The following is a 72,089-nucleotide window of genomic DNA, read 5'->3' on the forward strand; positions in this document are numbered from 1 at the left end:
GTAACAAATTAACTTATTTACAAAACAGAAACAGACTGACAGACTTCAAAAACAAACGTATGGTTACCATATGGGAAAGGGGGTAGGGATAAATTAGGAGTTTGGGATTGACATATACACACTACTATATATAAAATAGATCATCAACAAGGACCTACTGTATAGCACAGGGAGCTCTACTCAATATTCTGTAATAACCTATATGGGGAAAGAATCTGAAAAAAGAATAGATATATGTATATGTATAACTAAATCACTTTGCTCTACACCTGAAACTAACACAACATTGTAAATCAACTATACTCCAATATAAAATAAAAATTTTAAAAAAAGAAAAAATTCGGGCTTCCCTGCTGGCACAGTGGTTGAGAGTGCGCCTGCCGATGCGGGGGACACGGGTTCGTGCCCCGGTCCGGGAAGATCCCACATGCCGCAGAGCGGCTGGGCCTGTGAGCCATGGCCGCTGAGCCTGCGCATCCGGAGCCTGTGCTCCGCAATGGGAGAGGCCACAGCAGTGAGAGGCCCGCATACCGCAATAAATAAATAAATAAATAAATAAAAATAAATAAATTTAAAAAAGAAAAAGCACATCTATCAGGGTTTTTTTGTTTTGTTTTGTTTTGTTTTGTTTTTCCTCCTGTGCTTGCCCTTAAGCGATTAAGCATTACTGGAGAAACTCATATTACAAGGCATAGAGACAGGGTGACCAAACTCAAATGTGTCCTCAGTACTGCCCACAATCTCACTGCAGTCATCTGGTAAACTCATTCTCCTTCCCATAGTGACAAGCACACTATTTTTATGTTCTTCGACCTCTGCCCTCAGCCCCCATTCTCAGCCTATGACCTACTTCTTTATTTAGAGAGGTAACAGAAGCTGTTGACTGGTAAGCCCCTCAACTTCCTTATACTGAAGCCCAAATGTGACTATATTTCCAGGGCTGTTCTTGAACAATAGCGACGTTTTTATGCTAATCCTTCTTCTTGTCTTTATTTTTTTGCATTTTTTTCCTTTTTTAAAATTGTAGTATAGTTGATGTACAATATTATATAAGTTACAGGTGTACAATATGGTGATTCATAATTTTTAAAGGTTATACTCCATTTATAGTTATTATAGAATATTGGCTATATTCCCTGTGCTGTGCAACATATTCTTGTAGCTTATTTTATACATAACAGCTTGTACCTCTTAATCTCCTACCCCTATACTGCCCCCACACACACACTCCCCACTGGTAACCACTAGTTTGTTCTCTATATCTGTGAGTCTGTTTCTTTTTTGTTGTTGTTGCTATATTAACTAGTTTGTTGTATTTTTTACATTCCGCATATAAGTGATTTCATACAGTATTTGTCTTTCTCTGTCTGACCTATTTCACTTAGTATAATGCCCTCCAAGTCCATCCATGTTTTTGCAAATGGCAAATTTTCCTTCTTTTTTATGGCTGAGTAGTATTCCATTGTGTGTGTGTGTGTGTGTGTGTGTGTGTGTGTGTACCTTATATATATATAATATATATTGGAAGGAAGATTCTTAACCACTGGACCACCAGGGAAGTCCCTCTTTTTTAGTTCTTAACCTTTTGACCTTGCAAGTAACTGATGCTGTTAGTCCCTCCTTCTAACTTGAAACTGTCCTCTAGGATTGTATGGCATGTCATCCTCCTGGCTTTCCTTTTGCTTCTTTGGGCTTCCTTTACAAGCTCATGTTCCTTTTTTTTTTTTTTTCTCTCGGTACGTGGGCCTCTCACTATTGTGGCCTCTCCCGCCTTGGAGCACAGGCTCCGGACGCGCAGGCTCAGCGGCCGTGGCTCACGGGCCCAGCCGCTCCGCGGCATGTGGGATCTTCCCGGACCGGGACACGAACCCGTGTCCCCTGCATCGGCAGGCGGACTCCCAACCACTGCATCACCAGGGAAGCCCCCAAGCTCATGTTCCTTTAAATACTAGAGCTCCTCAAGGCTCTTTCCCGGACCTCTATACTTCTCACGACATACTCTCGCTAGGGGATTCCATACACCCTTGGCTTCAGGGAGCCCTGATGAGTAAATGACCCATGTACTAGAGAAGATGCTCATTCAGCTGCTATAACAAAGGCAAAATATCAATGGTCTAAACCAGCGCTGACCAATAGAAAAATAATGTGAGCCACATGAGCAATTTAAAACTTTCTAGTAGCCACATTAAAAAGAAGTAAAACAAGTGAGTTAGTTTTAACAACGTACCTTATTTTAATCCAATATATCAAAATATTATCATTTCAGTGTGTGATACCAGCTGCATTTCAAATGCTCAATGGCCACACATGGCTCATGGCTACCATATTGGACAATGCAGGTCTAGAAAAGGTAATGGTATATTTTTCTTTCTTGTAGCAATCCAAGAGTTGGCAATCCAAGGTTGATATGATACCTCCATGGTCTCAAGGAGTCATTCTCTGTTGTTGTGTTGTCACCTTTGACAAGGGCTTCCATGTGGGCTCTAGCATATGACCCAGATCAAACCACTATATTGTCGTTGCCGCCACAGGAAGAGGACAAGGGAAGGGGTTGGCATGCTTCTTTCCTTTTAAGTATGTGATCCTGAAGCTACACATATTCCTTGTGTATCTTACTGTTCAGAACTTAGTTGCATGGCCACATAGAGCTGTAAGGGAGACTGGGAAATACAGTCTTTTTTTTTTTTTTTAAACACTGCTATATTTAAAATGAATAACCAACAAGGACCTACTGTATAGCACAGGGAACTTTGGTAAATATTCTGTAACAACCTAAATGGGAAAAGATTTGAAAAAGAATAGATACATGTATATGTATAACTGAATTACTCTGTTGTACACCTGAAACTAACACAACATTGTTGATCAACTATACTCTAATATAAAATAAAAATTTTTTAAAAAAAAGGAAATACAGTCTTCAGTTCGGGAAACAGATACCCAGAAAAATCTTCTATTACAGAGGGAAGAAACTGGGGGAAACTACTGGTAACCTCTGAAACCTCTGCTATGACTCACAGGAATATACAGCAACTCAGATTACTCCTCTGAGCTCCAGACATGCATATCCCGGTGCTTACTGAGTCTCCACTTGGATGTCACCAAGGTCCAAACTCCATACATCCAAAATTAACAGGGGATCTTTCCTCCAGTGCACTGTGTGTATCACCAGTAAATGTCACTACCTGCCATCCTGTTGCATAAGCCAGAATTCTAAGACTTGTCATTGATACTGTCATTTCTCATACCCTCCCACATCCAGTCTATCACCAAGTCCCATCACCTCCTATATTCTTTCTCTCTCTTTATTTTTTTTGGCCATGCTATGTGGCATGCGGGATCTTAGTTCCCCAACCAGGGATCGAACCCCTGCCCCCTGCATTGCAAGCACAGAGTCTTAACCACTGGACCACCGGTGAAGTCCCCTATATTTTCTTTCAAATTCATCAACTTCTATACATCTCTTTTTTAGTCACATGTTGCTGGGTAATACATTTCCCCAAAGGAATGAAATTCTGATACATGCTGCAGCATGGATGAACCTTGAAAACATTATGCTTAGTAAAATAAGCCAGACGCATAAGGATAAATATTGTAGGATTCCACTTACATGAGCTACCTAGAGTAGTCAAATTCATAGAGACAGAAAGTAGAATAGTATTTACACAGGGCTGGGGGCAGGGGGAATGGGAGTTAGTATTTAAGAGATCCAGAGTTTTAGTCTGTGATGACGAAAAAGTTCTGGACGTGTATAGTGGGGATGGTGGCACCACCGTGTGAATGTACTTAATGCCACTGAATTGTATGCTCAAAAATGGTTAAAATGGTAAATTTTATGTTATGTGTTTTTTAACACAAAAGTTAAAAGAAAGAGGAGACTGGCCAATCTCGAAGAAGAATAAGGAAGCTGAAAGACTTATGCTACTTGGTTTCAAGACTTACTCATGGGGACTTCCCTGGTGGCGCAGTGATTAAGAATTTGTCTGCCATGCAGGGGACACGGGTTCGAGCCCTGGTCTGGGAAGATCCCACACGCCGCAGAGCAACTAAACCCCTGCGCCACAACTACTGAGCCGCGCTCTAGAGCCCGCAAGTCACAACTACTGAGCCCCCATGCCACAACTACTGAAGCCCCCGTACCTAGAGCCCATGCTCCGCAGCAAGAGAAGCCACTGCAATAAGCTCGCGCGCCACAAGGAAGGGTAGGCCCTGCTTGCTGCACCTAGAGAAAGCCTGCGAGCAGCAACGAAGACCCAATGCAGCCAAAAAAAAAAAAAAGACTTATTTATGAAGCCAAGTAATTGAATGACTTGGTACTGGCACAACGCTAGACAGATAGAACCTTGGAACAGACTGGAAAGATCAGAATGGAAAGGGAGAGGAAAACAGAAGATTGTTAATACCCTGAACCTCTTTTAAAATTTATTTTTAGAATGTTTGAGAATGGTTAATGGAATTATCCAAATATCACTGGGATGGACTTTTGCCAGGTCCACGCTTGCTGGACTGAACAAAAGGAATCCTCAGAGTGATTCAGTTCCTTATGTTCTCTGTGCCTCAAAAAACCCATCCTCAGAAGCACATCTCTAGAATCTTCCGTATCTAAGCAACCCTCTTCCTCTGATCGGGTGTCTCTGGTTCTTAGACCACCAAGCACCAAAAGGATGAATGGATTTCTGTGTCCCTTAGGGCAGCGCTGTCCACATTTCTAGTAGCCACATTTAAAAATATAAAGAGACAGGCGAAGTAAACTTTAATCACATATTATATTTAACCCAAATTATTGATATGTGTTACATGATTTTTTTGGAAAAAAATTTCTCGATGAGACCTACTTGTTGGTCATGATGATGATGGTGGTAGCCTGTACTCTCTTTAAAATTCAGTGGGTATTTTGCGCTTTTTTTTTTTTTGGCCACGCCGAGCATGTGGGATCTTAGTTTCCTGTGACCCCTGCAGTGGAAGCTCGGAATCTCAACCACTGGACCACCAGGGAAGTCCTGGTATTTTGTACTTAGAGTACATCCCAATTCGGATGCTAAGGTTTCAAGGGAAATGTGGCATCTGTTCATAAAATTCATAAAATGTACAGTTGAAAAGGTTAATTCACATGGCCAAGTTGTCCAAACATACTTAAAAGGTACTAACCAAACCGAGTATCCACTTTTAGGCAAATTAGTTAAACTTAAATAAACTTTAAAATTCAGTTCCAGGACGTCCCTGGTGGTGCAGTGGTTAAGAATCCACCTGCCAATGCAGGGGACACAGGTTCGAGCCCTGGTCCGGGAAGATCCCACATCCCGTGAGCAGCCAAGCCCGTGCGCCACAACTACTGAGGCTGCGCTCTAGTACCCACGAGCCACAACTATTGAGCCCACGTGCCGCAACTACTGAAACCCGCGCACCTAGAGCCCGTGCTTCGCAACAAGAGAAGCCACCGCACTGAGAAGCCCGTGCACCACAACAAACAGTAGCCCCCGCTCGCCGCTACTAGAGAAAGCCCGCACACAGCAACGAAGACCCAACGCAGCCAAAAATAAATAAATAAAAATAAAAAATTTATTTAAAAAAATAAAAATAAATTTATTTTAAAAATAAATAAATAAAATTCAGTTCCTCAGTCCCACTGGCCACATTTCAAGCACTCAAGGAGGTCATCATATTGGATTAAAATGTGTTAATTCCTTTTGCTCAGAATGGAACCCTCAGTTTTTCAGAGTGTGCCAGCCTGTACTAGCATACAGATTCCAGCCGTATTTTAAAAAATAATACTTTGTGACTAAGTGGGGTTTATTTTAGGAATGGGAGGATGGCTAATATTCGGACACCTTTAATGAGATTTATGCTATGAACAGAGCCAAGTAGAAAAAAAATCATGTGACTATCCCATATGTGCTAGAAGAGTATTTGACAAAATTTAATTTAAAAAAAAAATTGGGGGGCTTCCCTGGTGGCGCAGTGGTTGAGAGTCCGCCTGCCGATGCAGGGGACGCGGGTTTGTGCCCCGGTCCGGGAAGATCCCACATGTCGCGGAGCGGCTGGGCCCGTGAGCCATGGCCGCTGAGCCTGTGCATCCGGAGCCTGTGATCTGCAACGGGAGAGGCCACAACAGTGGGAGGCCCGCGTACCGCAAAAAATATATATATATTATTTGGAATAAATTTTATAGCTGCTACTTGTCAGAATGTGCCCTCTGCAGACTACAGCATATATAAACACTATAGTCCAGGTCTGGTGTTTTGGGGACTTTCCAGCATTTAAACCCTCAGCTTATTTGCAGGGGGGTAATTCCCCGCTGTAAGCACACTGGTGGGGGTTGTTGTCTGATTTTTTTTTTTTTTTTTTTGGCTGCGGGGCATGTGGGATCTTAGTTCCCAGACCAGGGATCGAACCCTCACCCCCTGCCTCAGAAGAGCAGAGTCTTAACCACTGGACCTCCAGGGAAGTCCCACTGTTGTCTGATTTATTAGGAAAACTAAGGGAGCACTTCCCACTCTCTGGAAGGTATGGAGTAGGCAACCAAATGCTTCCTCCTGGGGCTTTGAATTAGGGAGGAAAGAGGCAAGGACGTTGGAAATTAAGAACACAACTGAAGGGGCGAAGGAATCACTGGTGTAGTGTTGAGTGGAGGGAGTGACCAGTGGGCTGGGTGGGACTTAAGAACATTCTCTCTGCTGTCTATTCTTGGCTTCCTGCCAACCTACAATTTCCAGCCTTCCCATCCATGCACTCTGTGATTTTCTTAGTTCAGTGCCCTTCCGTTAAATTCCTCCTTGGCTTCTTAGATCCGGAAGCAAGGCCTGTCATTTGCAAACCAGAACCACTGCAGGAGACCCTCAGGAATTCCCCTCCCTGCGGCCTGAGAGGAGGTTTCACGCCCATGAGACGATTTTCTTTCTCCTCCTGATGCAGATTGGATTAACAGATGGTGACTTTCATCGTGATATCTTAAGCAAAATAGACTGAAGTCTTCTGTTTTGAAGACGTAGGCTGCATTTGGTGGGAGGGAGGGGGGATGAGGAAGGAAGGAAATCTATTTGATTTGTAAAACTTTCCTGCTAAATGTACTTATCAGATGGAAATAAATCAAGTCTCCATCTATAAAGGACTGGATAAATAAACTATGGTACCTCCAGATAATGTGACAATATGCGTATCTAAAAAAAAAAGAATTAGGAAGCTCTAGTTTACCTAAATGGAGAATTTCCCAGGATACAGTCTTAAGTAAAAAAGGCAAAGATACAGAACCATGTATGAGGATTTAACCTTCTGTGTGAGAAAATACAAAAATAAGAATAGGTATTCCTATTTTATTGTGTTTGCACAAACAAAACCACCCGAGATGTAGGGTGTAGGTGTGGAACTGAAACTTTTTCCTGTGTGTGTATAAATTTTAAACACATTAACATATTACTTGCTTAAAATTATATCTATATATAGATTATATGAGGCATGGAAAATACTTAGAACAATGGCTCCATGTCAGTACATGGTAATTATTATAAACATATAATACACATTAATATGATATAAAACATGCCATGGGAGGTTCTGGAAAGATACAAAAGAAATGGGTTCAGACCAGAGGGAAAGGAGGACTGGGCAACTGGAACACTGTCTACCCTTTTTGGTGTATATTCTGAATCCTCTACCATGGTAAATATATTACCAAGTCAAACCACATAACGATGAATGCATTTTAACGAGCTATTTATAATCTGCCAGGCAAGAAGCCTTATGATGACAAATGAATACAGATGCCTTTTTCTACTGAGCTTCTAGGAGACTGGAGGAAGCCCACCACAAATGTCGCAGTTCGCTCTCACAGATAAAAATAGTGGGGATCAGACATCCACAGTTTGAAGGCTTGAAGGCCAAGATTGATTTAACCCCGTGTCCATGACCCTCAGGCATGGGATTTATCCCATACCTATCGTGGGGTGTCAGAGTTCTGTGAACCACAGAGTTCTGTGACCCTAGGAGGCTGGGGTCACCTCCAGGACGGCCACCTGGCCCAGGTAACCTCTGCAGGCCCTGTGGGACCTCAGAACACAGGAGGCTTCCGTAAAAATACGTCGTTTCAGGTCATCTAGGGCTGAACCCAAGTTTTCACCACTTGCGGTCTCCCTTTCTAAATCTGTAGTTAAAAGGCGTTGGCCAGCCAAAAACACACATAAACAACTCAAGACGGTCTGCAGAGCTGGGCCCTGCCGGGGTTGAGGGGCGGGGTGGGGGGCAGAGCGCATCCGTGTTAGGTCGCCCTCTAGCGGACGGTGAGGGTTAAGCACATTCAGCCTGGAAGTGGAACAAGGGCGTTTGTCTTCCTTTCCAGGCAGTGGTAGAGCAAGTGGACAAGACCTAAAAGATGCTCGCTGCTCTGCCCACACATTCAAGGAGACAGTGAGTAAGCAAACACCCACACTAGTTTGATTTTTTTTGCGCAGGGAAATAAAAGGATATGGAGGGGTCTCTTTCAGGCTGAGTGGAAGTGCCTTCGGAGGGTGTGACATTTGAGCTGAGAGCTCAAGGATGAGGAGAAACCAGAGTCCAAGGAAGGCTGAACATTCCAGACAAAAGGAAAGAGCAGATGCCTTGAGGGAGATGGACCCCTCCCACCACCACCACCCGTGTGTTTATGAAACAGCAGGAAGGCCAATGTGGATGGATCCAGAGTGACAGCAGAACTGTGGTGGGAAATGAGGCAGATAAGGCGGTATTGTCACAAGGACAGATACACCAACGGATGAAACAGAATACAGATTTCAGAGATACATACGCACATAGAAAGCCACCTGATCTATGGACAAATGCATGCAGCATTTCAGTGGAGAAAGGATGAACTTGTTTTTTCTGTTTTTTTTTTTTTTTTGGTGGGGGGTTCTGCTGAGCCAGTGACGCCTACCCCACACCATATCCCCATATAAATTTCCAGATGGTTTTTAGATCTAACTGAGAAAGATAAAACAGCACATATTCAAGAATCAGACGTTTTTGGGATATTGAGATTGGCAACGATTTCTTAACCAGGACATGGAAGCATCATGTACAAATGAAAAGCGGTAAATTGAACTAGAACTTCTATTGCTATAGATTGAATGTTTATGTCCCCCCCAACCCATTCATATGTTGAAACCCTAACCCCCAATGTGATGGTATTTAGAGGTGGGGGGCTTTGGGAGGTGATTAGATCATGAAGGTGGAGCCCTTATGAATGGAATGGATGCCATTATAAAAGACCCCCTCTGGGCTTCCCTGGTGGCGCAGTTAAGAATCCACCTGCTAATGCAGGGGACACGGGTTCGAGCCCTGGTCTGGAAAGATCCCACGGAGCAACTAAGCCCACGAGCCACAACTACTGAGCCCACGCGCCACAACTACTGAAGCCCGCGCACCTAGAGCCCATGCTCTGCAACAAGAGAGGCCACTGCAATGAGAAGCCCGCGCACCGCAGATGAAGAGCAGCCCCCGCTTGCTGCAACTAGAGAAAGCCCGGGGGCAGCAACGAAGACCCAAGGCAGCCAAAATTAAATAAATAAATAAATAAATAAATCTATTAAAAAATAATAATAAAAAAAATAAAAGACCCCCTCACACTACTATATATAAAATAGATAAGGACCAGGGAACTCTACTCAATACTCTGTAATGGCCTATAAGGGAAAAGAATCTAAAAAAGAGTGGATATATGTATAACTGATTCACTTTGCTGTACAGCAGAAGATAACACAACATTGTAAAGCAACTATACTCCAATAAAAATTTAAAATAAAAAAAGGACCCCCTCAGAGCGCCCCCTGGACCTTATGCTATGTGAGGACACAGGGAAAAAAAACCATCTATGAACCAGGAAGCAGGCCCTCACCAGTCGGCAAATCTGCTGATGCTTTGATCTTGGACTTCCAGCCTCCAGAACTGCGAGAAATAAATGTCTTGTTTATAAGCTACCTGGTCTGTGGTATTCTATTATAGCAGCCGGAATGGACTGAGATATCTCTTCACCAAAAGTCACTTTTGATGAGAGCCAGGAGATCACTGTGGCACAAAGGAACTGCTGAAGGAGAAGTGAGAAGCTATAAAAGGAGAGAAGAAGCCACTTTGTCTCTGGACCCTCCTCATGAATTGGGATTTATCCCCGGGTGCTGTGACAGTGAGGAAACTGAGTCTCTCCCAATAGGAGAAAATGTGGAGAGTCTGTTACAGTGACACTGGGCATCCGGAAGGCTTCAGAGAAATGTAGAGATTGAGGGTACTGTTGAGAGGAATGTGGGAGTGGCAACTGTGAGTTAAAAATCACCTCTTGGGTTTCCCTGGTGATGCAGGCATTAAGAATCCGCCTGCCAAAGCAGGGGACTTGGATTCCAGCCCTGGTCCGGGAAGATCCCACATGCCCCGGAGCAACTAAGCCCGTGAGCCACAACTACTGAGCCCACGCACCACAACTACTGAAGCCCGCGCACCTAGAGCCCATGTTCCGCAACAAGAGAAGCCACCACAATGAGAAACCCGCTCACTACAACTAGAGAAAGCCTGCGCAATGAAGACCCAATGCAACCAAAAATAAATAAATTTTTTTTAAAAAGTGACCTCTCATGTCCAAATCCTCTGCACAGATTTTCTTGGCCTTATCATTCCCGGGGGAACATATGTTTTGGCTACATGGGTCTGGCTTCCAGGTTATGTATATCCCACACAGGTTGTGTGGTTTTCAGATGTCTCAACGTCCCATGACCCTTTGAGTCAGGAAACAGAGCAGACTTGAATGGGTAACTGGAGGAGACTTTAACTTTATTTACAAAGGTGTGACCAGAGTGTAGGAAAATATCCAGGATCTGTTGTCCAGTGAAATCAACGAGATGCAGAGTGGCTTAGGGTTGCGCCATCGTTTGTGTGAGGAAGGGTTGAAAAATAGGAATATATTTCCTGGGTTTTGTGTAAACACTGGAAGAATGCATAAGAAACCCATCAAATGGTGGCATCTGAGGAAGAAAGGGAGACCAAGTATTTAGGTGTAGCAGCAGGGATGAGATCTTTTAAAAAGTATATCTTTTCATATTCTTGGGATTTCTTAAACCCCTAGATGTGTTACCCATTTAGCAGTTCTATATTAATTAAAAGACTCAGATCAAGTAAAGCATTTAGAACAGTGCCTCAAAATTGTGACATCTTTCTACCTGTTAACTATTAAATCCATTTTTTGTATATGTAGTGAATTTCTGGATAAAAGATAGAGGAAGGTGGTAAAAAGGGATGGGGATTGAGAAACTGGAAAACTGGGATGGTGGGGGGTGGACTTATTTGACTTAAAACTTTTTTTCAGATGTAATTGGCATATAACATTGTGTAAGTCGAATGTATACAATGTGTTGATTGATACATTGATATATTACAATAAAATTGCCACCATAGCATATGTATTTTTGTTTTTGTTTTTGCGGTACGCGGGCCTCTCACTGTTGTGGCCTCTCCCGTTGCGGAACACAGGCTCCGGACGCGCAGGCTCAGTGGCCATGGCTCACGGGCCCAGCCGCTCTGCAGCATGTGGGATCTTCCCGGACCGGGGCACGAACCCTTGTCCCCTGCATCGGCAGGCGGACTCTCAACCACTGCGCCACCAGGGAAGCCCAGCATATGTATCGATTTGATACATTTATCTATTGCAAAATGATTACACTGCAGTGTTAGCAAACACCTCTCCCAGGTCGCATAATTACCATTTCTTCTTCGTGGTGGGAAAAATTAAGATCTAGTCTCTTAGCAACTTTGCAGTTTACAGTACAGTATTGTTGATTATAATCACTATGCTGTGCATTAGATCTCCAGCGCTTATTTATCTACTGGTACCCAGTTTGTACCCTTAAACATCATCTCTCCACTTCCCCCACCCCTCTGCCCTGGTAACCACCATTCTACTCTGTTTTTATCACTTCCAGCTTTTTTAGATTCCAATATATAAGTGATATCCTATAGTATTTGTCTTTCTCTGTCTGATTTAGCTCACTTAGCAAAATACCCACAAGGTCCCTCTCTGTTGTCACAATCTTTTTTCTTTTTCTTTTCTTTCATTGAGGAATAGTTGACCTATTACGTTATGTTAGTTTCAGGTTCCAACATAATGATTTGATATTTGTATATATAGCAAAATGATCACTACAACGTCTAGTTAACATCCATCACTGCATGGTTACAAGGTTTTTAAATTTATTATTTTTTAATTTTTTTTTCTTTTTTTGGCCGCACCAGGCGGCATGCAGGATCTTAGTTTCTCCCACCAGGGATTGAACCTGGGCCACAGCAGTGAAAGTGCTGAGTCCTAACCACTGGACCACCAGGGAATTCCCTATAATTTTTTTTCTTTCCTGTAATGAGAACTTTTAAGATCTGCTCTCTTAGCAACTTTCAAATACACACTACAGTATCATTAACTATTGTTACCATGCTGTATATTACACCCCCAGGACTTACTTATTTTATAACTGGAAGTTTGTACCAATTTGTAACCTTTTTTCTTATTTATCCACCGTTTTGTCCTTTGTCCTTTACCATGTAAATTATTACCGAGTCAGAAGCTGGGTACATAATTTCATCTGGCCAGCAGGGAGCCTTAAGATTGGGAGTGAGGGCAGATGCCTCTCTGTCACCCAGAGTCTGGAAGGAGACCTAGCGAGCTTATCCCTGGGGAGAAAACACGAGCTTCACCGCAAAGACCGAAATAGTGATAGCAAAGTGATTGCTGACGTGGCAAAGGAAGAGCTGGAAGGAAGGCCAGAGTTTGAACCCAAGGGTCCACATCTCCAGATCTGGGCTCTCTCCCAGCACCTATCACTGGGATCTGGTTTCTGTGGGCCAGACTTTGTCCACCGCAGCAGACCGGGAGCTGCTTCAGGGCTGGCACCACACCCAGTTCCTCTCCTGGAATGGCGATCCTAGGAGGTTTCCAGAATGACGTGTCATTTCCCAGATAAACTTAGGCCTGGAGAGTGAGAGACAGGGCTGGCCCTGGGGTCTCTCACCTCTGTGGTCACTCTCTGTATATTCCTGGGCAGGAGTCTGGGGCAGGCTGTTTCAGGAAAGAAACTTACAGGAAGGAAAGGGAAGGTTTTTTGTTGTTGTTTGTTTGTTAAATATTTATTTACTTATTTGGTTGCGCTGGGTCTTAGTTGCTGCAGGCGGGCTCCTTAGTTGTAGCTCTTGGGCTCCTGAGTCGTGGCATGCAAACTCTTAGTTGCGGCATGTGGGATCTAGTCCCCTGACCAGGGCCCCCTGCGTTGGGAGCATGGAGTCTCAACCACTGCGCCACCAGGGAAATTCCGAAAGGCAAAGTTTTACATGCAAATCTGCGTCCCGTGAGGGCTCTTGTATGCTGAGATCTCCCTCTAGGGGGCTGTGATGGAAAAATGCATGTATCCCAGACATTGATAAAGATGTAATAATTCTTTCCTCCAGCAATTATTTGTTGACTGTGCATAATGGTCATAGGCACAGGGATATGGCAGGGGATCAGACAGACACAGTCCTATATACAATGGAATATTACTCAGCCATAAAAAAGAATGAAATCCTGTCAGTTGTGACAACATGGATAGACCTAGAGGGTACTGTCCTAAGTGAAATAAGTCAGAGAAAGACAAATACCGTAAAAAAAAAAAAAAAGGTACAAAATACCTTCCAGTTGCAAATAAAAGAGTCATGGGTATGAAATGTGAAATGTGGGGAATATGGTTAGTAACTATATAATATCTTTGTATGGTGACATATTGTGACGAGACTTGTGATCATTTTGAAATGTATAGAAATATCGAGTCACTGTGTTGAGTAACAGGAACTAACATTGTGTTGTGGGTCAATTATACTTCAGAAACAAACAAATAAACAGGCTCATAGAAAAAGAGATCAGGTTTGCGGTTATTGGGGGGGGAGTGGGGGGAACCGGATGAAGGGGGTCTCAAGGTACAAACTTCCATTTATAAGATAAATAAGTACTAGGGTGTCATGTACAACATGGTAAATATAATTAACCCTGCTGTACATTATATATGAAAATTTTGGGGTAAATCCGAAGAGTTTTCATCACAAAGAAAAAATTTTTTTCTATTTCCTTAATTTTGTATCTATAGGAGATGATAGATGTTCACTAAACTTATTGTAATCATCACTTCATGATGTTTGTAAACCAAACCATGAGGCTGCACACCTTAAACTTATACTGTGCCATGTGGTAATTATATCTCAATAAAACTGGAAGAAAAATTTTTTAAAAAGACAGACACGGGGGAATCCCCAGGTGGTCCAGTGGTTAGGATTCCACACTTTCACTGCTGAGGGCACGGGTTCAATCCCTGGTCAGGGAACTAAGGTCCCACAAGCCCGCAGCATGGCCAAACAAACAAACAAAAAAACCCCAACCCCCCCCCAAAAAAACCCAAACAACAAACAAACAAAACCCCCAAGAAACAAACAAAAAAAGATAGACACCGTCCATCAAAGGCCACATTCTAAGGAGACAGGCAATACGGAGGCAAAGACAGGAATAAAATGCTTTCAAATGCGAAAAGTGCAATAAACGTAAGTATGTATGGGGGTCCTGGGAGAGAGGGGATCCTACTTTAGAATGACCTGGCAGGCACTGGCCACATCTGAGAAAGTAAATCTGAGCTGAGAACTGAAAGATAAGAAGGAACCAGTCCCCTAAAGATCCTAAGGGAGTCTGGACACAGGGAAGAATTAGCATAAAGACCCAACATAAAAGGGATTCGACCTAAGTGGATGAAAACCAGCCCCAAGGCTATTGTAGCGGGCCGCTGGAGAGAGACAATGGGCCAGGATGTAGGAAATGAAGCAGCCCCAGTTAGCAGGAGCCAGATTACTGAAGGAGTTTTTAGAACATGATAAAGACTCTGGCTTTTGTTCAGAGAGGAAGGGGAGGCGATTAGATGCTTTTTAAACTGGAAATGACATAATCTGATTTCTGTGCTTGAGAGAGTCTTGCTGGGTGGAGAAAAGACAGCAAAGTGGTGACAGTGAAGCCAGAAAGCCAGGTGAAGAGGCCAGAGCAGACCTTGGGAATGTCTTTGGGGTCTTAAGGGAAAGATGTCGGTGATCTACAGTGGGTGATTGCAGGGAACGGAGAGGTAATGGAAGATTCTTTCACTCGGCCAATATTTATAGAGTCCATTGTGCCCTGTTATGGGCACTGCAGATAAAACCATGAAGGGAACAAAGTCCCTGTCCTCCTGGGGGTTCCTCTTCTACAAGGGGAGGCTGATATATATATATTTTTATTCATTCATTCATTCATTCATTCAGCTAGCTAGCTAGCTAGCTAGATGTGCTGGGTCTTAGTTGTGGCATGTGGGATCTAGTTCCCTGACCAGGGATCGAACCTGGGCCCCTTGCATTGGGAGCGCAGAGTCTTAACCACTGGACCACCAGGGAAGTCCTGGGGAGGCTGATAATTAACCACACAAGCACGTAGGCATAGCCCATGACATCAGACAGTGACACAGGCAATGAAGAAAGATAAAGCAGCCTAGGAGAGTAGGAGGGGCTTAGGATTCCAAGTCACCAGCAATTGCAGGCCAGGTGATCAGAAAAAGCCTTTTTAGACATGATGCTTGACCTGGGGCCTGAATGCCTTGAGGAAGAGAATTCCTGGGAAACGGACTAGGAAGTTCAGATGTGTGCAGGTGGGAGTGGGATTGGCTTGTTCTAAAAAGAGTGAAATGGACAGTGTGGTTGGAGGAAAGTAAAAAAGGGCAAGAGGAATAAAAAAAATGACGTCTGGGGCTTCCCAGGTGGCAAAGTGGTTAAGAATCCGCCTGCCAATGCAGGGGACACGGGTTCAAGCCCTGGTCTGGGAAGATCCCACATGCCGCAGAGCAACTAAGCCTGTGCACCACAACTACTGAGCCTGCGCTCTAGAGCTCCCAAGTCACAACTGCTGAAGCCCACGTGCCACAACTGCTGAGCCCACGTGCCACAAATACTGAGCCCACACACCACATCTACTGAAGCCCGCGTGCCTGAAGCCCATGCTCCGCAACAAGAGAAACCGCCGCAAAGAGAAGCCCGTGCACTGCATCAAAGAGTAGCCCCTGCTCGCTGCAACTAGGAAAATCCCTTGAGCAGCAATGAAGACCCAACGCAGCCAAAAATAAATAAATAAATAAATAAAATTTATAAAAAACACTATACTAATAAAAATAATAATATATTTAAAAAAAAATGAGGTCTGAGAGCTGGCACAGTTGGAGGGAGATACTTTTTTTTTCATTTTTAAATACATATTTTATTTTAGAATTGTTTTAGAGTTACAGAAAAAAATGTGACATAGTACATAATTCCCATATACCTCACACCCAATTTCCACTATTCACGTCTTGCATTTGTGTGGCATATTTGTCACAATTAATGAACCAATATTTGTACATTATTATTCACTAAAATCTATACTTTTTCAGATTCCCTCAACGTCCTTTTTCTGTTCCAGGTTCCTTCCAGGGTACTACATTACATTTAGTCCTCATATTTCCTTAGGTCCCTCTTAGCTGTGACAGTTTCTCAGACTTCCCTTGTTTTTGATGACCTTGAATGTTTTGAGAAGTACTGGTCAAAAATTTTGTAGAATATCCCTTGACTGGGGTTTATCTGATGTTTTTCTCATGATTAGATTGTGGTTATGGGTTTCCGGAAGGAAGATCACAGCTAAAGTGCCATTCTCGTCAGATCATGTCAAGGATGCGTTCTATCAACATGACTTACCACTGATGATGCTGACTTTAATCACCTGGCTAAGGTAATCCTTGCCAGATTTAGAGGGAGATACATTTGCAAAAATATCAGGTTGGCCAAAAAGTTCGTTCGGGCTTTTCTGTAACCCGTAAGATGTTATAGCAAAACCCGAACGAATTTTTTGGCCAATCCAATAGATCCGAGAGGACTCAGCTCTGGGTCCCAATGGAGCTACCCCATGAACAACTCAAGTTAGTTGACAGCGGTCACTCACGTTGTCAGGGGTGAAATCCCCTCTATCTGGCAATCCTAGTTCATGAGGTGTTTTGGAGGAATATGAGCTTAAATACATATATGTGTGTGTGTGCACACATGGACAGATAGTCTTATTAGAGGAGACTAATTTTAGGGGGGTTATAGACTCATTTTGTCAAGAATAAGTCCATCCAGGGATTATGGGCTGAGATCATCTGAGAAGCCAATAGTCCCAGGTAATGCTGACTCAGTCTTTTGATGGTTTAGAGACATCTATTCAAAATAAGATTGCATAGTTATTCAGTCAGGTGTATAAGGAAGGCGATATTGTAGCGAGAGAAATCTTCTGTGGACCTGAACATCCCTGCATGTTGTTTTTCAGTATGTCAGGAATGCAAGGACTTGCCACTCTTTTTTTGTTTTTTAATTTTTGGCTATGTTGGGTCTTTGTTGCTGGGTGTGGGCTTCCTCTAGTTGCGGCGAGCGGGGGCTACTCTTCGTTAGGGTGTGCGGGCTTATTACGGTGGTTTCTCTTGTTGCAGAGCTTGGGCTCTAGGTGAGCAGGCTTCAGTAGTTGTGGCATGCAGGCTCAGTAGTTGTGGCACGTGAGCTCAGTAGTTGTGGCTCGTGGGCTCTAGAGCACAGGCTCAGTAGTTGTAGTGCACGGGCTTAGTTGCTCCACAGAATGTGAGATCTTCCCAGACCAGGGCTTGAACCCACGTCCACTGCATTGGCAGGTGGATTCTTAACCACTGTGTCACCAGGGAAGCCCCGTGGCTTCCGTTTTCACCCTCTTGGAAATCAACCAGCAGCGAAGAAATCTTGAGCTGAATGATAAGAGAGTACATGGAGGATGAAAAGTCTCAGTGTTCCAGTTACCCCACTGAGCCAAGGCCCCAGGCATTTAAATGAGGCCATCTCGGACCTTCCAGCCTGAATTATCCACCAGCTGAATGCAGCTGCATGAGGGACCATTCAACACGACACAGAGCCAAAGAACCGCCCTGCTGAACCCGACCAACCCAGGGAACCAGGGATATAAGAAATTGTGATTGCTTGAAGCTTTTCAGATTTTGAGAAGTCTGTTACACAGCAGTAGGTGACTAGGTGACTTGGGCAGATTACTTCAGCTCTCAGTGATAATATAAAGTCCCAGGGCTACTGGATGATCAAATGATTTAATGCACCTAAAGTATTTAGATCATAGCCTAACATCTAGTCATATGCTCAGTCAATGTTACCTGCTATGGTGATTCAACTTTGATAATACGAGATACACCAGGCAAAGCTAGTTTGTATCAGAAGCCTGTTTCAGGCTGTCACCCCAGGGCTTATTCATTCTGTGGAAATCAGAAATAAGGATGATGAGGATTTCCCTGGTGGCACAGTGGTTAAGAATCCGCCTGCCAGTGCAGGGGACACGGGTTCGATCCCTGGTCCGGGAAGATCCCACATGCCACGGAGCAACTAAGCCCGTGTGCCACAACTACTGAGCCTGTGCTCTAGAGCCTGCGAGCCACAACTACTGAAGACCACGTGCCACAACTACTGAGTCCATGTGCCACAACTACTGAGCCCGCGCACCTAAAGCCCATGCTCCTCAACAAGAGAAACCACCGCAATGAGAAGCCTGCGCACCGCAACGAAGAGTAGCCCCTGCTCTCTGCAACTAGAGAAAGCCCATGCACAGCAACGAAGACCCAACGCAGCAAAAAATAAAGTTAAAAAAAAAAAAAAGAAGGATGATCATACCTATCATTTATCAAAATAATCATTGAAACCAGATGCCAAAGGTTTCAACTTGCAGTTAGTAAGAAAACCTTCAGACATTTTTTTTAATTTAATTTTTATTTTATATTGGATTATAGTTGATTTACAATGTTGTGTTAGTTTCAGGTGTACAGAAAAGTGATTTAGTTATACATACACATATATCCATTCTTTTTCAGATTATTTTCCCATATAGCAGACAATCTCTAAGTACAGAAACCACTGACCCAAGTGAACACTGGGTTAGTCATTCGTCTTTATGTAGATAGCAAAGAAAAATGTTCGCAGATATCTATATACCCAATGTCTTAAAATCAGAGTCCAAAACACATTTCTTCCATAGCTGCCATCACAAAAGATAATACTTTTACAACATTCATAGATTCTGTAACAGTCCCAAGGATTAGAAACTTGAAACCTTGAAACTATGACTTTTAGTAATGAAATATGTTAAGATGTTTGTTGTGAAATATTCTGATGAAAGGCTGTGAACCATGCTTGTGAAATGAAGGTAAGTTTGCTAAACAAACTTGTGATAACGCACCACTGGCTGCTATCATTCTAGAACATTGCTGATGTAGTTTTAAGTATCTTAACCAGTATAAAAGACTGCATAGATTATCTTAGAATTTGGAACAAATATAAAGTCATTCTTCCTTGCAAAGTTATTCTGTGCATAGAATAAATAAATGACTGACAGGTAAGTTTAGAACAATGGTTCTCAACTGGGGATAATTTTGCTCCCTGTTTTAAAAATATAGGCTTTGTTATTGTCCAGGTATGGTGAGGCCAACAGATCAGGGTACCACTGTCATTGAAAACATAGTTTGTTATGGTGATACAGTAAGAAATATGTATTTGATGTTTGTCCCCAGTTCCTGACACATAACTTCTAAAACCCTTGTAATTTCCTGAGTGATGAGGGTGAAAATTGCATCATTTGTTTTAATATTTGGTCTTCGTCCAAGACAACTCATAAAACCCTGGACTCTCCAGAGTCATAAGAATGCCTTTTTGGGGACTTCCCTGGTGGTGCAGTGCTTAAGAATCCGCCTACCAATGCAGGGGACAGGGGTTCGAGCCCTGGTCCAGGAAGATTCCCACATGCCGTGGAGCAACTAAGCCCGTGCACCACAACTACTGAGCCCACGTGCCACAACTACTGAGCCTGTGTGCCACAACTACTGAGCCCGCATGGCACAACTACTGAGCCCGCATACCACAACTACTGAGCTCGCATGCCACAACTACTGAGCCTGTGAGCCACAACTACTGAAGCCCACACACCTAGAGCGCATGCTCTGCAACAAGAGAAGCCACCACAATGAGAAGCCCACTCACCGCAAGGAAGAGTATGCCCATCTTGCCACAACTAGAGAAAGCCTGTGCACAGCGACGAAAACCCAATGCAACCAAGATAAATAAATAAACAAATTTATATTAAAAAAAGGTAGGGTTATAGTCACAGATCCCAAGAGGAGGGGGCCCGCCATGCCCTGGGGCAGCCCCAGGGTCCGCCAGGAGGCAGAGGGGAGCAAGGGGAAGACAGGGCAAGTGCCCTTACTGTGGTTTCCATGGGAAGAAACAGGTGAGTCAGGGTAAATAGATTTAGGATTGTCTAGTTTGAATAACTGCAGCAGACTCTACGGCATAGGGACAGCCCTTAGCTGTCTGGTACCTGGCCCTGGGGTGACTAGGACAGGGAAATAGTGGCCCAGGGTATAATAGCCTAGTAAAGGAGGCGGTTGAGGGGTTAGGCTCTGGATTGGATGGTTTGCATACAAAAGGCATGCACAAAGGCAGGTTGTTTGCTATCTCTAGGAATTAGCTAGTCCTGACATGGGCAGTCCCTCCAGGGTCAGCAAGACCCCAACATGTCAAAGCATCAAAATCACAGAAAAAAAGGAGAGAATTAATACACATCCTCCCCCCACCAGGAGACAAGTTCAATGTCATGAGACATTTTTGGTTGGGACCATTTAGAGGACGGGCGAGGGGTGCTATTGGTGTCTAGTGGGTGGAAACCAGGGATGTTGCTCAACATCCCACAATGCCCAGGACAGCCCCCCTCCCCCATCTGCGGATGAGCCAGCCCCGAACGTCAAATTGTGCTGAGGTTGAGAAATCCTGGTTCAGAGCAAAATGCAAAGCCTTATTTCCCCAATTAACAGTTGATTAATTAAATAAAGTTTCCTGATTCAGTAGACTTTTCTTCGTCCAGACCTTGCAACGGAACACGGGGGCAAATGCAAATTGGATGGACGTGGGGGTGCCATATGATCGGATATAACTGGCTGACTCAAGACCCAGATGTTCAAAATGCACTGTGAGAAAAGCTCTAGAAAGAGCGGAATGGAGGGAGAGTTCCACATGCCAACTGTTTATATTCCTCTTCCTGGGTCTCTGATTTGATGAGAAAACATGAGTAATTGTTTTGCTCTGCAACACATAGGCGGCATCTGCTATATGCTCCAAGCTCCTGCCTAGATCTTGTGAGCATTCCATACACATTTGTCGATCAAATCATATATGCCTGTATGAATGACTGTGCATTCGGTAGGTGCATGAGTATTTGATGAATAAACGAATGAGTGAATGGAAATCATGAATATATTTTCGAGGAATTATGAATACATTTAAAGAGAGGTAAGAATGACTTGTTTTTCTTTGGTTTTTTTTGCGGTACGCGCGCCCCTCACTGTTGTGGCCTCTCCCGCTGCGGAGCCCAGGCTCCAGATGCGCAGGCTCAGCGGCCATGGCTCACGGGCCCAGCCGCTCCGCGGCATGTGGGATCTTCCCGGACAGGAGAACGAACCCATGTCCCCTGCACTGGCAGGCGGACTCCCAACCACGGCGCCATCAGGGAAGCCCATGACTTGTTTTTTAATGCCATTTACAGCAACATGGATGGACCTAGAGATGATCATACTAAGTGAAGTAAGTCAGACAGAGAAAGACAGATATCACATGATATCATGTATATGTGGAATCTAAAATATGACACAAGTGAACTTATCTACGAAACAGAAACAGACTCACAGACATAGAGAACAGACTTGTGGTTGCCAAGGGGGAGGGGGTGGGGAAGGGATGGACTGGGAGATTAGCAGATGCAAATTATCATATATAGGATGGAGAAACAACAGGATCCTACTGGATAGCACAGGGAACTATATTCAATATCCTGTGAGAAACCATCATGGAAAAGAATCTGAAAAAGAATGCATAACTCAATCACTTTGCTATACAGAATAAATTAATACAATATTGTAAATCAACTATACTTCAATAAAATACATTTTAACAATTAAAAATATTTTTAAAAATAAGGATGACTTGTTTTTGAATCTTCCTAATTCCTTCATTAAAAACCAAACACCAAGGGAGGGAGAAGCAAGAGGGAAGAGATATGGGAACATATGTATATGTATAACTGATTCACTTTGTTATAAAGCAGAAACTAACACGCCATTGTAAAGCAATTATACTCCAATAAAGATGTTAAAAAATTAAAATTAAAAAAAAAAGGGGCTTCCCTGGTGGCGCAGTGGTTGGGAGTCCGCCTGCCGATGCAGGGTACGTGGGTTCATGCCCCGGTCCCGGAAGATCCCACATGCCGAGGAGCGGCTAGGCCGGTGAGCCATGGCCGCTGAGCCTGCGTTTCCGGAGCCTGTGCTCCGCAATGGGAGAGGACACAACAGTGAGAGGCCCGCGTACCGCAAAATAATAATAATAAAATTTTTTAAAAAATTAAAACACCACCCCCCCTAAAAAAAAAAAAACAACCAGCAAACACAGCAAGTAAAAATACCTACAGACATTTTCGGTATAACTAGGTGTACCCCAGTGAACCCTAGAATACAAGCAGATGGGCTCAACCAAATACATATTTCTTATTCTAAATCACAAATAAAATAATAGTTATGAGCAAACAAATAAAAATTAGGAAATCTCAGAAAGGAGATGGGTGGGGGGAAAATGACATAAACAGGAGATGACAAGGGTCAGAAAAGGACTAGAAACTTTAAAAAAGACATTTTACAAAATGCCACGTAAACTATAGGAAGCACGAGAATGAATAGAGGCACAGAAAATAGAGTAAGTGAAACTGATATCAGAAAGAAGAAAAAAAATCCTGGGCTTCCCTGGTGGTGCAGTGGTTGAGAATCCGCCTGCCGATGCATGCAGGGGACATGGGTTCGTGCCCCGGTCCGGGAAGATCCCACATGCCGCGGAGCAGCTGGGCCCGTGAGCCATGGCCGCTGAGCCTGCGCGTCCGGAGCCTGTGCTCCGCAACGGGAGAGGCCACAGCGGTGAGAGGGCTGCGTACCACACACACACACAAAAAGTCATAAAAATCATAATCTAATAAACTTTCCTGAAAGAAAGAATTTGAAATTGAAGGGCCAAGAATATAGCTAGGAAATTGGCCAAAAAGAGTCATCCATAAGACACACTCTAGGAGCACTACTAGTTTATTGGGGTTTTTTCAAGGGGAAAATAATTATTTGCACATCTGAGCAATAGATCACATTAACTTAGAAGGGAAAGAAAAGCAGATTAGCAACAGATTTTTTGATGTTCTAGGAGAGAGTGGTTTAACAATAGTATGATACTTAGCAGCATATTAAAAAAAAAAATCTTGACCAAGTGGGGTTTATTCTAGCAATGCAAAGATGGCCAAAATTAGGAAATCATTAATAAAATTTATGATCTTAACAGAGCTAAGAAGAAAAAAATCACATGATCATCCCCAATATGCTAAAAGGACATTTGACAAAATTGAATAACTATTCACTTTAACATGCAATTAAATATGAAGTGATAGTTCTATAAAATATTGATAGATAGCCCAAAAATTCAGGATCTCAATGAGCAAATATTAGAGGCTGTAATACAAATAACACTAGTGTCTAAATTTCAATCAGGGTCAAGAATGCCCACTATTTTCACTGCTATTTACCACAGAGAACATGTTTTCCACTGTGTGAAAATCTAATGAGATCTCACTCACCTGCCCTGAGATTGTTCTGGGTATCACAGAGCCAACAGGTGAAAGGAATTCAGTTTTAAGTGACTCAGCACATTCATTTGCCAAATATTCTTTGCATACTTACAGTTTTTAGGCATTCTTTTAAGAACGAGCGATAACACAGTGAGATTTTCTGTGGAAAACCACGCAAGGAGCATAAACCTATTCCTTTCTCTGCCCCAGACTCAGACCTGTGGGGTTAATCTCAAGGTACCACAATGCACTATTTGATACAGCTATGAACTAGTGGAGGGAAGAAGGGACACTTCCTTAGCTGGTGTTTTCTTTCTCCCCCTTCCTCCTTCCAAACTAAGAAGCTAATTGCTTGCCCTGCCTTTAAATATACATTCTATCCAGTAGCATTGAAAACATCAGTTCCCTTAGTAAAGCATTGAACCACTTACCAGAATCAATTACACAAAAAGCTGGCTGAAGAGGTATTGAAGCCCTGCTGAAGATCTTAAACATGTGACCACCTTGATTTCCAAACCGCCACCTGACCTTGTGAACTTGCTTTACTCTGCTGGTAATCACTGGGTTTTAACAATTAAGAAGGGTTTTTTTTGCCCTCTAAGAGAACAATGCAGTCCTTAAAACTTGTATTTCTCAGTGCTTTCCTAAGATATCCAAACTTTTCTACTCTGCTAGGTGGCGGGTAATGCCATTGTTTGTTGAGATTATTTCCACTTGCTCTCAATTACTCAACTTTACTCAGGGGTGAGTCATTTACAAGATTACAGACGCTCTCCCCTCCCCCAACCCAGGCCGTGATGGTTCTGCAGCTCCGTGGCAGCTAGGGCCTCTGTTCCACGGGATGGAGTTTGTTAAAGTTGTCAAGAACAAGGCCCACTTCAAGAGATACCAAGTGAAATTTAGAAGACGGCAAGAGGGCAAAACTGACTACTATGCTTGGAAACAATTGATAATCCAAGATAAAAATAAGTACAACACACGCAAATACAGAACGATAGTACGTGTAACCAATAGAGATATCATTTGTCAGATGGCTTATGCCCGTATACAAGGAGATATGATAGTTTGTGCAGCTTATGCTCATGAGCTCCCAACGTATGGCGCGAAGGTTGGCCGGACAAATTATGCGGCACCATATTGTACTGGCCTGCTGCTGGCCCGCAGGCTCCTTAATAGGTTGGGTATGGACAGAATTTATGAAGGACAAGTCCAGGTGGCTGGAGATGAATACAATGTGGAAAACATTGATGGTCAACCCGGTGCCTTCACTTGTTACTTGGATGCAGGGCTTCCCAGGACTAGTACTGGGGATAAAGTTTTGGGGGACCTGTAAATGGAGGCTGGTCTATCCCTCACAGTACCAAAGAGTTCCCTGGTTATGATTCAGAAAGCAAAGAATTCAGGGCTGACGTACACCAAAAGCACATCGTGGGGCAGAACGTTGCAATTATATGTGTTAACTGATTGAAGGAGACGAAGACGCTTACAGAAAACAATTCTCTCAATACATAAAGAACAACACGACTACAGACATGATGGAGGAGATGGATAAGAAAGCTCATGTTGCGATACGAGAGAATCCGGTGAATGAGAAGAAGCCTGAGAAAGAAGTTAAAGAAAGGAGGTGGAAGCGTCCAAAAATGTTACTTGCCCAGAAGAAAGATACGGTAGCTCAAAAGAAGGCAAGCTTCCTTAGAGGTCAGTAAAGGGCTGCTGAGAGTTCATAAACAAAACCACAACTTCTGTGAAGATTTTTCAGATAAAGACAACAATAAACTTGTTGACCGAGTAGGAAAAAATAAATGAATACAACATTACAGGCAACACTGTTTCCCTTCCACCTGGAGCAAGGCTGGCTGTGCCTGCTCCTGTGGTGTTGGAGCGCCCTCTAGTGGTAAAACTAATCGCCTGCAGTCTCCGGCCAGTCCTGCTTTGGCGCCCTGAGAGGAGGACAGAGGTCCCTCTCTAAAACTCAAAATAGGGCCACTTTTCACGGTCCCCTTGGAAAATAATTCAAAACTGGATTACAACCATCCCAGAAAGCTCCAACGTAAAAAAAAAATTCTCTTGCGCTAATCGACTGCTGCGCAATTAAGATAAAATTCTTTCTCATTAGCAGGTTCTGTTAACTAGCTAACTTCAGTCTCCATCTGCTCACATGGAAAAGCTGAGGCCTAGATTCCCTCGTGTTTTCATCAACTCTCTTGACTACATTCACCTGTGGGTCATTAGGGAGTTATCAGGACAGCTAGCACTGGCCCCAAGACAAAGTAAGAACTTTGCCCAGCAGAATTTCTCCTAAAACTAACTGGATGGGAGAGTTATTCTACGTGCACACTTTCCTCACACGTCAGCATTTCTAAAATTGGGATGCATCTTGTTACTGAACGTATATTAGTGCTGGGGTTGAAGAAGGAGTAGCCAGAAAGGCAGGGAAGCAACTGAAATGTCTGCATAGATGAATGAATGGATAAAGGAGGTGTGGAATATATGTACAATGCAATATTCCTCAGTCATAAAAAAGAATGAAACATTGCCATTTGCAACAACATGGATGGACCAAGACATTATCATACTCCATAAAGACACTCAGACAGAAAAAGACAACTTATGTATGATATCACCTACTTGTGGAATCTACAAAAACAGTACAAACGAATGTATATACAAAAGAGAAACAGCCTCCCAGACATAGAACATAAATTTATGGTACAAAAGGGGAAGGAGGGAGGGATAAATTAGTAATTGGGGATTACTAGATAACCACTCATATATAAAATAGATAAACAGCAAGGATTTACTGGATAGCCCAGGGAAATGTTTACTATCTTGTAACAACCTGTAATGGAAAAGAATGTAAATTGTTGAATCACTTTGCTGTATACCAGAAACTAACATAATGTTGTAAGTCAATGACACTTCAATTAAAAAACAAATATTACAGGAAACACCTGGTTAGTTTCGCTTCCTCATGGTGCAAAGCTGACTGTGTCCTCTCCTGTGGTGTTGGAGCGCACTCTCGTGGTAACACGAATCCCCTGCAGGCTGGGGTCAGTCCTGGCCTAGAGCTCTGAGACAGAGGTCAGAGATCCCTCTATAAAGCTCAGAATAGAGCTACACTTTACAGTCCCCTTGGAAAACAATTCAAAATTGGATTACCACCATCCCAGGAAACTCCAAACTAAAAACAATTTCTCTTGCCCTAATGGATTGCTGGGCAATTATGTAAAATTCTTTCAGATTTGCAGGTTCTATTAACTAGGCAACTTCAGCCTCCATCTGCTTCTATGGAAACGCTGACTGCTAGATTCCCTCGCGTTTTCATCAGCGCTCTTGACTACATTCACGTGTGGGGAATTAGAGAGTTACCAGAAGGGCTAGCACTGCTCCCAAGAGTCCTAAGGACTCACTCTAAAGAGTAGAATTTCTCCTAAAACTAAATGCATAGGAAGTTTCTGTACATGCCCTTTTTGTTTTCAACTATTGCATTTCTAAAATTGGGATGCATGTTGTCACTGAGGGCATATTACTATTGGGGTTTAAGAAGGAGTGGCCATAAAGGTATGGAAGCAACTAAAATGTCCTTCATAGATGAATAGGTACAGATGGTGTCGTATATATATACAATGGAATATTCCTCAGTCATAAAAAAGAAAAAAATATTGCCATTTGCAGCAACATGGATGGAACTAGAGATTTTTATAGTACGTGAAGTAAGGCAGACAGGGAAAGTCAAATATTCCATGATATCACAGAAATGTGTGGTCTAAAACTAATGCAAATGAATCTATACAGAAAAATGAAACAGAGTCACAAACATACAACATATGGTTAACAAAGGGAAAAGGGAGGTAGGACAAAGGAGGAGTTTGGGTTTCACAGATACACGCTATTATCATATATAAAATAGATAATCAAGAAGGATTTACTGTAGAGCACAGTGGCCTGTATTCAATATCTTGCGATAACCTTATAATGAAAAGGAATCAAAAGTGAAAGAATATAGAGGTATATATGTACGCATGTAAAAGTGAAGTAACCTGCTGACACCTGTAACTATCACCACATTGTACAGCAACTACACTTCACTTAACAAAGAAAGAACACGGGGCAACCCTTGGTTAGGTTCCCTTCCTCCTGCTGCAAGGCTGGCTGTGCCTGCTCCTGTGGTGTTGGAGCGCCCTCTCGTGGTGACACGAATCCCCTGCAGTCTCGGGCCTGTCATGGTTTGGCGCCCTGAGACGAGGTCAGAGGTCCCTCTCTAAATCTCAAAATAGGGCCACTTTTCACGGTCCCCTTGGAAAATAATTCAAAACTGGATTACCACCATCCGAGGAAGCTCCAGATTAAAACAAAAAAATTTCTCTTGCTCTAATCGACTGCTGGGCAATTAAGATAAAATTCTTTCTGATTTGCAGGTTCTGTTAACTAGGTAACTTCAATCTCCTTCTGCTCATAGGGAAAACCTGAGGCCTAGATTCCCTCGCGTTTTCAACTGTCTAGAGTACATTCACTTGTGGGTCATTAGAGAGTTATCAGGACAGCTAGCCCTGGCCCCAAGAGTAAGTATGAACCTTGCCCAGCAGAATTTCTCCTAAAACTAACTGGATGGGAGAGTTATTCTTCGTGCACATTTTCCTCACACGTCAGTATTTCTACAATTGGGATGCATCTTGTTACTGAAGGTATATTAGTACTGGGATGGAAGAAGGAGTAGCCAGAAAGGCAGGGAAGCAACTGAAATGTCTGCATAGATGAATGAATGGATAAAGGAGGTGTGGTATATATGGACAATGGAATATTCCTCAGTCATAAAAAAGAATTAAACATTGCCATTTGCAGCAACGTGGATGGACCAAGGCATTATCATACTCCATAAAGACACTCAGACAGAAAAAGACAAATATATGATATCACCTACTTGTGGAATCTACAAAAACTGCACAAACGAATGTATATAAAAAAGAGAAACAGCCTCCCAGACATAGAACATAAATTTATGGTACAAAAGGGGAAGGAGGGAGGGATAAATTAGTAATTTGGGATTACTAGATAACCACTCATATATAAAATAGATAAACAGCAAGCATTTAATGTATAGCTCAGGGAAATGTTTACTATCTTGTAACAACCTGTAATGGAAAAGAATGTAGATAGTTCAATCACTTTGCTGTATACCAGAAACTAACATAAGGTTGTAAGTCAACGACACTTCAATTAAAAAACAAATATTACAGGAAACACTTGGTTACTTTCCCTTCCTCATGGTGCAAAGCTGACTGTGTCCTCTCCTGTGGTGTTGGGGCACACTCTTGTGGTGACACAAATCCCCTGCAGGCTGGGGCCAGTCCTGGCCCGGAGCTCTGAGACAGAGGTTAGAGGTCCCTCTATAAAGCTCAAAATAGGGCCACTTTTCACGGTCCCCTTGGAAAATAATTCAAACTGGATTACCACCATCCAAGGAAGCTCCAAATTAAAACAAAAAAATTTCTCTTGCGCTAATCGACTGCTGGGCAATTAAGATAAAATTCTTTCTGGTTTGCAGGTTCTATTAACTAGGCAACTTCAGCCTCCATCTCCTCCTATGGAAAAACTGAGGCCTAGATTCCCTCGCGTTTTCATCAACTCTCTTGACTACAATCATGTGTGGGGAATTAGAGAGTTACCAGGACGTTTTCCACTGGTCCCAACAGTCTTAAGTACTCACTTTGACCAGCAGATTTTCTCCTAAAACTAACTGGATGGAAAACTTTTCTACGTGCACAATTTGTTTTCAACTTTAGCATTTCCAAAATTGAGATGCATTTTGTCACTGAGGGCATATTACTATTGGGGTTCAAGAAGGGGTGGCCATAAAGGTATGGAAACAACTAAAATGTCCTTCACAGATGAATAGATACCGATAGTGTGGAATACATGTACAACAGGACATTCCTCAGTCAAAAAAAGAATAAAATATTGCCATTTGCACCAACATAGACGGAACAGGAGATTTTTATAGTATGTGAAGGCAGACAGGGAAAGTCAAATATTCCATGATATCACAGAAATGTGTGGTCTAAAACTAATGCAAATGAATCTATACAGAAAAACGAAACAGAGTCACAAACACAATACAACATGGTTACCAAAGGGGAAAGGGAGGGAGGGACAAATTAGGAGTTTGCGTTTCACAGATACACGCTATTACCATATATAAGATAGATAAACAAGAAGGATTTACTGTAGAGCACAGGGGCCTGTATTCAATATCTTGCGATAACCTTATAATGAAAAGGAATCAAAAGTGAAAGAATATGGAGGTATATATGTACGCATGTAAAAGTGAAGTAACCTGCTGACACCTGTAACTATCACCACATTGTACAGCAACTACACTTCATTTAACAAAGAAAGAACATGGGCAACCCTTGGTTAGGTTCCCTTCCTCCTGCTGCAAGGCTGGCTGTGCCTGCTCCTGTGGTCTTGGAGCGCCCTCTCGTGGTGACACTAATCCCCTACAGTCTCGGGCCAGTCCTGGTTTGGCGTCCTGAGACGTAGTCAGAGGTTCCTCTCTACAACTCAAATCAGGGCCACTTTTCACAGTCCCCTTGGAAAATAATTCAAAACTGGATTACCACCATCCCAGAAAGCTCCAAATTAAAAATAAAATTCTCTTGCCCTACTCGACTGCTGGGCAATTAATATAAAATTCTTTCTGATTTGCAGGCTCTGTTAACTAGGTAACTTCAATCTCCTTCTGCTCATAGGGAAAACCTGAGGCCTAGATTCCCTCGTGTTTTCAACTGTCTAGAGTACATTCACGTGTGGGTCATTAGAGAGTTATCAGCACAGCTAGCCCTGGCCCCAAGAGTAAGTATGAACTTTGCCCAGCAGAATTTCTCCTAAAACTAACTGGATGGGAGAATTATTCTTCGTGCACATTTTCCTCACACGTCAGCATTTCAACAATTGAGATGCATCTTGTTACTGAAGGTATATTAGTACTGAGGTTGAAGAAGGAGTGGCCATAAAGACAGGGAAGCAACTGAAATGTCGGCATAGATGAATGAATGGATAAAGGAGGTGTGGTATATATGGACAATGGAATATTCCTCAGTCATAAAAAAGAATTAAACATTGCCATTTGCAGCAACGTGGATGGACCAAGGCATTATCATACTCCATAAAGACACTCAGACAGAAAAAGACAAATAATATATGATATCACCTACTACTTGTGGAATCTACAAAAACAGTACAAACGAATGTATATACAAAAGAGAAACAGCCTCCCAGACATAGAACATAAATTTATGGTACAAAAGGGGAAGGAGGGAGGGATAAATTAGTAATTTGGGATTACTAGATAACCACTCATATATAAAATAGATAAACAGCAAGCATTTACTGGATAGCCCAGGGAAATGTTTACTACCTTGTAACAACCTGTAATGGAAAAGAATGTAGATAGTTCAATCACTTTGCTGTATACCAGAAACTAACATAAGGTTGTAAGTCAACGACACTTCAATTAAAAAACAAATATTACGGGAAACACTTGGTTAGTTTCCCTTCCTCATGGTGCAAAGCTGACTGTGTCCTCTCCTGTGGTGTTGGGGCGCTCTCTCGTGGTGACACGAATCCCCTGCAGGCTGGGGCCAGTCCTGGCCGGGAGCTCTGAGACAGAGGTCAGAGGTCCCTCTATAAAGCTCAAAATAGGGCCACTTTTCACAGTCCCCTTGGAAAATAATTCAAAATTGGATTACCACCATCCGAGAAACTCCAAACTAAAAAACATTTCTCTTGCCCTAATCGATTGCTGAGCAATTATGTAAAATACTTTCTGGTTTGCAGGTTCTATTAACTAGGCAACTTCAGCCTCCATCTGCTTCTATGGAAACGCTGACTGCTAGATTCCCTCGCGTTTTCATCAACTCTCTTGACTACAATCACGTGTGGGGAATTAGAGAGTTACCAGGACGTTTTCCACTGGTCCAAACAGTCTTAAGTACTCACTTTGACCAGCAGAATTTCTCCTAAAACTAACCGGATGGAAAACTATTCTACGTGCACAATTTGTTTTCAACTGTAGCATTTCCAAAATGGAATGCATGTTGTCACTGAAGGCATATTACTATTGGGGTTCTAGAAGGAGTGGCCATAAAGGCGTGGAAGCAATAAAATGTCCTTCACAGATGAATAGATACACGTGGTGTCGTATATATATACAATGGAATATTCCTCAGTCATAAAAAAGAATAAAATATTGCCATTTGCAGCAACATGGTTGAAGCTAGAGATTTTTATAGTATGTGAAGTAAGGCAGACAGGGAAAGTCAAATATTCCATGATATCACAGAAATGTGTGGTCTAAAACTAATGCAAATGAATCTATACAGAAACCCGAAACAGAGTCACAAACATACAGTACAACATACGGTTACCAAAGGGGAAAGGGAAGGAGGGACAAATTAGGAGTTTGCGTTTCACAGATACACGCTATTATCATATATAAAATAGATAATCAAGAAGGATTTACTGTAGAGCACAGGGGCCTGTATTCAGTATCTTGCGATAACCTTATAATGAAAAGGAATCAAAAATGAAAGAATATAGAGGTATATATGCACGCATGTAAAAGTGAAGTAACCTGCTGACACCTGTAACTATCACCACATTGTACAGCAACTACACTTCATTTAAAAAATAAAGAACATGGGCAACCCTTGGTTAGGTTCCCTTCCTCCTGCTGCAAGGCTGGCTGTGCCTGCTCCTGTGGTGTTGGAGCGCCCTCTCGTGGTGACACTAATCCCCTACAGTCTCGGGCCAGTCCTGGTTTGGCGTCCTGAGACGAGGTCAGAGGACCCTCTATAAAATTCAAAATAGGGCCACTTTTCACGGTCACCTTGGAAAATAATTCAAAACTGGATTACCACCATCCGAGGAAGCTCCAGATTAAAACAAAAAAATTTCTCTTGCTCTAATCGACTGCTGGGCAATTAAGATAAAATTCTTTCTGATTTGCAGGTTCTGTTAACTAGGTAACTTCAATCTCCATCGGCTCATATGGAAAATCTGAGGCCTAGATTCCCTCGCGTTTTCATCAACACTCTCAAGTACATTCACGTGTGGGTCATTAGAGAGTTATCAGGACAGCTAGCCCTGGCCCCAAGAGTAAGTATGAACGTTGCCCAGCAGAACTTCTGCTAAAACTAACTGGATGGGAGAGTTATTCTACGTGCACATTTCCCTCACACGTCAGCATTTCTAAAATTGGGATGCATCTTGTTACTGAAGGTATATTAGTACTGGGATGGAAGAAGGAGTAGCCAGAGAGGCAGGGAAGCAACTGAAATGTCTGCATACATGAATGAATGGATAAAGGAGGTGTGGTATATATGGACAATGGAATATTCCTCAGTCATAAAAAAGAATGAAACATTGCCATTTGCAGCAACATGGATGGACCAACATATTATCATACTCCATAAAGGCACTCAGACAGAAAAAGACAAATATATGATATCACCTACTACTTGTGGAATCTACAAAAACAGTACAAACTAATGTATATACAAAAGAGAAACAGCCTCCCAGACATAGAACATAAATTTATGGTACAAAAGGGGAAGGAGGGAGGGATAAATTAGTAATTGGGGATTACTAGATAACCACTCATATATAAAATAGATAAACAGCAAGCATTTACTGGATAGCCCAGGGAAATGTTTACTACCTTGTAACAACCTGTAATGGAAAAGAATGTAGATAGTTCAATCACTTTGCTGTATACCAGAAACTAACATAAGGTTGTAAGTCAACTACACTTCAATTAAAAAACAAATATTACGGGAAACACCTGGTTAGTTTCCCTTCCTAAAAGGGACTGTGCAAAGCTGACTGTGTCCTCTCCTGTGGTGTTGGGGCGAACTCTCGTGGTGGCACGAATCCCCTGCAGGCTGGGGCCAGTCCTGGCCCGGAGCTCTGAGACAGAGGTCAGAGGTCCCTCTATAAAGTTCAAAATAGGGCCACTTTTCACAGTCCCCTTGGAAAATAATTCAAAATTGGATTACCACCATCCCAGGAAGCTCCCAACTAAAAAAAATTTCTCTTGCCCTAATCGATTGCTGAGCAATTATGTAAAATACTTTCTGGTTTGCAGGTTCTATTAACTAGGCAACTTCAGCCTCCATCTGCTCCTATGGAAAAACTGAGGCCTAGGTTCCCTCGCGTTTTCATCAACTCTCTTGACTACATTCACGTGTGGGGAATTAGAGAGTTACCAGGAGGGCTAGCACTGGTCCCAGGAGTCCTAAGTACTCAGTCTAAAGAGTAGAATTTCTCCTAAAACTAACTCTATGGGAAGTTCCTGTATATGCTCTTTTTGTTTTCAATTATTGCATTTCTAAAACTGGGATGCATGTTGTCACTGAGGGCATATTAATCTTGGGGTTCAAGAGGGGTGGCAATACAGGTATGGAAGCAACTAAAATGTCCTTTATAGATGAATAGGCACAGGTGGTGTCGTATATATATATACAATGGAATATTCCTCAGTCATAAAAGAGCATAAAATATTGCCATTTGCACCAACATAGATGGAACAGGAGATTTCTATAGTATGTGAAGTAAGGCAGACAGGGAAAGTCAAATATTCCATGATATCACAGAAATGTGTGGTCTAAAACTAATGCAAATGAATCTATACAGAAAAACGAAACAGAGTCACAAACATACAACATATAGTTACCAAAGGGGAAAAGGAGGGAGGGACAAATTAGGGGTTTGGGTTTCACAGATACATGCTGTTATCATATATAAAATAGATAAACAAGAAGGATTTACTGTAGAGCACAGGGGCCTGTATTCAATATCTTGTGATAACCTTATAATGAAAAGGAATCAAAAGTGAAAGAATATAGAGGTATATATGTACGCATGTAAAAGTGAAGTAACCTGCTGACACCTGGACCTATCACCATATTTTATAGCAACTACACTTCATTTAACAAAGAAAGAACATGAGGCAACCGTTGGTTAGGTTCCCTTCCTTCTGCTGCAAGGCTGGCTGTGCCTGCTCCTCTTGTGTTGGAGCGCCCTCTCGTGGTGACACGAATCCCCTGCAGTCTCGGGTCACTCCTTGTTTAGCGCCCTGAGAAGAGGAAGGAGGTCCCTCCCTAAAACTCAGAATAGGGCCACTTTTCACGGTCCCCTTGGAAAATAATTCAAAACTGGATTACGACCATCCGAGGAAGCTCCAAATTAAAACAGAAAAACTTCTCTTGCGCTAATCGACTGCTGCGTAATTAAGATAAAATTCTTTCTGATTTGCAGGTTCTGATAACTAGGTAACTTCAATTTCCTTCTGCTCATATGCAAAACCGGAGGCCTAGAATCCCTCGTGTTTTCATCAACTCTCGAGTACATTCACGTGTGGGTCATTAGAGAGTAATCAGAACAGCTAGCACTTGCCCCAAGAGTAAGTAGGAACTTTGCCCAGCAGAATTTCTCCTAAAACTAACTGGATGGGAGAGGTATTCTATGTGCACATTTTCCTCACACATCAGCATTTCTAAAATGGAATGCATCTTGTTACTGAAGGTATATTAGTACTGGGGTGGAAGAAGGAGTGGCCATATGGACAGGGAGGCAACTGAAATGTCTGCATAGATGAATGAATGGATAAAGGAGGTGTGGTATATATGGACAATGGAATATTCCTCAGTCATAAAAAAGAATGAAACATTGCCATTTGCAGCAACATGGATGGACCAACATATTATCATACTCCATAAAGACACTCAGACAGAAAAAGACAAATAATATATGATATCACCTACTACTTGTGGAATCTACAAAAACAGTACAAACTAATGTATATACAAAAGAGAAACAGCCTCCCAGACATAGAACATAAATTTATGGTACAAAAGGGGAAGGAGGGAGGGATAAATTAGTAATTTGGGATTACTAGATAACCACTCATATATAAAATAGATAAACAGCAAGCATTTACTGGATAGCCCAGGGAAATGTTTACTACCTTGTAACAACCTGTAATGGAAAAGAATGTAGATAGTTCAATCACTTTGCTGTATACCAGAAACTAACATAAGGTTGTAAATCAACGACACTTCAATTAAAAAACAAATATTACGGGAAACACTTGGTTAGTTTCCCTTCCTCATGGTGCAAAGCTGACTGTGTCCTCTCCTGTGGTGTTGGGGCGCTCTCTCGTGGTGACACGAATCCCCTGCAGGCTGGGGCCAGTCCTGGCCGGGAGCTCTGAGACAGAGGTCAGAGGTCCCTCTATAAAGCTCAAAATAGGGCCACTTTTCACAGTCCCCTTGGAAAATAATTCAAAATTGGATTACCACCATCCGAGAAACTCCAAACTAAAAAACATTTCTCTTGCCCTAATCGATTGCTGGGCAATTATGTAAAATTCTTTCAGATTTGCAGGTTCTATTAACTAGGCAACTTCAGCCTCCATCTGCTTCTATGGAAACGCTGACTGCTAGATTCCCTCGCGTTTTCATCAACTCTCTTGACTACAATCACGTGTGGGGAATTAGAGAGTTACCAGGACGTTTTCCACTGGTCCAAACAGTCTTAAGTACTCACTTTGACCAGCAGAATTTCTCCTAAAACTAACCGGATGGAAAACTATTCTACGTGCACAATTTGTTTTCAACTGTAGCATTTCCAAAATGGAATGCATGTTGTCACTGAAGGCATATTACTATTGGGGTTCTAGAAGGAGTGGCCATAAAGGCGTGGAAGCAATAAAATGTCCTTCACAGATGAATAGATACACGTGGTGTCGTATATATATACAATGGAATATTCCTCAGTCATAAAAAAGAATAAAATATTGCCATTTGCAGCAACATGGTTGAAGCTAGAGATTTTTATAGTATGTGAAGTAAGGCAGACAGGGAAAGTCAAATATTCCATGATATCACAGAAATGTGTGGTCTAAAACTAATGCAAATGAATCTATACAGAAACCCGAAACAGAGTCACAAACATACATTACAACATATGGTTACCAAAGGGGAAAGAGAGGGAGGGACAAATTAGGAGTTTGGCTTTCACAGATACACGCTATTATCATATATAAAATAGATAATCAAGAAGGATTTACTGTAGAGCACAGTGGCCTGTATTCAATATCTTGCGATAACCTTATAATGAAAAGGAATCAAAAGTGAAAGAATATGGAGGTATATATATACGCATGTAAAAGTGAAGTAACCTGCTGACACCTGTAATTATCACCACATTGTACAGCAACTACACTTCACTTAACAAAGAAAGAACACGGGGCAACCCTTGGTTAGGTTCCCTTCCTCCTGCTGCCAGGCTGGCTGTGCCTGCTCCTGTGGTGTTGGAGCGCCCTCACGTGGTGTAACTAATCCCCTGCAGCCTCGGGCCAGTCCTGGTTTGGCGCCCTGAGGCGAGGTCAGAGGACCCTCTCTAAATCTCAAAATAGGGCCACTTTTCACGGTCCTCTTGGAAAATAATTCAAAACTGGATTACCACCATCCGAGGAAACTCTAGATTAAAACAAAAAAATTTCTCTTGCGCTAATCGACTGCTGGGCAATTAAGATAAAATTCTTTCTGATTTGAAGGTTCTGTTAACTAGGTATCTTCGATCTCCATCTGCACATATGGAAAACCTGAGGCCTAGATTCCCTCGCGTTTTCATCAACACTCTCAAGTACATTCACGTGTGGGTCATTAGAGAGTTATCAGGACAGCTAGCCCTGGCCCCAAGAGTAAGTATGAACGTTGCCCAGCAGATTTTCTCCTAAAAGTAACTGGATGGGAGAGTTTTCTACGTGCACACTTTCCTCACACGCCAGCATTTCTAAAATTGGGATGCATCTTGTTACTGAAGGTATATTAGTACTGAGGTTGAAGAAGGAGTGTCCATAAAGACAGGGAAGCAACTGAAATATCGGCATAGATGAATGAATGGATAAAGGTGTGGTATATATGGAAAATGGAATATTCCTGTCATAAAAAAGAATGAAACATTGCCATTTGCAGCAACATGGATGGACCAAGGCATTATCATACTCCATAAAGACACTCAGACAGAAAAACACAAATATATGATATCACCTACTACTTGTGGAATCTACAAAAACAGTACAAACGAATGTATATAAAAAAGAGAAACAGCCTCCCAGACATAGAACATAAATTTATGGTACAAAAGGGGAAGGAGGGAGGGATAAATTAGTAATTTGGGATTACTAGATAACCACTCATATATAAAATAGATAAACAGCAAGCATTTACTGGATAGCCCAGGGAAATGTTTACTACCTTGTAACAACCTGTAATGGAAAAGAATGTAGATAGTTCAATCACTTTGCTGTATACCAGAAGCTAACATAAGGTTGTAAGTCAATGACACTTCAATTAAAAAACAAATATTACGGGAAACACTTGGTTAGTTTCCCTTCCTCATGGTGCAAAGCTGACTGTGTCCTCTCCTGTGGTGTTGGGGCACACTCTCGTGGTGACACGAATCCCCTGCAGGCTGGGGCCAGTCCTGGCCCGGAGCTCTGAGACAGAGGTCAGAGGTCCCTCTATAAAGCTCAAAATAGGGCCACTTTTCACAGTCCCCTTGGAAAATAATTCAAAATTGGATTACCACCATCCCAGGAAGCTCCCAACTAAAAAAAATTTCTCTCGCCCTAATCGATTGCTGAGCAATTATGTAAAATACTTTCTGGTTTGCAGGTTCTATTAACTAGGCAACTTCAGCCTCCATCTGCTCCTATGGAAAAACTGAGGCCTAGGTTCCCTCGCGTTTTCATCAACTCTCTTGACTACATTCACGTGTGGGGAATTAGAGAGTTACCAGGAGGGCTAGCACTGGTCCCAGGAGTCCTAAGTACTCACTCTAAAGAGTAGAATTTCTCCTAAAACTAACTCTATGGGAAGTTCCTGTATATGCTCTTTTTGTTTTCAATTATTGCATTTCTAAAACTGGGATGCATGTTGTCACTGAGGGCATATTAATCTTGGGGTTCAAGAAGGGGTGGCAATAAAGGTATGGAAGCAACTAAAATGTCCTTCATAGATGAATAGGTACAGGTGGTGTCATATATATATATATACAATGGAATATTCCTCAGTCATAAAAGGGCATAAAATATTGCCATTTGCAGCAACATGGATGGAACAGGAGATTTTTATAGTATGTGAAGTAAGGCAGACAGGGAAAGTCAAATATTCCATGATATCACAGAAATGTGTGGTCTAAAACTAATGCAAATGAATCTATACAGAAACCCGAAACAGAGTCACAAACATACATTACAACATATGGTTACCAAAGGGGAAAGAGAGGGAGGGACAAATTAGGAGTTTGGCTTTCACAGATACACGCTATTATCATATATAAAATAGATAAACAAGAAGGATTTACTGTAGAGCACAGGGGCCTGTATTCAATATCATGCGATAACCTTATAATGAAAAGGAATCAAAAATGAAAGAATATGGAGGTGTATATGTACGCATGTAAAAGTGAAGTAACCTGCTGACACCTGTAATTATCACCATACTGTATAGCAACTACACTTCATTTAACAAAGAAAGAACACGGGGCAACCCTTGGTTAGGTTCCCCTCCTCCTGCTGCAAGGCTGGCTGTTCCTGCTCCTCTTGTGTTGGAGCGCCCTCTCGTGGTGAAACTAATCCCCTGCAGCCTCGGGCCAGTCCTGGTTTGGCGCCCTGAGACGAGGTCAGAGGACCCTCTCTAAATCTCAAAGTAGGGCCACTTTTCACGGTCCCCTTGGAAAATAATTCAAAACTGGATTACCACCATCCGAGGAAGCTCCAGATTAAAACAAAAAAATTTCTCTTGCTCTAATCGACTGCTGGGCAATTAAGATAAAATTCTTTCTGATTTGCAGGTTCTGTTAACTAGGTAACTTCAATCTCCATCGGCTCATATGGAAAACCTGAGGCCTAGATTCCCTCGCGTTTTCATCAACACTCTCAAGTACATTCACGTGTGGGTCATTAGAGAGTTATCAGCACAGCTAGCCCTGGCCCCAAGAGTAAGTATGAACGTTGCCCAGCAGAACTTCTGCTAAAACTAACTGGATGGGAGAGTTTTCTACGTGCACACTTTCCTCACACGCCAGCATTTCTAAAATTGGGATGCATCTTGTTACTGAAGGTATATTAGTACTGGGATGGAAGAAGGAGTAGCCAGAGAGGCAGGGAAGCAACTGAAATGTCTGCATACATGAATGAATGGATAAAGGAGGTGTGGTATATATGGACAATGGAATATTCCTCAGTCATAAAAAAGAATGAAACATTGCCATTTGCAGCAACATGGATGGACCAAGGCATTATCATACTCCATAAAGACACTCAGACAGAAAAAGACAAATAATATATGATATCACTTACTTGTGGAATCTACAAAAACAGTACAAACGAATGTATATACAAAAGAGAAACAGCCTCCCAGACATAGAACATAAATTTATGGTACAAAAGGGGAAGGAGGGAGGGATAAATTAGTAATTTGGGATTACTAGATAACCACTCATATATAAAATAGATAAACAGCAAGCATTTACTGGATAGCCCAGGGAAATGTTTACTACCTTGTAACAACCTGTAATGGAAAAGAATGTAGATAGTTCAATCACTTTGCTGTATACCAGAAACTAACATAAGGTTGTAAGTCAACGACACTTCAATTAAAAAACAAATATTACGGGAAACACCTGGTTAGTTTCCCTTCCTAAAAGGGACTGTGCAAAGCTCACTGTGTCCTCTCCTGTGGTGTTGGAGCGCACTCTCGTGGTGACACGAATCCCCTGCAGGCTGGGGCCAGTCCTGGCCGGGAGCTCTGAGACAGAGGTCAGAGGTCCCTCTATAAAGCTCAAAATAGGACCACTTTTCACAGTCCCCTTGGAAAATAATTCAAAATTGGATTACCACCATCCGAGGAAGCTCCAAACTAAAAAAAATTTCTCTCGCCCTAATCTATTGCTGGGCAATTATGTAAAATTCTTTCAGATTTGCAGGTTCTATTAACTAGGCAACTTCAGCCTCCATCTGCTCCTATGGAAAAGCTGAGGCCTAGATTCCCTCGCGTTTTCATCAGCTCTCTTGACTACATTCATGTGTGGGGAATTAGAGAGTTATCAGGAGGGCTAGCACTGGTCCCAGGAGTCCTAAGTACTCATTCTAAAGAGTAGAATTTCTCCTAAAACGAACTGCATGCGAAGTTCCTGTACATGCACTTTTTGTTTTCAACTATTGCATTTCTAAAATTGGGATGCATGTTGTCAGTGAGAGCATATTACTATTGGGGTTTAAGAAGGAGTGGCCATAAAGCTATGGAAGCAACTAAAATGTCCTTCATAGATGAATAGGTACAGGTGGTGTCATATATATACAATGGAATATTCCTCAGTCATAAAAAAGAATAAAATATTGCCATTTGCAGCAACATGGATGGAGCTAGGAATTTTTATAGTATGTGAAGTAAGGCAGACAGGGAAAGTCAAATATTACATGATATCACATAAATGTGTGGTCTAAAACTAATGCAAATGAATCCACACAGAAAACCGAAACAGAGTTACAAACATACAACATATGGTCACCAAAGGGGAACGGGAGGAGGGACAAATTAAGACTTTGGGTTTCACAGATACATGCTATTATCATATACAAAAAAGATAAACAAGAAGGATTTACTGTAGAGCACAGGGGCCTGTATTCAATATCTTGCGATAACCGTATAACGGAAAGGAATCAAAAGTGAAAGAATATAGAGGTATATATGTACGCATGTAAACGTGAAGTAACCTGCTGACACCTGTAACTATCATCACATTGTACAGCAACTACACTTCATTTAACAAAAAAAGAACATGGGGCAACCCTTGGTTAGGTTCCCTTCCTCCTGCTGCAAGGCTGGCTGTGCCTGCTCCTGTGGTGTTGGAGCGCCCTCTCGTGTTGACACTAATCCCCTGCAGTCTCGGGCCAGTCCTGGTCTGGCGCCCAGAGAGGAGGTCAGAGGTCCCTCTCTAAAACTCAAAACAGGGCCACTTTTCACGGTCCCCTTGGAAAATAATTCAAAACTGGACTACTCCATCCAAGGAAGCTCCAAATTAAAACAAATAAATTTCTCTTGCGCTAATCGACTGCTGGGCAATTATGTAAAATTCTTTCTGGTTTGCAGGTTCTATTAACTAGGCAACTTCAGCCTCCATCTATTGCTATGGAAAAGCTGAGGCCTAGATTCCCTCGCGTTTTCATCAGCTCTCTTGACTACATTCACGTGTGGGGAATTAGAGAGTTACCAGAAGGGCTAGCACTGCTCCCAAGAGTCCTAAGGACTCACTCTAAAGAGTAGAATTTCTCCTAAAACTAAATGCATAGGAAGTTCCTGTACATGCCCTTTTTGTTTTCAACTATTGCATTTCTAAAATTGGGATGCATGTTGTCACTGAGGGCATATTACTCTTGGGGTTCAAGAAGGGGTGGCAATAAAGGTATGGAAGCAACTAAAATGTCCTTCATAGATGAATAGGTACAGGTGGTGTCGTATATATATATATACAATGGAATATTCCTCAGTCATAAAAGAGCATAAAATATTGCCATTTGCAGCAACATGGATGGAGCTAGAGATTTTTATAGTATGTGAAGTAAGGCAAACAGGGAAAGTCTAATATTACATGATATCACATAAACGTGTGGCCTAAAACTAATGCAAAGAAATCTATACAGAAAACCAAAACAGAGTCACAAACATACAACATATGGTTACCAAAGGGGAAAGGGAGGGAGGGACAAATTAGGAGTTTGGCTTTCACAGATACACGCTATTATCATATATAAAATAAATAAACAAGAAGGATTTACTGTAGAGCACAGGGGCCTGTATTCAATATCTTGTGATAACCTTATAACGGAAAGGAATCAAAAGTGAAAGAATATAGAGGTATATATGTACGCATGTAAACGTGAAGTAACCTGCTGACACCTGTAACTATCACCACATTGTACAGCAACTACAATTCATTTAACAAAGAAAGAACACGGGGCAACCCTTGGTTAGGTTCCCTTCCTCCTGCTGCAAGGCTGGCTGTGCCTGCTCCTGTGGTGTTGGAGCGCCCTCTCGTGGTGATACTAATCCCCTGCAGTCTCGGGCCAGTCCTGGTTTGGCGCCCTGAGACAGTGGTCAGACGTTCCCCTATACACCTCAAAATAGAGACACTCTTCATGGTCTCCTTGGAAAGTAATTCACATTTGATTACCACCGTCCGAGGAGGCTCCAAATTAAAAAAATTTCTCTTGCCCCAATGGACTGCTGGGCAATTAAGATAAAATTCTTTTTGATTTGCAGGTACTATTACTATGTAACATAAATCTCCATGTGCTGCTATGGAAAAGGTGACGCCTAGATTCCCTTGTGTTTTCATCAACTCTTTTGAGTACATTCCTGTGTGGCACATAAGAGAGTTATCAGGACAGCTAGCGTTGATCCCAAGAATCCTTTTTTTTTTTAATTGAAGTATAGTTGATTTACAATGTTCTGACAATCTCTGCTGTACAGTAACATGACTCAGTTTTACACATATATACATTCTTTTTTCAATATTCTTTTCCATTATGGTTTATTTTAGGATATTGGATATAGTTCCCTGTTCTATACAGTAGGAGTTTGTTGTTTATTCATTGTAAATGTAGTAGTTTACATCCACCATCTCCAAATTCCCAGTCCATCCCTCTCCCTCCACACCCCCGTCTGCAACCACAAGTCTGATCTCTATGAATGTGCATTTTTCTGTTTCTTAGATAGGTTCATTTGTGCCAAATTTTAGATTCCACATGTAAGTTATATCATATAGTATTTGTCTTTCTCTTTCTAACTTCACTTAGTATGATAATCTCTAGTTGCATCCATGTTGCTGCAAATGGCATTATTTTTTTCTTTTTTGAGGCTGAGTAGTATTCCATTGTGTAATTGTACCACATCTTCCTTATCCATTCATCTGTTGATGGACATTTAAGTTGTTTCCATGTCTTGGCTAATATAAATAGTGGTGCTGTGAATATAGGGGTACATGTATCTTTTTTAATTATAATTTTGTCCGAGTATATGCCCAGGAGTGGGATTGCTGGATCATAGTTTTCTGAGGAACTTCCATACTGTTTTCCATAGTTGCTGCACCAACTTACATTCCCACCAACTGTGTAGGAGGGTCCCCTTTTCTACACACTCTCTCCAGCATTTGTTATATGTAGACTTTTTAATGATGGCCATTCTGACCAGTGTGAGGTGGTACCTCATTGTAGCTTTGATTTGCATTTCTCTAATATTAGTGATGTTGAGGATCTTCTCATGTGCCTACTGGCCATCTGTATGTCTTTTTTGGAGAAATGTCTATTAAGGGCCTTTGTCCATTTTTCGAGTGGGTTTTTTTGTTTTTTGTTATTGTTTTATGAGCTGTTTGAATGAGCCACTGAAATGTCCATCACAGATGAATAAAGATGGGGTGGTATATATGTACCATGGAATATTCCTCAGCCATAAAAAAGAATGAAATATTGCCATTTGCAGCAACACAGAGGAGCCTAGAGACTTTCACAGCAAGTGAAGTAAGCCAGACAAAGACAAATATTATATGGTATCAAATATATTTGTGATCTAAAAAGTAATGCAAATAAATCTACATACAAAACAGAAACAGAGTCAGAAAAATGGAAAACAACATATGGTTACCAAAGGGAGAAAGGGAGGAATTAGGAGTTTGGGATTAAAAGATACTATCATATATATGTAAAATAGATAAAAGGATTTACTGTGTAGCACAGGGAACTGTATTTAATATCTTGCAATAACCTATAATGGAAAAGAATAGAAAAAAACGAATATATATTTGAATCACTTAGTTGTACAGCAGAAACTAACACAATGTTGTAAACCAGCTATACTTCAATTAAAAGAAAAAAAGTTTATGGGGAAACACTTGGTTTGTTTCCCTTCCTCATGGTGCAAAGCTGGCTTAGTCTGCTTTTGTGGTGTTGGAGCGCCCTCTGTTGGTGATATAAATCATCTGCAGTCTCGGGCCAGTCCTAGCTTGGCTCCCGGAGACAGAGGTCAGAGGTCCCTCGATAAAGGTCAAAATAGGAGCATTCTTCATACTCCCTTAGGAAAATCATTCACAATTTGATTAACATCATCCATGGATGCTCCAACGTTTAAAAAAATTTCTCTTACCCAGGGGCTTCCCTGGTGGTGCAGTGGTTAAGAATCCGCCTGCCAATGCAGGGGGGACACGGGGTTGATCCCCGGCCCGGGAAGATCCCACATGCTACGGAGCAACTAAGCCTGTGCGCCACAACTACTGAGCCTGCGCTCTAGAGCCCACAAGCCACAGCTACTGAAGCCTGCGCGCCTAGAGCCTGTGTTCCGCAAAGAGCCTGTGCTCTGCAAGAGAAGCCACTGCAATGAGAAGCCTGCGCACCTCAACGAAGAGTAGCCCCCGCTCGCTACAACTAGAGAAAGCCTGCATGCAGCAGCGAAGACTCAACGCAGCCAAAAACAAATAAATAAAATAAAATTATATTAAAAAAAAAAACAGAAAAGAAAATGCAGCAAGGCTGTCAATTCCCAGAAAATTATTTTTCTTTGTAGTCCCAAGGGAGAGTGCTTTTAAAATTTTTTTTTTTTTGGTCCTATCGTAGCATCATCAATTATCTGATGTCATTTGCTTTGGAATATATATATATATATATTTTTTTTTTTTCTGTTGAGACACTGAGTCATACTATGCTTCTATTGTGTTGAGAGAATAGAAGGGACAACATATGTGCCCCATCTTCACACCTTTCTCTCTACTGCACCCTTTAAACATTTCCTTTTTGAGCTGCAGATACACGTAATTAGAAGGTTCGTAATCCTCACCTGGTACCACAATAGCACAATGGACCCACACGTGCCTTTGTTTTTTTTTTGTCTCCTTCCTTGCCCTCCCCAGATCTCATCCAAAGACACTCATGTCTTCATTTTATATAAATAATGCATCTCATCAGCTTGTTTTTTTTCCCACTTACCTTCATACACTGAAGATTTGTTCATGTTGGTATAAGCATATCTAATTGAGTCCTTCAAACTGACCTATATTCCATCATTTGCATGTATCAAATGTTATTGATTCATCCAGGAACTCTGTCCCTATAATTGTGTACAGTGTTGTGATGTATATTCTTATTTATTTATTTATTTTTGGCTGCATTGGGTCTTCATTGCTGTGCGCGGGCTTTCTCTAGTTGCGGTGAGCGGGAGCTACGCTTTGTTGCAGGGTGCGGGCTTCTCATTGTGGTGGCTTCTCTTTGTTGTGGAGCACAGGCTCTAGGCATGCAGGCTCAGTAGTTGTGGCTCGTGGGCTCTAGAGCACGTTGTGGCACACGGGCTTAGTTGTTCCGCGGCATGTGGGATCTTCCCGGACCAGGGCTCGAACCCCTGTCCCCTGCATTGGCAGGTGGATTCTTAACCACTGCGCCACCAGGGAAGTCCCTGATGTATATTCTTGTACATGTGTCTTTCTGAACCCTTATAAGGTTCCACCTGGGGTAGAACTGCAGGATGAGACTGAATTTACAATGTCAAAGATATGCTCAATATCTTCTTTTTTTTTCTTTTATTGAAGTATAGTTGATTTACAACATTGTGTTATTTTTTGGTGTGCAGCAAAGTGATTCAGTTACACACACACACACACACACACATTCTTTTCCATTTTCCATTATGGTTTATTACAGGATATTGAATATAGTTCCCTGTGCTATACAGTAGGACCTTGTTGTTTATCTATTCTACATATAGTTGTTTATATTTGCTAATCCCAAATTCCTAATTTATTCCTCTTCCACCCCCTTTCCCCTTTTGGTAACCATAAGTCTGTTCTCTACGTCTATGAGTCTGTTTCTGTTTCATAAATAAGTTCATTTGTGTCATATTTTAGATCCCACATATAAGCAATATCATATGGTATTTGTCTTTTTCTTTCTGACTTACTTCACTTCGTATGATAATCTCTAGGCCCATCCATGTTTCCATTTCTTTTTTATGTTTATATGTGTAGTTCAGTGGATTCCAACCTATTTTTCTCCAATTTTTGCAACACCATTTAATAAAGAAAGCATCCTTTCCTGGTTGATTTGTAACGCCACCTCTATTGTAAACCATTTTCCCATATTGTATTTGACTTTTTCCTTTCCATTGGTCTCTGTTCCTATATCAGTTTTAAAAAAATTTTTGGCCAGGCCATGCAGCCTATGGGATCTTAGTTCCCTGACCAGGGATCGAACCCACACCCTCTGTAGTGGAGCACGGAGTCTTAACCACTGGACTGCCAGGGAAGTCCTGTCCACTGTTGTAATTGCTATAGCTTGTAATATGCCCTACTGTTAGGAAAATTCTGCATTTTGCTTTTTTTTTTTTTCAAATTCTCATAGTATTTCATAGACATTTATTCTTACATGCAAATTTTAGAATACATTGGTCCAGTTTCCTCAAAGCCTAGGCCCTTTCCCCTTGTCCAGTAGCAGCAGGTCAGCCATATGTAAATAATCATATTTACATAGATCCTACTTGTCACCTGAGGAAACTGACACACTTGAAGGAAAGTAGAATTTAGTTTTTCACAGCATGGGTAGCACTATCTAAGGACATGGGGGAATCGCTGGAAATTAGTAAAAGAATGCTATACAATACAGTAGCACATTTTTAAAGGTTACACTCCATTTACAGTTATTACTAAATATTGGCTATATTCCCCGTGTTGTACAACACATCCTTGTAGCCTACCTTTTTTTTTCTTGGCTTCACTGTGCAGCATGTGGGATCTTAGTTCCCTGACCAGGGATGATGAAACCTGCGCTCCCTGCAGCGGGAAGCGTGAAGTCTTAACTACTAGACCACCAGGAAAGTCCTCTTGTAGCCTATCTTACACCCAGTAGTTTGTACCTCTTAATTCCCTACCCCTATATTTCCCCTCCCCCCCTCCCCTCTTCCCACTGGTAACCACTAGTTTGTTCTCTGTATCTGTGAGTCGGGTTCTTTTGGGTTATATTCACTAGTTTGTTAATACAGTAGCACTTTTGACCCCAGTAAGCTGCAGATGTCTGGGAATTCCGCGGTAGTCCAGTGGTTAGGACTCCGTTTTCACTGCCAAGGACCCGGGTTCAATCCCCGGTTGGGAAACTGAGATCCACCCCCCCCCCACTGCCCCACTCCAAAAAAAAAAAAGCTGCAGATGTCGGCAGAAGGAATGGGTCAGCTCTGTCCTGTGCTTAATGTCTTTCCAGGCTGGGAATTTGCCATCTCAGCTCCACAGCCTGTGAGGGTCTCTCTACTGTGCTCGGGGCCAACCATCATCTCGGGAGCTGGACTTGAGTTTTAATGACCTGGGAGACTGCGGCATGTCGTTGCTGTGTGAGGGGCTGCGACAGCCCACCTGCAGGCTCCAGAAACTATGGTGAGTGGCTGGGAGTCAGGGCTGGTGGTGATGGAGGTCCCTGGGATGGGAGCGTTTTCTTGTTTTTATGTTTCTTCTGTTGAACTGTTATCCTTCCATCTCTGTGGAAGATATAACATGCTCAGAGGTGGAAGAAAAGCTGTGCAGGAAATTCCCTGGTGGTAAAGTGGTTAGGACTCCATACTTTCACTGTTTGATCCCTGGTCGGGAAATAAGATGCGGCAAGCTGCTGGGCGTAGTCAAAACAAACAAACAGACAACATACAACTGTGCAAACAAGTCATAGAATAATTCATACCCTGCAATACAAACAGAAAATGCTAAATGTTTCCTTCCAGTCGTTGCCTCTAAACATTTTCTGTAAAACTCCCCTTTTCTCTTGACATTTACTTGGGCAGATTTATAGCTTTTTGGTAACGTTTGTATAATAAAAATTCGGTCTGGTCCAGGGTAAATTGCAGCCAAATGTTAATGAACATGTTTTCCTTCCCTTTCTCCCAATACCAGCCTGCCCCTTCCTCCCAAAGACTTAGAATGAGATGAGTCATATCTATTTTTGTTTTACTTTTCTTCCATTTGTGAATCTCTTGCTTATCTGGGGCACTGGGTAACTGGGAACTAAGATGAGGGCTTGGGGACAGCATTTCTGCCTTAATTGGTGCTGCTAGGTTTCTTCTGGATGTCAGTACCACGCACCCCAACCCCCCATCCGGCAGGGCTCTGAACGCTACCACTCTCATGAGGATCATATGTGAGTTCTGATGGGGACCGCATGGGAGGTGCCTCCACCGCCCATTCCCCTGACATGGAATAATCTGGGTCAAACTCTTTCCACAATTCCCTCCCCAGCTCTCACCGTATGTCCTTCTCCTGACCCTTCTGTACCTGTGACGTGGGTGATCGTGCATCACTAAGCTGGTTTTTTCTCTTCCTTTGCGAGTCCTGCACTGTTGTCTTATACCTTGTTTGAAAGCTGGAATCTATTGCCTCACAGCCTCAGCCAAACAAAGAAAATATTTCCATCTAACATCCCAGCTACAGCAGTACTTCAATAATGCTACCTATTTTTATTGTAACAGCATGCAATACAGGAAAGAAACACAATTGGGGGGACTTCCCTGGTGGTCCAGTGGTTAAGAATCCACCTTCCAACACAGGGGATGCAGGTTCGATCCCTGGGGGGGTGGGGGGACACGACGAAGATCCCACATGCTGCAGGGCAACTGAGCCCGAGTGCCACAACTACAGAGCCCAAGTGCTCTGGAGCCCACGAGCTGCAATGAAAGATCCCGAGTGCCACAACTAAGACCAGACGCAGGCAAAGATAAATATATATATATATATTTTTTTAAAGAAACACAATTGGGCAGAATAGAAACCAGAAAATCAGATGGCACAGTGTTGGGTGGAGCAGGTGGCAGCCCAAATCATGCTGGCTTCTTAAAAAAAAAAAAAGCATTGATTGACTCGTGTAACTGAAAGTGTAGGTTTGAGGTATGGCTTGATCTAGGCATTTGGCTACTTGATCTCCATTATCTTCTATACTTATTGCTGTATTGGCTCCATTATCAGTTAAGGTTAGCCTTGACCCTATACATGGTGGCAAAATGCCTGCAACTCTGTAGATGACTTCTTTCCGGGTGCAAGTTCTGAACAAAAAATCTCCAGAAAAAGTATGATTCTGAGTCATGGGTTTTGGATGGATCCTGTGCCCAACTGTAACCCATTTGTGGTGGCTGGGGACATGGAAACCAACCAACTTAGGCCTGGATTCTATATACACTGCTAGAGCTTGCAGACATTAACCCTAGATAGACTGAGATGGGGGTTTCAATGAGAAATTGGGATAGAACTGCCAGAAGGGAAAGTGGGTACTTGACTGCAGAATCAAGGTACCCATTATAGACGGAGCTATGAATTGAGGAGTGTCCTTAAATGCCTTTATTAAATGCTTTCCGGGGAATTCCCTGGGAGTCCAGTGGCTAGGACTCTGCACTTCCACTGCGGGGCACATGGGTTCAATCCCTGTTTGGGGAACTATGATCCCATATGCCATGCAGCATGGCAAAAAAAAAAAAGTTTTCCATCACTACATTGGCCTTAACCTGGACTGATTTGGTTCTACTCTACCTTTTTTTTTTGGCACGAGTCACGTGGGATCTTAGTTCCCCCACTAGGGATCAAACCCAAGCCCTCTGCATTGGAAGCATGGAGTCTTAACCACTGGACCACCAGGGAAGTCCCCTACTCTACTTTTTCTTTTTAAAAGTTTATTTATTTTTGGCTGCATTGGGTCTTCGTTGCTGTGCACGGGCTTTCTCTAGTTGCAGAGAGCAGGGGCTACTCTTCTTTGCAGTGCACAGGCTTCTCATTACGGTGGCTTCTCTTGTTGTGGAGCACGGACTCTAAGCACGCAGGCTTCAGTAGCTGTGGCTCGCGGGCTCGGCAGTTGTGACGCACAGGCTTAGTTGCTCCGCAGCATGTGGGATCTTCCCGGACTGGGGCTCGAACCTGTGTCCCCTGCGTTAGCACGCGGATTCTTAACCACTATGCCACCAGGGAAGTCCCTCTCCTTTTTCTTTTTTTTGCGGTACACGGGCCTCCCACTGCCGTGGCCTCTCCCGTTGCGGAGCACAGGCTCCGGATGCTCAGGCCTAGTGGCCATGGCTCACGGGCCCAGCTGCTCCGTGGCATGTGGGATCCTCCCGGACCAGGGCACGAACCCATGTCCCCTGCACAAGCAGGCGGACTCCCAACCACTGCGCCACCAGGGAAGCCCCCTCTCCTTTTTCTTAAACTGATCCCTAAAAATATCATCCTGATTCCCTATGAAGATGAGACTTTCCAACGTAACTGCTGATATGGCTTCAACCACTTCCTATCTTCCACAGGCTGGACAGCTGTGGCCTCACAGCCAAAGCTTGTGAGGATATCTCTTCCACCCTGGGGGTCAACCAGACCCTAACAGAGCTTTATCTGACCAACAATGCCCTGGGGAACACAGGTGTCAGGCTGCTATGCAAGAGGCTGAGTCATCCTGGCTGCAAACTTCGAGTCTTCTGGTAAGAGATGGTCCCTGGTTCTGGAGGAGACAGGATACAGGGCTTGGAATTAGAAGGAAAAGTCAATCGTTGAAACCCTCCGTTTGGATAAATAAATAACCTAGAAAATTTGCAAATAGTTCATTTGTCCACTTGTGTATGCAATTTGTGCAAAATACAGAGGTCTTACTTTGCCTCTTGGGAGATACCCATACCTTTTACTGGCGGTGTGACCTTGGGTAATTTAACCTTGGTTAATTACCTAATCTGACAAGTGAGGCCATTGTAACTTAATGAGAATCTGGAGTTACTCTGCCTGGCCTCAAATTCTAATTCCTGTCACTTACCAGTTTTGTGATGTATTTTTGTAAATTAGTCAACCTCTGGGCACTTCAGTGTCCCTGTCTGTCAAACGAAAACAACTGCTTCTTCATAAATTACAAATTAAATGAGTTCACAGAGGTCTGGGATTGAAAATGGTGTGCAGCTCAGAGTAAGCCTGCTTCCCGATAGGATTTGGTTTCAAATGAAGAACTAGCTAATGGAATTATGTATTTTAAGAGGGCAGGATGCATGCATGATAGGTTTAATATATCATCTGAATGCCACAATCGTGGCCTGGACAATTTCCCACTGTGTCCTCAGGCTATTTGGAATGGACCTGAATAAAATGACCCACGGAAGTCTGGCAGCTCTTCGCCTAACGAAACCTTACTTGGACATTGGCTGCTGAATGGTTCCAGCTTCTGGTTCTTCTCTTGAAGTCAGGACAAAGGAGGGTCACCCCAGAACCCGAGAATCAACAATGAGCCTGTTCTTTCCTCCCTCAAGAGACAAATTCCTCGGCAGGATAATCCTTGCTGCTTGGGGTCTATGTAATCACCGTGGGACAGAGCTCGGAATTTTAGTTTTGGGAGTCGGTGCTTTGGAGAGAATTTAGGGCAGGGCCCAAATGATTCTAGAGCAGAAACTCTCAGCTGAGGGTGATGTTGCCTCTCCAACCTCCACCGCTCCCCCCCCCCCCCCCGCCGAATACCTGGCAGTGTCAGAGGATACTGGGGTTGGGGAGCTACTGGCATCTTGTGGGTAGAGGCCAGGGGTGCTGCTAAAAGACCTATAATACTATAACACACAAGACAGCCTCCCATAGCAAAGCGTTAGGGACTGTTGACCGAACCCACCCACCCCAACCCCCACCCCCGCGCCTTGACCAGGCCTGCTTACCTGAGTCTCACAACGGGAGGTCCCGGTAAGGAACATGGAAAACTAAGCAGGAGAATTCGGGAGGGGCCAAAAGAGGGAGGAGATGACCAGCTTTCCAGAGTCCTTCTCACAGAATCCATCTTGGCTGAGAGATGCACGCACCACCAGGGAGGACCCTGAGTCAGACTATGGGCCAAGCAAGATGATTGGCCAGAGACAACACGGAAACTGACCTCATTACCATAAACCCTGAGACTGCAAGCCACGTGGCAGAGCAGTTCTCCCGGGTTCCCTCACCTTGCTGCTGTTTGGGCGCCCCTTCCCAAGTCTTTTGTCAGCACGTGTCTCCTGGGACAACTCATTGACGAGTGTTAGACAAGAGCCCACTCTCGAGCCCTGGAAGGGGTCCCCCTTCCTGCAACAACAGTACTTAGCTTCAGTGTCAACTGTGCCAAAGTTGAGAAACCTTATTCTCAGAGAGGATCGGTGCAGTGAGGATATTAGGCATTCTGGGAGGATGGTGTATCTCTTGCAATCTTGGTTTGCACCATGATTCTGTCCTGACTGGAGCTAACAGGACTATGGTTGGACACCTGCCGGCTGGCCAATGACCTACACCAGGTTTTGGATGAAAACATGAAATCGGTCACAATTTCATTACTGGGGACCTGAGCTAGGAAACTTCAGACTATGCCAATGATCATTGGCAAACTTCACTAGGCTGCCATGAGCACGCCATGCTGAAGATGTCTAGAAGGACCAGAATTTACTAGGAAGCAGAGAAAATTTGTACATAAGACTTAGTGACTTTGTAAACTATGAAAGGTTGAAAACCCCAGACTCTGAAGATGACATTCCTGTGGCCATCAATAAATGTTCCGGCTACTCACATAAAACTGTCCCTTGGGCTTCCCTGGTGGTGCAGTGGTTGAGAGTCCGCCTGCCGATGCAGGGGACGCGGGTTCGTGCCCCGGTCCAGGAAGATCCCACATGCCACGGAGCGGCTGGGCCGGGAGCCATGGCCGCTGAGCCTGCGCTCCGCAACGGGAGACGCCACAACAGTGAGGCCTGCATACCACAAAAAAAAAAAAAAAACTGTTCCTTGAAATACTAATTGCTGAACCCTATAATTAAACCCTTAAATTATTAAATCTTTGGCTTAGCCCGGCCTCAGATCTCCCTTACAAGCAGCTTCTGAAACAGTTCTCACAAGCTCTATTTGATCATGACCAGACTTTTTAAGGCTGACTGAACTAAGGGTAACTTGTCCCACTTTAACCCAATTCCTAGGCTGTTATAAAGCTGAAAGCTAATGAAATCTGTGGGTGTGAAAGTTGAGTATGCCTTGACGTGAAGGTATGGGTTTTCTGGTTTTACGTTCATAGTACACAACTATCAACACAGAACTCCCAGGACTTGAGTTTAATTACTGGTCACTCAAGGTCCAGTAGCTGGAATGGTTTGGGGAGGGCTACTGGGAAACGAGTCTGTCAAGAGATGGGATTTCCCAATTATAATAGCTGGAATTTTTAACTATAAATGGAGTATAACCTATATAAATTGTTAATCACTTATTTCTGTACACCTGTAATTCTATTAACTATATTTCAAGAATTTTAGAATTACCCCCAATTACCAAGCAAATCATGAGGCTGCATCCCCAAAGTCTAAGGACAGTACTCCTGGCACAAGACTTTACCTATTTACCTGTAGTTTAAGGGTCTTGGCAGACTGCTAGCCCATTGATTCTAAGACCCTAGTTCAGCCATTTGAACTTCTGAGCAACTTCTTAACTTGCACTTAATACAATTAACTCTTAATATTGGGTTGGCCATTTGTCTGGGCTATTCTTGTTATACCAAACTTTTTGGCCAACCTGATGTTTGAGACCCTCCTAGAATTGTCCTTTGTCACTTACACCTTTCATAGCTTTCTCTTGCCAATCTGTGTAGAGCTGATCAGAAAGCTACAAATTCCTTGGTCTTCTGAAGGGTATTTTATGTCCTGAGTGCTATTAACCAAAACTTGAAAATATGGAGAATATGGCAGGTTTCCCCATAAAGGTAGGGAACACTAGGCCTTAATTTTTTTTGCCACACCTGAAGGTTTCTGGGATCTTATTTCCCCACCCATGGACTGAAAGCACACCCTCCACAGTGAAGGCCTAACCAGGAATTCCCTCTAGGCCTGCATTTACTAAGCCCAAACCCTCTCCATTTGACTAATTCTGATAAAGGGCACTAAAATCCTAAGGGAAACAGGCTTTTCCTCTCTTGCTGCTTAAAGGGCAAGCAAAATGTTCAGGAGGCACACTACTGGGTTCGCCTACTTCACCCCCCCAAGGACCCCCCTAACTTACATAAACTGGGGATTTGGAATTCCCGGAAAAATAGGCAAATTCACACACAATATGGGTATACAATTTTATTGACATTTAAATTTCACTAGCCATTTTTTCAGATCTTTAAAGACAAACAGCTTTAGGGCTGCATGTATTGAACACTGCACAATATACTCACCAACTAGACAATCGAAGGGCTATAACTATACCCTTAGGAGCATGGAATTATAGGAACAAGCCCTGGAACTGGAGGACAAACCTGCCCCGCCATTCAGGAATGAACAGAGATCTTTGGTTGCTGACAGAATCTCCCCTTGACTTCGGACTTGAGACAAACCGAGGGAGTCTGTCAGTATACAAAAACCACTGTCTTCAGTAACAGGATGAACTGGCCAGGGCCAATTCATATTGGGGGCCAGTCTGAGGTGAGCAAGGTTGGCTGGAGGCTGGAAATGTTGCAGCTGAAGGCCAGCATCGGCAGATCAGAGCAGCCATCTTCTAAAAATCGCCGATTTCTACACAAGTTCCTAACATGCCATTTCCCAAACAGGGACGCTCGAAATGGGAGCACTTTCCAGTCGTATAAAACGGCAAGTACCCCCATTTTGAGTATCACGGTCTGAGTTGTTGGAACTTGTTCTTGGAGAAAACACCGAAGACTCTCGACCATATGAACTTGGTTCTAGAAAGCGCCTAGACTTTACAGATGCTTGAAAGGTCACTGGTCTTAAGTCGTTAAAAAGCATAGAATTATTACCATTACTTGGAGAATGATCATGTTTGTAGGCGGTATTGGTATTTCGCTAATTTTTACTCCCCGTCCGCCACTTAGCAAGCACATACCGGTGGGGTGACCATTCCTGAATTGCTCCCTAAATTCACATGAGCACCTATAAGATTAATAAGGCATTTACTGTATTCTAAGACACTGATTTCCCAATGGACCCCAGAATCCCAGCAGTTAATACCCTTCACATAGGAGTTACCAGAAGACAGTCTGACCAGAACAGGACAGACTGGTCTTGAGCCGAGCAATCCCAAAAGTCTTTGGCTAGAGGTAACCTGAAGTCTGCTCAGCCCAATAAACCCACTCCAGGAGTTCAAAAAGCGTGTCAAGGACCACCGCACTATGTGAAATGGAAGCTACCTTTAGTGCCGCCGCGTGGCATAAGTGACCCTATTTCCCAACCACGGGTCGAAGCCACGCCCCCTGCAGTGGAAGCGGAGTTTTAACCACTGGACCCCCAGAGAAGTCCCGGAAGCTACTTTCTCAATCGGTAACACTCAAAACATGGCGGCACTTCCCTTCGTAGAACAGAAAGTGCCCCCACAGTTTGAGTACCACAGGCTGAGAAGTTCCATAAGGGACACATGATCACCAACTGAAAGACTTACCAGACAGGGAACGCCTGCAAAGGACCAAGATGAACCCCACCTTAATCCCCAAATCTGGAAAATGGAAAAGAGGTAAAGGTAAGGAAATCCGACCATGGAAATCAAGCTCATAGCATGCCCTCCGCACGCAATTAACTAGTCAAAATTCAATGAGCAAGCATTCAGCGCATGCAACAGAGTTGGGGGTAGGTGAGATGGGCTTACCTTAAGGGGCTCCATTTTGAACCTGTTAACCAACTGTTGTCACTTAACACACAATACACCCCAAACCACAGATAAAAGACGAGACTTACAGAACCTGCCTTAAATTGCTCCGCTATGAGTGAAGACCGAAGCTTCCCAATGTAGATATCCCAAGTCATAGACAACACTACGCCCACACATATAGCTTCTGGACCCAAAGGCCGAAAGAGGGAAGAGCACATGGTGTTATTAAAGCTGGAGAGAAAAGGGAGCTTAGGGTGAAAGGAGGGGACGACCATCCCAATCGAATTTCAGAACAGAAGGCAAGGCAAGTCCCCAAAGGATACAAAATGAAAGATACTAGTTTCCTGGAGGGAGGAGAGGATGGAAAATTAAAGGTGAAATAAAGTGCAGGCGACACTTACAAGATGCTGAGTCACGCTGCTTTCCTCTTCCGGTGATGAGAGCTGGACGCTCCTGGGCTCTTATATAAGCCAACGACCCAGACTTTGAGGGGAAGACCACTCCCCTCCACTGGTCTCCACCCACACCCACCCAGCCTCCTTCTGGGTCAGACCCACCCTCTTTTTTTTTTTTTTTAAACTGTTGACTCCTTTATTGTTTATAGCACCAGAACAAACTATTGTTGTAAACAAACTGGGGAAAAAAAAAAGGATAGAAGTACCCAGAAGAATGTCAGTCTACCTCCTGGGGACTCAGTTATTCATTCAACAACTATTTACATATAATATTGATTTGTCGTATTTATTGAGCAAATAAAATACACCAGGCCCTTTGCTAGTTTTGGGGGTGATTGAGGTGAATAAGACCATGGATTTTATAGTCTAGAACAGTGGTTTTCAACTGAGGGTGGCTATTTTCCTCCCCTGGGGACATTTGGCAATGTCTGGAGACATTTTTGGTTGTCACAACTGGGGTGACGAGTGGAGTACAGCCAGCCTATAGTGGGTAACACCGGGGATCTTGGCAAACATCCTACAGTGTACAGCCCCTCACAATAAAGAATTGTCCCCGCCTAAAATGTGAATAGCGCTGAAGCTGAGAAACTATGATCTAGGTAGAGGTAGGGTGATGGACAGAAAAAAAACAAACAACAAACAAGCACACATCTAATTGCTGTTCATATTATTTCATCTGAATCTCTCCATATTCATATAAACATTGATGTGGGGATCACTTCTGTGCTCTTTAAATCCAATAGCCTATTGAAAAGTATTTAAAATAGGTTTTAGCAACCATGAATATTAGAATAAAATTTCTCAAAATGTTTTCAGTATCTTTTAAAATGTGCACAAGTTTACTAAACTGATGCCTATTTTCGAGGTCTTATAATTATTCTCCCTGTAACACATCTTGGACAAGGAGTAACAAATCCATGGGACTTGCTAAGGATGGTTGGATGAACTACAGAAAATATATAAATGAAATAGTAGAAAAATAAATAAATGTGCTTTAATGCTTGAATGGCAGTACAGAGTACGCTTTTACCATAATTTCATTAATCCCCTAATTTTAGACATTTTCAATTTTTATAAATTTAGGATAATTTATTAATAGTGCTATAATGAGCATTTTTTATTATTTAAAATTTGGGGGGGTTTAATTTTCTATTTAAAAAAAATTTTATTGGAGTATAGTTGATTTACAGTGCTGTGTTAGAATGAGCATTTTTAAAATTTTCTTTTTTGTTTTTTTCTCTTTTAAATTTTCTTTTTTTCTTTTGCAATGAGCTTTTTTTTTTTTTGGCCACACAGCTTGGCTTGCAGGATCTTAGTTCCCCGACCAGGGATTAAACCCGGGCCCAAGGCGGTGAAAGCACCAAGTCCTAACCACTGGAACGCCAAGGAATTCCCCAAAATGAGCATTTTTGAGAGCAACTTTGATAGGAGTGGAGACATTTGTTTCTGATGTCTTCTACAAATCCGTGTTAACCCTCCAAATATTCTCTGCATTTGGAAGTACTGAAATGAAGTGATTTGCCCGAGAAAACATGGTCAGAAGTAAATGGAATTGAACCCAGGTTTAGAAGTTCTTGCTTTGGTCCTGGTCAAGGTTGCTGCGGGAGAGCACTGCTTCTGACCTGGCATCTGCTGAGCCCATTCAGAGGCAGATCTAACCTGTCCACTCCTCTCCCATCCCACCTGGACCTCTCATACATCCCCAGCAAGCACCTACCCATCACCTTATTTTGTGTGTTTGCCATTTTGTCAGCCACGGGCAGCTTTCTCTTCCTGCCCTTCACCCTCATGGAGTACATTCAGCGCTGACCCCTACGTGTCTTTCACGTTTCATGGGTTTAGCATTTCTGTTAGTCTAATAACTAACCTACCAGTTCAACTATTTGTCGCAGTTATTTGTCTTTTGAGCTCAGCTCCCGGGGCGCGGGGGGACAATGGTTTTTCTTATTCACCTGGTCCCCCACCCCCAAACCAGCCCCGGAACTGGCCCATTAGTAAAGGTGCATGGGGCATTTGTTTTTAAGGGTGCAAAACTCTTTTAATGCAATTGAATTTAAGGAACATTAAACAAAGACTTACATTCAAAGTTGATTTTAAGTAAATTTAATGTAAATTAAATTTTACATTAGACCCTATTTGATATTTTCCTAGTGATCCCTAACATTTGTGGTGAGACAGTTGTAAGATGACTTTTATTCCTCTGAGTTGACAATTACATATTTGCTTGGTCCAATAGCCTTTGCAATTTTGGTAATTTAATATGCCAATTAAAACCTCAAGTTTTAATCTTTATTAGCTGGTTTTTCCAATTTTTTCCCAGCTTTATTGATGTATGATTAATTTGTTAACTATTAATTAACATTAATTCTCAAATTAATATCTTTCCTCTTTAATAAGCTGCTTTTTTAAAAAAATTTATTTTTTTGGATTCAGAAATTCCGAAGACTTAAGAACTGAGATTTGATAGCCTGAGGTGGCCAGGGGAGGTCGGGACTAAATGGAGGTTGGGACTAAATCAGAAATTCTTCCTGCTGAATTGAAAGGTCTTCATCTGCAAATCACTAGACCTCGTTGTCATTACAATCACCTGGACTCTCCACCTTCCCCACCCAATTCTTAGCTTTATCTGTCTGGTCTCCATACCAATCAGAATAGGGTTTTTTTGTTGTTGTTGTTTTTAAGATCCTCAACAGTTTTTAAAATCCTTTTACGTACAGCATTCTTTCCTCAACATTGATCTACAGCCTGGAGGTGAATGGGTGATAATCCTATTTATTAAAAGGATTCCTACCATGTACTGCTTTGTGATGAGGTTAAGAAAAAAAGTGGGGGGATGGAAGAAGGACTGTTTCCAGACTAAATGAAATGCTTCTCTTGGGTGCCTACTTTGCTTACGTGTGTGTCTGACACCTCTGAGACTTAATAGGCATCATTTAATATACCTTGAGCACCTAAGATGTACTGTCCTTAGTCCTAAATCCTCAGTCCTAAGTGCTGAGGATAAAATGGCATCTAAAAAAGAAAGAAAATCCTGACCCTAGTGGAGTTTACATTCTAACAGCGAAGAGAGTTGACAATGAATTTAATAAACCAATAAAGTAAGCGGTTATGTTAGAACATCACAGGCCATGGAAAAGACAGAGAGGAAGATTGTGAGTGTTGCAATGATGCGGTGGGTCTACGTGTCCGGAATTTTCTAGCTATTTAATTGCTTACTTCCCTGATTTCATGCAAGGCTGTCGATCAAATCATGCCTCCTCATGGACACCTCCTCCAACCAGCTTTTCTTTTTTTTCTTTCTTTTTTTTTTTGCGGTACGCGGGCCTCTCACTGTTGCGGCCTTTCCCGTTGTGTAGCACAGGCTCCGGACGCGCAGGATCAGCGGCCGTGGCTCACGGGCCCAGCCTCTCCGCAGCATGTGGGATCCTCCCGGACCGGGGCACGAACCCGTGTCCCCTGCATCGGCAGGCAGACTTTCAACCACTGTGCCACCAGGGAAGCCCCCAACCAGCTTTTCTAAAATAGCAATTCATGATGTTCACCTCCAAGCTGTGTCTTTATACTTAATATGTACAGTGAGCTGACATTATAAGCTCATTTTCTTATTTCTTTATCATCTGTCTCCACAACTAGAATGCAAGCTTGGTGAGGGAACGACATTTTCTGTTTCGTTCAGGGATGTGTGTGCCACTGCCTGGTCCATCACAGACATGCACACAATAAATGAATCAGATGTTCACACAGTAAATGAATCTGTCAAGTGAAAAAAAAGTGATCAAGTCTGGGAGAACACTAGAAACGGAGAGAAAATCCCTGTGAATGTGTATCTGTTATGATAATTTTACATTTGAAAAACAAAAACAGGACTTCCCTGGTGGCTCAGGGCCACAACTATGCAAGCCCAAGCGCCTAGAGCCCGTGCTCCGCAACGAGAAGCCACCGCCATGAGAACCCCGCGCACCGCAACGAAGAGTCACCCTTGCTCGCCACAACTAGAGGAAGCCCGCGCTCAGCAACAAAGACCCGGCGCAGCCAAAAATAAATCAGTAAATAAAGTAGTTTTTAAAAAGATGAATTTAAAAAAAAAAAAAAAAAGGAAAGAAAGAAAAACAAGAGCAAACCTCTACTTTTAGTAACACCCATTGTGAACCGAGCAGAAGCCTTTGGGAGGCATTTCAGAGGTTAATCACAGCCGCAGAGTGCTTGGGGTAGAGGGGGCTTGGAGTGACACAGCCCTCTTTGGGAATATTTTCTCAGGCATCTTTGTGAGTTCTGTCCTGGTTTTCTCCTTGATTATCTTGTATTTCCTTCAGGGTTCGGTACATTGTGTGGATAAGAAATCCAGTTAAAAAGTGTGAGTTGGGCTTCCTTGGTGGCGCAGTGGTTGAGAATCCGCCTGCCGATGCAGGGGACACGGGTTCGTGCCCCGGTCCGGGAAGATCCCACATGCCGCGGAGCGGCTGGGCCCGTGAGCCATGGCCGCTGAGCCTGCGCGTCCAGAGCCTGTGCTCCGGAACCGGAGAGGTCACAACAGTGAGAGGTCCGCGTACTGCAAAAGAAAAAAAAAAAAAAAAAAAAAATGCGAGTTTGTGTTTTTTTTTGCCTGACCTACCATCTACATTCAAGCTTTTCGAGGATGGCCATTCCTTTTTTAAAATAAATTTATTTATTTTTGGCTGCATTGGGTCTTCGTTGCTGCGCACAGGCTTTCTCTAGTTGTGGCCAGCGGGGGCTACTCTTCATTGCGGTGCATGGGCTTCTCATTGCAGTGGCTTCTCTTGTTGCAGAGCATGGGCCATAGGTGCGCGGGCTTCAGTAGTTGTGGCTCCTGGGCTCAGCAGTTGTGGCTCCCTGGCTCTGGAGCGCAGGCTCAGTAGTTGTGGCGCAAGGGCTTAGCTGCTCCGTGGCATGTGGGATCTTCCGGGACCAGGGCTCGAACCCGTGTCCCCTGCCTTGGCAGGCGGATTCTTAACCACTGCGCCACCAGGGAAGTCCAGGATGGCCATTCTTAATAATATTGGTGATGGAATGTACATGATAGATAAGAGAGAGGAAGGTATGAAAGATGAGATTCCAAGTGTCAGGAGTGTGCAAATGTGTGTTTGGAAGTGCTGTTGATTCACATGGATGAGAAAACATGGATGTGCCTCAGCTTTAGGGAGGAGCAGAGTCATGAGTTTTAATTTTTGAGTTTCTGAAGGCACCTTGTAAAATCTTGGAACCACTTAACTAATTGAATTATTCAATACACGTTCCCGAGTGTCTGTCAAGCTCCAGGGTCTGCCTGGGCTCTGAGGACACACGTATAAACCATTCAGTACATATATATTTTAATCATGCCACTCACATCCTGTTTACTATTCCAGCCTCAGTTTTCCCATCCAACAAATCCCTGGGAAGGTTGAAGAAAGGGGATTGTTTCTATATCTGGGTACCACTGTCTTTATGTCAGAGACTGTCCATCTCTATTTCCTTTTATCCAAAAGAGCAATTCAGCCTTACAAATCACTACTTTATTGATGGATGGTTAAAAAAAAAAATTCCATGTGAGAAAGAAAAAAAAAGTAAGGAATTGCAATAGGGATTGTAAGGGAAGCAAACTTTTATGTTTTTAAGGTTCTTGCTGGTGGTTCCTGAGTTAAATTGACATAAGTTTGACCAGCAGGAGGAAAACATACACATTAAAAAAATACAGAATGCTTCATAATGTTGCGTGTCATCCATGCACAAGGCCTATGCTAATTTACTCTGTATCATTCTGTTCCGATTTTATTACCCATGCTGTGGAAGCAAGCTCCATGCAAATTTATTGAATACAAGTTTTACATGACACGGGAGTCTTCACGAGGACTCAAGACGCAAGAAGATGGCAAAACTTACTTGCTTTTTTTTTTTTAATCAGTAATCACTTTTTTAAAAATTGGAAAGTATTGTTGATTTACAATGTTGTGTTACTTTCAGGTGTACAGCAAAGTGATTATACATATAGGGCTGGCCAAAAAGTTCGTTTGGTTTTAAGGAAACAGACACATTTTCATTTTCACCAAGAATTTTATTGAACAATGTATTCACTAACCGAATGAACTTTTTGGGCCAACCCAATATCTATATATTCTTTTTCAGATTCTTTTTCATTATGGCTTATTACAAAATATCAAATATAGTTCCCTGTGCTATACAGTAGGAACTTGTTGTTCATCTATTCTATATATTGTAGTTTGTATCTGCTAATCCCAAACTCCCAATCCATCCCTACCCCCCTTTCCTCCTAAATTTGTTTTCTGTGTCTGAGTCTATTTGTTTTGTAAATAAGTTCATTTGTGTCATTTTTTTTAGATTCCACATAGATATCATATAAAACCTACTTGCTTTTACATTGGGTTATATAAGAGACGTGTCTAGAACTCTCTCATTTACAACTTGTATTAAATAAATTTACATGGTTTTCTCAGCTTCTCATCCTTAATGACAAGAATGTGACTTCCTTCTGAATAAGAATCATCTGTCATCTGGGAATTTCACCTTCCACTTTTAGGAAAAAGAAGGAAGGTCAGAGTGTTTTTCCTGTATTTGCGGTTTCAGGTGCCTTTCACTCAAAATAGTCAGTATGCCAGAGCTGCATAGTTTGGGGTGGCCTGTAGTAAACTCCTTCAGGGTGAAGACTTTTTCAATAGGGGAGACGGACTGAGCGCATCTCCAGTTATAACAAGGAGAAATGGGGATTTGCAGCCACAGTGTAGAATGAGGGGATCAGTGGATGGAAAATCACTGAGAACAGTTCCAAAGGTGGAATTCTGACTTAATGAGTCAAATAGGATTCTCGTTAAGGCAGGTCAAGGACTTAGACATTAAATGGAGGGATGAGAAACTTGATCAGATGTCAGAGGTGATCAGATATCAAGGGTGGGGGAAATTATTTAGTCGAATTCTTTGCTAAGAAGGGGCTTGGGCATGTGGAAGGCATGCCCAAGACCAAGGTCAAGGTCGTTATTCCCTCAATTACAAATGCGACCTGGGGGGCGAACGGAAAGACTAGGGGGCCAGAGCTGGGGAAATTGATGCAAAAGTAAAGGGCAATGGAGGCGGGAGTGGGGGTGGGAATCTGAAAGGGAAACGGGGACTTGGAGGCAAGAATTCCTCCCTCCTCAGCAGGAAACACATTCACACCCTCATTCAGTGCAAAGAATGAGATTTGACAGCTGTTTCAGAGAGTATTTTGAATATCAACAGAACACAAAGAGTAGGCATACATCTGTTAACAATGGTAAACAAACTTAATTCTATTTACTATGAAAGCCCTAGGGGTGGGGATTTGGGGGGGGGATGGGACATACTCTCATTCTTCGGGTTTCTAAGAAATTACCGATCCAGAACAGTAGTTTTTTTTTTTAATTTTTAAATTTAATTTTATTTTTTATACAGCAGGTTCTTATTAGTTATCTATTTTATACATATTAGTGTATATATGTCAATCCCAATCTCCCAATTCATCCCACCCCTCCCCCCCAACCCCCACCGCTTTCCCCCCTTGGTGTCCGTATGTTTGCAGTAGTTTTTTAAAATAAACTTATTTTCTTTAAGACACTTTTAATTTTACAACAAGTTTAGATGTACAGAAAAACTGGAAAGAGTACAGAGTTCCCATCATACCTGCGACGTTTCCCCTGTACATTAATACATTCTTAGTCCAACAAGGACCTACTCTATAGCACAGGGAACTCTGCTCAATACTCTGTAATAGCCCAAATGGGAAAAGAATTTGAAAAAGAATAGATACATGTAAATGCATAATACCTGAAACTAACACAACATTCATAATCAACTATACTCCAATATAAAATAAAAGTATTTTAAAGAATAAATTTAAAAATACATTATGAATACATTAGTGTGGCAAATTTGTTACAATTGTTACCAATATTATTATTATCAGCGGCAGTTCATAGTTTATTCAGAGTTCCTTAGTTTTTTTCTTTTTTTTTTTTAACCTAATGTCCTTTTTTCTGTTCCAGGATCCCATCGAGGACATCATACTACATACAGTTGTCATGTTTTCTTGGGCTCCACTTGGCTGTGAGGCTTTCTCAGACTCCTTATTTTTGACAACCTGGACAGTTTTGAGGCATTCTGGTCAGGTATTTTGTAGAATGTGTGCTTCAGTTGGGATTGGTCTCTTGTTTTTCTTATGATTAGACTGTAATCATGGGCTTTGGGGAGGAAGACCATACATTTCAGTGCCTTCTGATCACATTTCAAGGGTACATCCTTTTTTTTTTTTTTTTTTTTTTGGCCTCGCCACAAGGCTTGTGGGATCTTAGTTCTATGACCAGGGACTGAACCTAGGCCCTCGGCATTGAAAGCTCGGAGTCCTAACCACTGGACCGCCAGGGAGTTCCCTTAAGAATACATACTGATCCAAGACTCTCTCCTTGACCAAACTTCAGTCAGGCTCCCCTGAGGCCTGTAGGGAAACACAACTGGCCACCCCGATATGCGTCTCTTTGGCACGCGGGTTATTTGGAGCTGAAAATAATCAAGGCCCAAAAGACTCAGGAAGAACATTTGACCTTCCCCCTAACTGCTTAAAGAATTAAAATGGTGGGTCTGTTCCCAGAATAGAGCTACGACCAGAGATGTCTGCAAAGAATATGATCTAACAGTGGGGGAAACTTGGCAGGACCTGGAGATCAGAGTCCTCTTTGTTGCATTGTCCCTGCCCGGCCCAGCAAATCTTTGTCTACCAAGGATTTGCTTTTCCATCTCCATGTGAATTGTCTTCCTCCCCTTTCAGGTCCCAAACCACCAGCCCCAACATCCTCTCTTGTCTTTAGCTGAAGGTGGCATTTAAGAGGACAGTGTTGGCCATTTTGACAAGTTACTCAGTTTTCCTGGGACTCTCCCATGTATCCATGTTATTAAATGTTTGTTTCATTTTCTCTTGTTAATCTGTCTCATGTCAATTTAACTCTTAGATCAGCCAGAAAAACCTAGAAGAGTAGAAGCACATTTCTTCCTCCTGGACAATACTGACCAAGACTTTCTCTCTCTTTTAAAAAAAATCTTATTCATTCATTTATTTATTTCTGGTTATGCTGGGGTCTTAGTTGCGGCCCACAAACATTTAATTGCAGCATGCATGTGGGATCTAGTTCCCCTGACCAGGGCTCAAACTGACGTCCCCTTCATTCGGAGGCAAATTCTTAACCACTGCGCCACCAGGGAAGTCTGTGAAGACCTTCTCTTTGACCGAACTTCAGTCAGACTCCCTTGAAGCCTCTTAACTAGGCCTTGACCTGTCTGTGGCCTGCCCGGTCCAGTCTTAGCAAAGAATCTGGCTGCCTCCACCCCCATCCTTGATATCCGATAACTCCTGATATCTGATCTAGTTCCTCATCCTACACCCTTGATGTTTAAGTCCTTGGTCTGCCTTTAGCAAGAATGCTGTTAAGCCAGTTAGTAAGCCCCCTACCTTGATGTCTCCTCTTAGTAATTTTCCATCCACTAACCCACCTTTACTCTGCTGTTGGCTAAGAGTCCCTGGATTTTAGCCCAATCTCAATCCCCTATGGCAATGGTCACAACTCTTATTTATTTGTCTGAAATAAAGTCTTTACCAGTTCTTAACATTTATTTTATTTGATATTGGAGTATAATTAATCTACAATGTTGTGTTAGTTTCGGGCGTACAGCAAAGTGATTCAGTTATACATATACTAGTGTCCTTTTTCAAATTCTTTCCCCATTCAGGCTATTACAGAATATTGAGCAGAGTTCCCTGTGCGATACTGTTGGTCTTTGGTGGTTATCTATTTTAGATATAATAGTGTGAACATGTCAGTCCCAAGCTCCCAATCTGTCCCTTCCCCCCACCCCACTGCCCGCCTGCCCGCCTGCCCTCCCCAGCCACAAGTTCATTCTCTAGGTCTGTGAGTCTGTTTCTGTTTTACCATTTTTTGTTCTTTTGTTGCCCACGCCATGCCACTTGTGGGATCTTAGTTCCCTAACCAGGGATTGAACCTGGACCCTCGGCAGTGGAAGCGTGGAGTCTTAACCACTGGACTGCCAGGGAATTCACAAGGCTTTACCAATTTTACAAGTGTCCACTGGATAATTTTGTTTTCTTTAACACTTGTTCCAGAAACTTCACTGTCAAACACTCAGAGCCATACCATTTATTCCAGGATTCCATGCTCAGATGGGGTTTACTGATGGTGTACTTGTTTAAAAAAGAGAGTACATGCCAAAGCGATGAAGGGTTGGAGACAGGAGAGGGGAGAGATGGGCCATGAAGGACCTCTCTGGTCAGCATTGGGAAAATAACGTCTCAATAACTGTGTCCTGTTACTCGCCCTCTGGACTCATTTTTACCAGCTACTCTGTGCTGTCCAATACAGTAGCCATGTGTAGCTCTTTAAAATTAAATTAATTAAATAATTAAATTAAGAATTCAGCTCTTCACAACAAGGCCCTACTGTATAGCACAGGGAAATATATTCAATATCCTGAGATTAAACCATATGGACAAGGATATAAAAAGGAATGTAGGGCTTCCCTGGTGGTCCAGTAGTTAGGACTCCATGCTTTCACCACCAAGGGCCCAGGCTCCATCCCTGGTCAGGGAACTAGGGTCCCACAGGCTTCGCAGTGTGGCAAAAAAAAAAAAAAGAATGTGTATATATAACTGTATAAAGTATACATAACTGTATAAAGTAACTGAGTCACTTTGCTGTACAGCAGTTAACACAGCATTGTAAATCAACTATACTTTAATAAAAACATACAATTTATATTTTTTTAAAAAAAGGTAGGGGAAAAAAAAAGAATTCAGCTCATCAGTCTAGAGTTGCCAGGCAAAATACAGGATGCCCAGTTAGATGTGAAGAGCCGATGAACAATGAGTGACTTTTTTTTTTTTTTGCGGTACGCGGGCCTCTCACTGTTGTGGCCTCTCCCGTTGCGGAGCACAGGCTCCGAACGCGCAGGCTCAGCGGCCATGGCTCACGGGCCCAGCCGCTCCGCGGCATGTGGGATCTTCCCGGACCGGGGCACAAACCCGTGTCCCCTGCATCGGCAGGCGGACTCTCAACCACTGCGCCACCAGGGAAGCCCCCAAGATTGACTTTTGAGTATAATTTTTCAGTATGTAACAGGGAAGAGCTAAATCTGACTACACATTGAAACTGTATCTTTTACTTTAAACTGTGCTTCCCGTTGCTTTTGTTCACTAAAAGGATACTATCTGTACATAATGGCCTGCCTCCGGGAACCCTACCCATCTGCCTGAAGGTTAAACCAAAGTGCCTTTGTTCAGGGAAGTATCCTGACCCGGTCCACCTGTGGATGGCTGCAAGAAAGAAGAAATTAACACATCCCCTCCCCGAGGCTGGCCATTCCAGGAGATATTTGCAAACTTTATGGCCTTTCTCTTTACTTCCTCATCTCCTCCCCCTCTCTGTTCTATTTTTAAAAACTGGCATTCAAACCCAGATAAGATGGTTATGTTGAGACTCTAGTGTGCCGTTTTCTCGGTCTGATGGCCTTTCTCGCCTCAACGCTTCGTCTCCCGATTTATTGGCCTTTAGTGCGCCGAACAGAGCGAGCTTAGACTCGGTAACAAGTATAAGTTATGTCCCAAAGAGTGCGTGTTTATCTGAAATGCACATTTAACAGAGAATCCTGTATTTTTTTTTGTCCTAAATCTGGCAACTCTCCCTCAGCTGCAGGAACCACATTTCAGGTGTGCACAGCAGATGCTGGACCCATGGCTACCATGTTGGACAGCACAGATATTATATATGTGCATCCTCACAGAAAGTTTTACTGGACAGTGATGATCTATAAAATGGCTTTTATGGAAAGAGTCAGGTCTGGGAGATGGGGAAGGACATCACAGAGGGAATGGAAATTGCAGTCAGGGCAAGCATAGGGGTGTGAAATAAAATTCATATTTTATGGCAAGACAAGAAAAATTTAAACATAAAAAAAAATTCTTCTCAGCCTCTTGTTCCCTCTCCCCCCCCCGTGCGTTGTATATCTGCATTATGCATCACCAAACCTAAAAGAGCAACGTTCTCCTAGCATCAAAAAGACAGCTCCTTAAAAGATAGGATTCCTAAAAAAAAAAGATAGGATTCCTTCTAGAGCTTATAAGGGGTCACATGACCCACCACGAAGTTGCTTATCTCTGGATTATGTAGACTGTCAATAATACATCATGTAATGTACAGCCCTCTGTATCTAAAAACTCATAACTGTGCCTTGTCTTCTAAGGCGCGGAACAGTTCTCAGAGCTTTCTGAGATGCTCTTCCCAGGTTATGATCCTCTAAGTTGGAAATTTCCATTTCTTTCTTAGATCGACCGATTAATTTTCTGTTAAAAAAATCAGAGGAGAGGTCTAGAAATTAGGGGAGAGGTCTAGAAAATATGATTAGATTCCAAGGCATTGCAGCTTCTGGAAAAGAGATTTCAGGTGTCCAGGTCATTTCAAAGAATGGGTTCTCATGAGCTTGCTGCAAAGAGATATTTTTGACACATAGAGCAATGATGGCTCACTTAGGGAATTCCTCTTGGATTGCTGTAGAATCCTGAAGAGGATTGGGGTGGGGCATAATCTCATTTTCTTTATCTGTTTAGGATTTGTTAGGACAGTCTTTTAGTTTCCAAAATCCAGTTTCGCTGAATATTCCTGAAGATTTTTATTATTTTTTAAAATAAATTTATTTATTTTTGGCTGCGTTGGGTCTTCGTTGCTGCGCGTGGGCTTTTTCTAGTTGTGGTCAGCGGGGGCTACTCTTCGTTGTGGTGCGCGGGCTTCTCATTGCGGTGGCTTCTCTTGTTGGGGAGCACGGGCTCTAGGTGCGCAGGCTCAGTAGTTGTGTCGCGCAGGCTTCAGTAGTTGTGGCTTGTGGGCTCTAGAGCGCAGGCTCATTAGTTCTGGTGCACAGGCTTAGTTGCTCTGCGGCATGTGGGATCTTCCCGGACCAGGGCTCGAACCCATGTCCCCTGCCGTGGCAGGCGGATTCTTAACCACTGCCTCACCAGGGAAGTCCCTTCCTGAAGATTCTTGTGAACAATTTATTTGTTCATTAGGTATTAGTTGAAATCTATTTTCCAGGTCCTAATTCATTGGTAAGAAAGGGAGATGTAATTCCTTGGTACTTGGAGTCCATGTCAAGGGCTCAGAACTTGAGAAGGCCAAGAGTTATAGTGGTTGCATAGAGGGGTTCAGTTCAAGGACAACTCCCTGTGATTTGGGATCCTAGGAAAGAAATTCTAAAGGAAGCATCAGGAGGAAAATCTTTCCTCTTCCAAATCAGGTCTTGTAGTTGGAGGCCTGAAAATTAATAGCAGGAGAAAAGAGGTTTAGTAACAAGTACATGAAGGACCTCCCAGTAATGAGAAACTTTTATATATCAATTTAACTGAAGGAGGGGGCATTAGGATTTCAGTGGGAGGGTATGGAAATTTCTTTCGGGCTTTTTTTTTCTTTTTTTGCGGTACGCAGTCCTCTCACTGTTGTGGCCTCTCCCGTTGTGGATCACAGGCTCCGGACATGTAGTTTCAGCGGCCATGGCTCACAGGCCCAGCCGCTCCGCGGCATGTGGGATCTTCCTGGACCGGGGCACGAACCTGTGTCCCCTGCGGGGCACGAACCTGTGTCCCCTGCATTGGCAGGCGGACTCTCAACCACTGTGCCACCAGGGAAGCCCTCTTTTGGGCTTTTTGATGCTAAGAGAATGGGCAGTCTGTCTTGGCAGCAGAATTTGCAGGAAACTTCCCTTGGAGGGAATGGTTAAGGGCAGCTGTTTTTTGAGGAGGCAGATGAAGGAAGCTTATCTAAAGATTTCTTTTTGCATCTTCAGCAGCTGAAATGTTTTCACTTTGGGATGAAGATAGCTTGGGGATAAAAGGAACTTCCCTGGCGGTCCAGTGGTTGACTCCACGCTTCCACTGCAGAGGACTAAGATCCCGCATGCCCCACAGTGCGGCCCCCGCCGCCCCCCTCCCCCCAAAAAAAGATAATTTGGGCATGAAAGATTGTTTCATCCAAACTCTGAGGGTCCATGTGGGCCCCCATTTAAAAAGGAGGTAAGACAGGCAAGCATAGTAGGGTGGGGAGGTATGTAAGAAGACGCTGTGAGAACCCGCATTCATAGGATAAAGAGTTTAATCTGAAAGGCTCTTGAATGGGTTTTTTTGTGTGTGTTTTTTTTTTTGCGGTACGCGGGTCTCTCACTGTCGTGGCCTGTCCTGTTGCGGAGCACAGGCTCCGGACGCGCAGGCCCAGCGGCCGTGGCTCACGGGCCCAGCTGCTCTGCGGCATGTGGGATCTTCCCGGACCGGGGCATGAACCCGCGTCCCCTGCATCGGCAGGCGGACTCCCAGCCACTGGGCCACCAGGGAAGCCCTTTGAATGCTTTGTTTTTTTTGGCCACGCTTGCAGCTTCCTTGGCCCTAGGCAGTGAAAGTGCAGGAGTCCTTACCACTGGAGCACCAGGGAATTCCCTCCTGAATGCTTTTCGAGGAACTCTTATGAGGCTGGAGGGTGGAATGGTGGTGCCCATGAGTAAAGCTGAAGCTTCACAAATAGTAAGGAACCTGATCTCTGAAATAGAAGCTTCGTGAGAGCAGAGAACAGGTCCGAATGAATCACCTGGTGTCTTTCCAGGGCAGTTGCGTCTGTGCTCGATATTTGAGTCAGTTATAGTGTCTTAAGTTTGATTTTTTAACGTGGGCGATTGGAAGTCAATAAAATGTTTTTCTATACAGGCTGCCACTGTACCCATTTCACAGATGGGCACACTAAGACCCCGTCAGAGTGTGGTCCCAGCTACCAACTCAGGTAACTGGACTGGAGAGCACATTTTGGGTGAACATGGAGAAAGAAGAGGGGTTGAGTAGACGAGAAATAAACTTTGAGGAAGTGGTGTAAACCCCCAAGAAGACAAATATCTGCAGTTACCCAGGACTTTCTTTGGAGTGAGGACTCCCGTTTAGTGGGTGAGATCTGTGACTCCACACATGAAGTCCCTTGCTTGGGCCACCTGGGCTGTGACCACCTTCTGCATCAGAATAGGAGCACCTCAAGGGCAAAGCGTTAGGCAGACACGTCTCTCATATCATTCTGCTTGGGTGCTGGCCTGCAGAAAGCTTGTTG

At 42.9% G+C, this 72,089-nt stretch overlaps 1 protein-coding gene, 1 non-coding gene and 1 pseudogene across 2 annotated transcripts; 2 read left to right on the plus strand and 1 right to left on the minus strand.

Annotated features, from left to right (window-relative positions):
• The first annotated feature begins 24,599 nt into the window (after positions 1–24,599).
• Positions 24,600–25,938, plus strand: LOC111181015 (large ribosomal subunit protein uL18 pseudogene; annotated as a pseudogene).
• A 6,517-nt stretch (positions 25,939–32,455) lies between these two features.
• NLRP12 (NLR family pyrin domain containing 12) lies at positions 32,456–52,574 on the plus strand. The gene is given in 6 exon segments (XM_089903480.1): positions 32,456–32,595; positions 47,905–48,006; positions 48,120–48,181; positions 48,184–48,289; positions 51,181–51,351; positions 51,976–52,574. Coding segments are annotated over 6 exon segments (669 nt in total). The 3' UTR covers positions 52,064–52,574.
• Positions 52,575–62,616: 10,042 nt separating this feature from the next.
• LOC115802607 (U6 spliceosomal RNA) lies at positions 62,617–62,724 on the minus strand. The gene has a single exon (XR_004023109.2). It is a non-coding gene; the product is annotated as a U6 spliceosomal RNA (small nuclear RNA).
• Positions 62,725–72,089: the final 9,365 nt, after the last annotated feature.

This window comes from Delphinapterus leucas, chromosome 20 (genome assembly GCF_059928025.1).
Source record: "Delphinapterus leucas isolate spDelLeu-1000000601 "Yukka" chromosome 20, BTC_Dleu_Yukka2, whole genome shotgun sequence".
Lineage (NCBI taxonomy): Eukaryota > Metazoa > Chordata > Mammalia > Artiodactyla > Monodontidae > Delphinapterus > Delphinapterus leucas.